General features: G+C 33.5%; 2 protein-coding genes and 1 non-coding gene across 3 annotated transcripts in view; all 3 read left to right on the forward strand.

The window, feature by feature from the left end:
- The first annotated feature begins 17,425 nt into the window (after positions 1 to 17,425).
- Positions 17,426 to 48,509, forward strand: LOC133184556 (very low-density lipoprotein receptor-like). Its single transcript, XM_061319644.1, has 8 exons — positions 17,426 to 17,509; positions 34,371 to 34,499; positions 46,157 to 46,276; positions 46,420 to 46,650; positions 46,742 to 46,987; positions 47,768 to 47,881; positions 47,983 to 48,120; positions 48,469 to 48,509. Exons 1-8 carry the CDS (start codon positions 17,443 to 17,445, stop codon positions 48,507 to 48,509), a joined length of 1,086 nt encoding a protein of 361 aa, XP_061175628.1. The 5' UTR covers positions 17,426 to 17,442.
- Trnav-gac (transfer RNA valine (anticodon GAC)) lies at positions 22,292 to 22,363 on the forward strand. The gene has a single exon. It is a non-coding gene; the product is annotated as a tRNA-Val (tRNA).
- A 1,291-nt stretch (positions 48,510 to 49,800) lies between the features above and the next one.
- The window catches only part of LOC133184557 (proprotein convertase subtilisin/kexin type 5-like), a 163,562-nt gene continuing 141,273 nt past the window's right edge, over positions 49,801 to 72,089 (forward strand). Inside the window, exons 1-4 of the mRNA XM_061319645.1 lie at positions 49,801 to 49,921; positions 50,533 to 50,688; positions 59,242 to 59,400; positions 62,705 to 62,863. Coding sequence (XP_061175629.1) covers positions 49,801 to 49,921; positions 50,533 to 50,688; positions 59,242 to 59,400; positions 62,705 to 62,863 — 595 coding nt within the window. The remainder of the gene's footprint in view (positions 49,922 to 50,532; positions 50,689 to 59,241; positions 59,401 to 62,704; positions 62,864 to 72,089) is intronic.

The raw sequence follows: 72,089 nt of genomic DNA on the forward strand, positions 1-72,089 counted from the left end.
TTCCAAGTTTAGAGTTGTTTAGAATAGTTAGATCGGATCTTTTTGTGATTAACACTCATGACTAATCCTACAATACATAATGCCAGCATCATAAATTTTGGTAATTGACATTTTGTTATTTCTTTTCAGTAGAGTATCCATGAAAATTTTTGTATGATTCTAAAGAAATAATTGTTTTCACAGTGATCAAACATTGGCTCTTATGTTAAGGTTTTCGTTCGATTTCTTTTATCGTTATTTTATTGCATTGATCTTATTTTGCAAGAGTTAAAATTCTGTAATGTACATTATCTGGGACTTGATGAATAAAAGAATGAGAAATCAAGTACTAGAAACAGAATAAATCACGTCTGATGTCGTTCTATAAAGAAACATTAGTCATAAAAACAGATGAAGCATCGAGGAAATGTAAATCTAAAATGCTTTTGGTATTCAATTTCATCTAAAAGAATTGATGCATTATCATCTACAATGATCTGAACGAAAATCAAAATGTAACTATAACACAGATATGGTTGTACATGCAAAAATATGGGGGCAATGAATCTTTGATTTTGTTCCCACCTCTTGGAATATCATATATTTCAAATGAATCTCAATTTATTGATGAATAACTCTTTAAAACAAAAAGCATTTTTTTTCAGAAATGTAGAATTTGACAAGAAATTGATTGTAAGTTCAAATTTTATCCTGCCCTGAACATCTTTGGGAAAATGAGTTCTTGGTATTCACGTGTCTGATGAGAGTGACAAACAACATTCATCTCGGTAACAATTATTCTAAGGTTTAAAAAAACCTTTGTGGTTTCTGTGAGGATGAAACCAATCAACTGAGACTGATAAGTTAACCACTGCGCCAAGTTATTGATATTGGCATTGTGACACTTGAATAAATGGACTTCAAATATTTCTAAGAAAGAATGTTTTGTTCTAAAAGAATGATGGTCTTTACTCCACGTTTTAAAAAGTCAATTCTGTTATCAATGTTTTGTTATTGTCCCCTCTTTGGCATTTGCATGCTATTTCATAGACATATGATTTCAATTCTTACGACATATATGGAATCAGGATAGGGCCATGTAGTTCAATATTGCATCATCTCACCTTCGTGGTTTGGGTCGATTGTGCAATGACGCGATAATGCGGAGCGATAGCGCGATGACGATGATGTGATGGAGCGACAATGCGGCGACGATGATGCAATGGCACGATGAAGCGATAGCTCGATGCAATGGTGCGATAGCAATGATACGAGGTGCTAAGACTATGCCGCGATGGTAAGATGACGAGAAGCAATGTTCACTATTGCTCCATCGTGCTATCGCACTATCGTCATCGCTTGTCGCGCCATCGCATCACCGTCATCGCACCGTCGCGTCATCGTCATCGTCCCATTGTTTCAGCTTCATCGCATTATCGCGCCATCGACCCTTTAGTCGAAGCTCGATGGTGCGATAGTGAACTATGGGGTCCTTTCCTGATTCCACAGATATATATAAAAAATGTTACGATTTAAGTTTAATTTTTCTCTTTTCTTACTTGTCAAATCATTGACATTTTCCCGGCTTATTAGCCTTGTTTTTGAAAACACGAGCGACTTCAGGGAATAGCTGCCATAGAGAAATTTTTGAAACATCATTTAGCTGAAGTGCATTCTATAAAGTTTTCTATTGATAAACATAATTAGTTTACATGTGAAAACTACTAGTATTATCTTCTCCATGAGAACAACACTTTGCAAATCAGAATACATATAATTTGAGGCCAAAACAACAAAAACAGCAACAACAAAAAAACCCAAACCAAAACAAATTAAAAAAGTGGCGCCTTGAAAGCAAACCAATGTTTCACTCATATATGGGAAATCAGCCCGCTTTCACTTAACGAATTAACCCTCCAAAAACATATATAGGTAATTTTCGGACAAAAACCAAACGTCTGCCCAGAATATACCTTTAGTTTAGTTTCCAAAAAGGACGTCATTTATAATGTTCTGAATGTAACAAATTTGTACAAAAATGCAATGTCTGTAAAATCGATCATTGTGATTGATGCACAAAGAGGTCTTCCTTGTTCTCTTTACAGAATCCAATCATTTCCCACTTTTCGAATGTCGAAGCGAGACCTACGAAACAAAAAAAACGAGATTTTACTAGAACCTTATACCAAAATCATGCAGGAGAGCGTCCAGAAGAGGGTAAAATTACTGCTAAAGTCCGACATCCACCAATACTGCTATATTTTACTCAATTCCGTCAGTAAAATTTATGTAGAGACCATATATAAAAGAATTTATTCGACTGATTATGCAGGCCTGCATTGTGTGTATTGTATCCCGTCTTTAGTGGTGGGCCGGTGGCCCCAGATGTGTTGCACAGTCCTTACCTTTGAGCACCAGATTTTACATGGACTTTGACTAATACCTGGATCCATTTGCACCTTGTTTGTTGATATTCTAATTCCTTTACACCTTTGCTGTTTGTTTTCTTCAGGGTGGGTGTTCCATTTTATCACACAACCTTGACAAGTTTGGCCTGGTTCTACACTGCATAATATGGGCATATGGAAATTAAGACCTTTAATGCTGCAACCCCCCCCCCCCCCCCCAAAAAAAATATAATAATAAGTAAAAGTAGATTTCCTTAAAATATCACATTGTGCATCTACCCGGTATATGATCAATAAAATTAGCGAGAAACAAGAAATCAATAAAAATTCTATGAATAACACTGGAAAGTATAGAATGCATAAAAATCTGTTTCTAATCAGTAAAAAATATGCCCCATAATTCTGTGCACCAGATTGACACTTGTTCTAATTTTCTTTTGAATGAATGTTATATAAGCAAGGCAATATTAAACACCTTAATGTAATAGCAAAAATAAAACATTATGTTCTTACTTCGTTGTTTTTATAACCTTATTTCTGAATATCAAGTATATTTTACTTTTTGGATATTGAGTGTTATGACTTGCCCCAGGGACCCCTCCGTATCTCTAATCTTACTAAGTTATTGGAATAGCATAAATAAGACTCAGAATGTATATCAGGGTCACTGTGACAAGTAAATTTTCCCACCTGATTTATATATACATTAGGCCTGGGAAAATGTTTTTGAAATGCCATTCAAGAAGTCGGAAGTTTTAACGATGTAAAAATATGGCCACTTCTGCACAATATCCGAAGATTTACACAACAAACTGCCGGATTGTAGGACTATAAACCATCCCCCGCAATGATTTAACACTTGGCATGTTTCGTGGTTTTCTTTTAAATTCTTTTAGTTCGCGTATCGCAGTCCTAGAGCACCAAAATCAGAATTATTTCCTCATTTTTTTCGTCGTATTTCTGACACACTGATTTTGATATCAAGTGAGGAACACATTGTTCTTTTATTTTTCAGTGATATCACTCTCCAACAACTTTGATAACTGGCATGTACACTCAAGCTTTTCAAATGTCCAAAGTCATTATTCATGTTGAAATATCAAGGATTATTTGGGGTGAGAGAATAAAGTAAAACCGAGACAAAGATGGCTGAGATACAGTGGAGTTTAGAGATAAAGCCATTTATCTGTTTATCTTATAGTATGAGTCGTATTATTTGATACCAGTGAGAATCGTACAATCCGAGTTGACGGAGATGGGGATTCCCCCACTATCAGCAAGGACATATGGTGTAGATATGTCATCTTGAGACATAAATTAAGTGCTCCAACACAGATGTTACGTAAATTATTTACTTTGTATCAATGTGCCAATTGTTTATAAGAAAATATAGGCTCTTTGTGCAAAATAATTTCAGTATTTGAATCATGCTTACATAATTCAATAGATGGATTGAGACATTTATTCATATACTCGATGGTAATTTTTGATCTACTTTGTCTTGTTCAATTTTTGGAACATTTAATAAAAATATCACAAAACACATACTCTCACACACTCTCACTATGAGGCGCCGTTTTGGTATTTATTGCCAAAAAGTGATATCACCTATTTGAATAGGTGATATCACCTATTCGAATAGGTGATATCACCGAATAAGTGATATCACCTATTCAAAAGGAATAAGTGATATCACCTATTCGAATAAGTGATATCACCTATTCGAATAAGTGATATCACATATTCGAATAAGTGATATCACCAATTCAAATCAAATAGGGGATATCACCTATTCAAATAAGTGATATCACTTATTCGAATAGGTGATATCACCTATTCGAATAGGTGATATCACCTATTCAGAAGCTGAATAGGTGATATCACTTATTCGAATAGGTGATATCACTAACTGAATAGGTGATATCACCTATTCGAATAGGTGATATCACTTTTTGGCAGTAAATACCAAAACGGCGCCTCATATCTCACACACCCTAGGCTTCACACACAAAGTGACACGAGAAAGAGAGAGAGACATAGAAAATATTAAATTCTAGAATATACATGTAGACCAAATAAATCGCCCAGTTTCAAGTTGCAATGTATCTACTTGCTCATGAAGCAATATCGACATGTCAGAAATTCAGGTATACATTGCAATCTGTACAAATATGATTCTAGTAATATGTCCTTGTTGAATTTCTAACAATTTTTAACAAATTGAGAAGCGGGGGTCGGAGTTGGCATTAGGGACTTGTGTCCCTCCACTTTCAACATCAGATTTTGTGCACTTTCTACTCCAACAACACCTCTTTTTCATTTCTAAATTATTCACCATTGTTCTATTAAATAACTGTGCAGGTTACGAAGATTGTTTGTATTTTCTTGCTCGGCATACAAGAGCTTAGTTAATAGTTTTAAATTTGACAGTATAGTTTTTCTCCTTCTAAAGGCGAGAGTGTACAGGTCTCTATAAAGATTAACTGTCTGGTAAACCTGGAGGATTATTTCGTTTAACGATCGAAATATTTCTCATTCTAATTTGTTTTTGTCTTTGATGGTTTATGTTAACTAAAATATGAACAGATGTAATTTGTCCTTCGTCTCTATCGTTGCGATCAATAAATTGGAGCTTCAGTATTCCCGCACGTATTCAATGATAGGGTACATTTTTCTTGTGGGAAAAAAATACGAATTTTGTAAACTCCTTGATCGAAATATATACAAGATTATTGGAATCTTATCACTTCGTAAAACCACTTTCATTCACATGAAGTCGAAGTGACACCACAGAAAGGAATCGGGGAGAAGCTGGGAGGTTTTGTTTGATTCCGTGGAGGGAGAGATCTCTATCTCTGGAACTGGGGTCACATCAAAGAGTTTTCCAAGTTTTGTTGTGAATAGTAAATAAACAACACCAATAATTGTCAATATGCATGTGTGCACTCTAAATATACATCTGGTCACTGTTGGTATACGAGGATTCAAGAATGCAGGAGATTCTATCAAAATTGGTCGATTTAAGTTTGGGATTAACATTACTAATTTTTAGGATAATCTCGATCAAGAAAGGGGGTTAATTTTTCTCATTTTAACTTCTAATAAAAAAAATATGTAATAGATTAAAAACAAACATGTCCTTTCTATTAAATACTGATTTCTAAAACAAAAGAAGAAAAACAGAGAGAAAAAATAGTACCACAAGAAATAAAGGCACCCGCTATTCGCATCAACTTCAGAAACCCCGTCGATTTCTTATTAACTAACTGTCTACATATGAATGACCATTAATGACTTCTGAACCCCTCGAAAACCATCCATCTGTCAACAGTTCCTTAAAGTCGCTCAATTCCCAAACGAATTCTCAGATCTGGGAACGGTTTACAAATGACAACCTAATCGCTTAGGGAACAGTTTCTTCAAAAACGATTTTCATGTCATCTTTTTCTTGAGAATTTGCAGCCAAGGTTGTCAATGTCATCAAAAACATGCGCCTGATGTTTACGTCTGTGTAAACTATTATATAAACCACATGTATACACAAACGCTCGGAGAAAATGCATAGAGACTGCAGAAATGATTTTAAATAGTTAGCATGCACTCTTGTTCGTATCTGGTGTTCCCAGGTAGAGTTTCTCTGACTAGGGAAAATGATACTTCATAATTTGAAAAGGAACAGAAACCTGCTTTATGTCAAAATACAATTCAGAAATGAATGTTTCATTCAATGTTTCAAACGAATATCATAAAGTAAAAGCATCTGCTTAAAAATACTTTTACTTTTTCCTCCAATAGACTTAATTACATATATATTTCCCTGAAAAGAATAAGAAATAAAGAAAACAGACAACACACTATAATCTCATATATTCGATTAACAATTATTTTTTTTGTTTAAAATATGAATCTTGAACTGGGGCAAAAAATTAACTATAATTTAAATATAGTTCTAGTCACAGGCCTCTAGAAGTTAAAATCCGACTGTGAACTTCTCAGAAAAGGTACCCACTTTCGCCAATGAAATACTAATAAATCAATTGATTTAAAATCATACTTTCTATTCATTTCTCCTCACATATAAACATACTACATTAGTACCAAAGCCCATTCCGAAATTCCTTATACTTCCAAAGAAATGCCATGGGATACAACGCTCACCTGAGAAACTGGCACTATTATTTTTCAGAATACAGTGTATTTTAAAAGATTTTCCCCTCATTTATGTCATATGAAAAACTTTGAGCCCATATTGTAGCCATATTGTAGACCCATCCTAGTATCATGTTGTAAATTTTGAATTTACTAGAGGGAGGTAAATGCAAAATTTACTTGTACCTCCCCCTCGTAAATTCAAAATTTACGACATGATACTAGCCCCAAGCTGTCATGAAAATAACCAACCCTGAATACAGAAGAAGAATTTTCTTCCTGTGTGGATGAGTTACGCAAAACTTAATTCTCAACTTTATCCCCTACCTACGACCTTGGCCCATAATTGAAAAAGAAATCTTTACAAAACTTGGGAACTTTTGCATATTAATTAATATGATTTAGTATGGCCATGATATATTACTTTAATTTTCTATTTACAACACTGATCCCCTATTGTGGCCCCATCTACCCCTGGGGGCTATTTTTTTGAAGAAAAAAAATGAATTTGCATTGCAGGAGGTTGCTTGCATATAAATAAAACTAATCATAGCCGCGCTGTTCTTTTGAAGATTTTTTTAAAAAAAAAAATTCCAAAAGTATCCGCATAAAAAATTTTGACCTCCCTATGTGGCCTCACACTATTATCATATTGTAATTTTTGAAATTACCGGGTGGTAGTAAATACAAAAATTACAATATGTTGTCATATTGTAATTTTTGCATTTACTACCACCTGGTAAATCCAAAAATTACAATATGACACTATATTCTCTGGAAGGCAGGGAAAGGCGGGGGGGGGGGGGGGGGCTATGATTTAAAAAATTTAGTTCACATAGGTTTCATCTTTTCTGCCCAAATGTTTATAGAGAAGAAGATTTTCAAAGATATTATATATACATTCACACGTAAGGCTAAGATCCGCTATTGTGGCCCCACCCTATCCCTGGGGCCTATGATTTGAACAATTTATAAAATTTATAATGTACATTATGTCTGGAAGCTATCATACAGGTTATATATTTTTTGGCTGAGTGGTTTTTCAGAAGACCTTTTAATGACCCCACCCTATTTTTACCTCTTCTTCTTTTTCCTTCTTTTGAAGTCATTTGAACAATACCCAGGGATATACCCTATGCTAAATTTGGTTGAAATTGGCCCAGTGGACATTGGTTCTAGAGAAGTTAAAATGTATAAAGTTTACTGACGGACGGCCAGACAGACATCCAGACAGAAAGCTAAACAGCTAGACAGACGCCGGACAATGAGTGATCAGAAGTTTACAGTTCAGCAACTGTCACTGATTACACTCTAGGCAAAGATGGATAACTCTTGATGAAGATTCTTATTCTGAGGGTGGCCTCTCCCAGACTCTCAGCCGCTCCTCCAGAAACCTGGCGACGGCTTGATATTTTTACCTCTGCCTGTATATAGACAATTTTAAAGCATTTTTTCTTTGTTTAATGTAAAGATGTTACAGTTCTGTCTTACTGCCTAATTTTCCTGTTCTCATACTGACGAATTTTGGAAAAGGAACTGTTCTAGTTTTTAATAATAATAATACAGTAATAATAAAAAAAAAAAAAAAAAACAAACAAACAGATGTAAGTTCTAGTATCATTCAGCTTTATTTCACAAAATTAACATGTGATATCATATGATAGATACATATAACTGGTAAAAAAAAAAAAAAAAAAAAAAAAAAAAAAAAAAAAAAAAACTTTCAATGACTCTAATTCTAAAGGTTAGGTCATAACCTAATCAAAACTTCTTACCGGCCTTTCTGTTTTTTCAATAGCTTCTGTCATATTCGTTAGAACCATACCAGATTTTACATTAGGTTTCTATTAGCCATACTCAAATATTACAAAACATTGAAAACATTGAAATCTTGAAAACATTGAACAAATATACTGAATCGTGAAAGGAAAAATTATACTTGTGTATGTAGAATAAACATTCCGTTTCTGATTTTTTTTATCCATGTTTCTTTGAAAAATTCTTTTATCGAAAAACATTAAAGATTTCGAATAAAATAGAGCGCATGCTCGCAGAGGAGCGTGGATGTTCCATTGGTATGATATAAGTTGGCTGCATCATAAAAAATGTCAGTTTCTGCAATATGATCTGCTTTTATCGATATTTTTATTACCATAAGAAGTTTTAATTTTTGATTCCAAGTATTTTTGCATTAATTCACACGAACAAATAATCGCATGTTACAACATAATTACACCATTACAATACGGTGCCAATTTTGTACTGGAAATTTCGAGTGACCGGAAGTGATTTAATACTTCTTGTCAAGATCATGATGATTTCGCATTAAAGATATCTGGATTTACAGGTGTCAAACAGTTATTTGTGGTCATGTGTGGAAAATGGCTGTTTCATTAATTTCATCAGTAATTCAATTAATACTAGTATTAGTTAATCATGTTAATAATATGAATAAATCATTTTGATAAAATGAAAATTCCATATGACTTGTTTTGAAATAGATTTTGGTTACCAAAACAAATTTAACTGTGAATGCTCGTAACATCGCAGAATGTACGACTACAATGGCACATTAAGTGTCCATTAGGCTGACGGGTTACAAAGTTTTGATTAGTATATTTTTTAAAACTGGTTAGTTCCTATGGAAGAAGAGGAATGCCACTTGACATAGTGTTATACAGTTGTATAATTCTTAGATAATGTTTTTATGGTTTATAATTAGTTTTGATAGGCATTAAGTTAGTAAAACAATCTACCTTCTTAGATAGAGTATATTCCTAGCTTTAGACAAAAGTTACATTGATAAGATCTGTGTATTGGTAATCCGGAGTCTTAGTAAGCAGGCTAAATGGGAAGATGGGACCTCCTGGTGAGCTAAGTCATTTGATTACAGCATCAGCATTTAAAACCGTTACAGAGACCATTAGACTTTGCAGTTCTTCTTGTAAGATCCCGAAGATGTCAGAGGCACAATTAAGAGCTGACCGTGAATTGGTATATTTTCATAATTGGTTAATTTGTTAATTTAAACTGGTGATTTTATGGTTAATAATTGGATTAGTTTCCTTGGTAAATTTGGGTGAAATCTGGATTATTTATGGTGTGCTTATAGAATTCTTGAAACTTAAACCTTTATTAAATAGGAATTAGCTAATTACTACTGGTGATGTTTTTACACCGAGTTACAGGTGTTTAAGACCTTTGGATTATAGAAAGCTGTTGGTGGCGTTGATTCATCATAGCTTAACAGCAGCAACAGTACTGGTGATCAGGAATTGTTGGTGGCGTCGATTCACCACAATTTATTCACCGGGGTTATTCATCCATAACTTCACCAGTAGTTTTCTTTAAATAATTAGGGCAACAAATAGTCTCATGGGTGTTTGAATTTATTGTTTTTATTTCATTGTTTGATCAACAATCCCACATTATTTTTTGTATTTTAATAAACTTCATAGTGTCTTAGTATTCTGGATTTATTTTCTTGTGAATTCTTCAACTAAGGAGGTTACGATACATATTACGCTATTGGCTCGTTAAATATCCGAACCCAAACTTTGTTGACGTTTCGAGCCGCGTCACAAATTGGTGGCAGCGGTGGGATTGTAATTCTCATTGTTAAATTTATCGGAATTCATTTTTGGAGATTATTTGTGTTGTGTTAAAAATGGATGAATCTTCTAAAGTTGTTACTTTCAAGAAACCATTGGAGATAGAGGATTTGCAAATCTCAATGGATCAAGAACAATTTGAGGAGACTATTTAAGATCAAGAAAACTGGGAAAATGAAATACCAGAGGAATTTAAGACACCCTCACCTAGTCAAAGCAATGTCAAAGCAAAAAAGAAAGAAAACTTTTCTGAAGAATTAAAGGAGAGTTTCTTTGTGTTTCAAGAGCAGATTTGTGATCAATAACAACAACAGAGAGAATTTTTCAAGAAAGAAATATTAATTTAGTTTGCATGAACAAGTGAATGTTGTGTATTCTAACATGAATTTGATGGAGAGTGGGATTCATGACCAGATTTGTGACCTAAATTCAGAGTTGAAAGAAATAAAAGAAAAACAAAAAGATACAAAAAACCTTGCTAGGGAAAATTTCTGTCAAACCACAGACTTCTTTAAAAGTGAACCTCAAGTGACCTCAACCCCAAACGTAGCTTCATCACACATACTACAAAAGCAATTTCAAGAAATGGGAAAATCGCCGTTAAGTTCCATAGCACAAGAAACGAGTCAAACTGAAAACGCAAGTAAAAGCAATTCATCCATGGAGACTTATGCTGGATCTCCAGAAGCTATGTGCGATGAAAAAGAAAATTATTGTGGATAGGTAGTACAGACAAGTCAAATACAGTAAAAATGAAACCACAACATTAAGATGGAAGTGATGATTGGGAAGAATATCTCACGCAGTTTGAAATTTTAGCAGAAATAAACAAGTGGAATGATGTGACAAAAGCATTATATTTAGCGGGAAGTTTGAAAGGAGCAGCTCGGACTATTCTGAATGAATTAAAAGCAACAGAGAGAAGAAAGTTTGATAGTTTGGTTACAGCATTGGAGAATCGCTTTGGATCAGTGAATCGTGCAGAAATGTACAGAGCAAAGCTACAATCAAAGATGAAATCTAGGGATGAATCAATTCCAGAACTTGGTCAAGCAATAAGAAAAATGACAAGACAGGCATATCCTAATGCAGATTCTGTTTTAAGGGATGTGTTGGCCTTGGACCACTTTATCGGTGCTTTACCTGACCCAGACATGAGATATCGAGTAAGAGAGTCAAGACCAAAGAACATAACTGATGCAAAAATTCTAGCTGTCCGCTTAGAAACACACAAGCTAGCTGACAAACAAAGACATCGTAGTTTTGTTAGAACTGTTGACAGTGATGAAAAATTCCATGCCCAGAACAGAAGACTGCCACCCCAGAAGTCAATGCCTCTGAGATCATCGGGATCAAACCATCAAAAATGGGCTGGAAAGTACAAAGAACAGAATCAGAGAACAAACAGAAGACTGGATGAAACGTTGAGTGATGATATGAAGAAATTAAGACAAGATCTTGCTAGCTTGACTTTGGAATTTCACAAAAGTAAAGTGTCGTCTGATTCAAGACAGAGTTCTCATGCTATGGACCAGAGAAATGATAGTGAACATAATTCGGGAAACGTGAGTTGGTCGAACTCCAGGGCTGGAGCTCGATCGAAAACAACAAGCCCAAAGCTTTAGAGATTGGATGTTCTGAAGATAGTGATGGATTATATGTGACTTCTAAGGTGCAAGATACAAAAGTTGATTTTTTGATAGATACAGGAGCCAATATTACAATCTTGAGTGAAGATTTAGAAATAGATTGAAACCAGAGCATATACCATGCATAACAGAAATTGATAAGTATTTTATGACAGCTATGGGAGAAGTGTCACCATTTCTTGGAAAAGCCAATGTGAATATTCAAATAGGAAAACAAAGATTTGAACATGAAATCTGGATAGCTAATATCAAGAATGAGGGAATTATGGGTACTGACTTCTTAGAGAAAAATAACTGTGACATTTTATTCGGTGAAAGAATCCTGAAAATTAATGGTGAGAAGGTGGAATGTTTTACAGTTAATCAAAGTGACAGTTTGCAGTGTTTCCGAATTAAAATCTCAGAGACCACAGAAATCCCTCCTTTAAGTGAAAGTGTTGTTCCAGGCCATTGTAACAGACAAGTGAAAATTAACACACCAGCTGTGTTAAGACCTACAGAAAATTTCAATGACAAATGTGACCTTATAATGGCTAAAGAATTGGTCAACCTGGAAAATGATGTGATACCTCTCCGTGTAATGAACATTACTGACAGACCACAAGTGTTATACAAAGATTCGTTAGTTTGTATTTGTGAACCAGTTAGTGAGATAATGGATTTTTCTCAGCAGGATTTGTCTAGTGTAATTGTAAATAATTTGCAAAAGAAGGAATTATCCATGACAGTGCCAGATCATCTCAAGCAAATGTTTGAAAATTCTTCAAAGAATTTAACTACTGTGGAAAAAGATGTTTTGAGAGAATTGTTGCTTGAATATGAGACAAGTTTTAGCAGAAATTCTCAAGATTTAGGACAAATCTCAATTGTTAAGCATAAAATCGATACTGGTGTTGCGCAACCCATCAAGCAAAGACCAAGGAGAGTTCCACTATCAAAGAGAGATGAAGTTTCTAAAGTTATTCAAGAAATGAAAGATCAAGGAATTATAGAACCATCCATTAGTCCTTGGGCTTCACCTATTGTTCTCGTGAAAAAGAAAATGGTGAAACAAGATTTTGTATAGATTACAGGAAACTAAATGATGTTACTGTAAAAGATTCACATCCATTACCAAGAACAGATGATTGTCTGGATGCTTTATCCGGATCAGTGTGGTTTTCTGCATTGGATTTAAAAAGTGGATACTGGCAGGTATCAGTTCAAGAGGAAGACAGATTAAAAACTGCATTTACAACTAGTGAAAATGGATTTTGGCAGTTTCGTACAATGCCATTTGGATTATGCAATGCCCCCGCTACATTTGAGAGATTAATGGAGCAATTTCTTAGTGGATTGAACAGAGAATTGTGTCTTGTGTATTTATATGACATCATTGTGACAGGGAAATCATTCACAGAACATATAAATAATTTACGAAAAGTTTTTGACAGGTTAAAAGGAGCTAATCTAAAGCTTAACCCAGAAAAGTTTCAACTTTTTTGTAAAGAAGTGAAATTCTTGGGACATGTTGTAAGTGAAAATGGAATTTCAACTGACACGGAAAAAGTTCAAGCTGTAAAAGAGTGGCCAACTCCAAAGACAGTTAAGGGAGTCCGAAGTTTCTTAGGATTGTGTTCCTATTATAGAAGATTTATCAAGAACTTTGCAGAAATTGCAAAACCATTACATCAGTTGACTGAGAAAGGAAAACAGTTTCTATGGACTGAGAAGTGTGAGGATGCATTTTCAACATTAAAAGAAAAATTAATTTCATCACCCATACTAGCATATCCTAAAGAAGAAGGAATGTTTATTTTAGACACAGATGCATGTGACACCGGAATAGGAGCTGTGATCTCCCAAGTTCAAGACGGGATGGAAAAAGTAATTGCTTATTATAGCAGAACTTTAAGTAAACCTGAACGGAGATACTGTGTGACCAGAAAAGAACTGTTAGCTGTTGTAGCTGCAATTCAACAATTTCATCATTATCTAATAGGCCGGTATTTTAAAGTCCGGATTGACCATGGCGCACTTCGGTGGCTTATGAATTTTAAGAATCCTGAAGGGCAAATGGCCCGATGGCTGGAAATTCTGGCAATGTATGACATGAAAATTGAATACAGACAAAGAAGAGTGCACAATAATGCGGATTCTTTAAGTAGAAGACCCTGTGCGAGTGAGTGTTCACATTGTGATAAAAAGGATCACAGATTTGATACTCATCGTGACGTACAAACTCAAACTGGAATGACTTATCCTGAGACTTTGACAGAGATCTGCAGCTCATTATCTTCGGAAATGATGGTTGGATAATGTAATAGAGTGTCCCAAACCACAGAGAGATTTCAAGGGAATGACTCAGATGGGAGCTCAGTGATTGGAAGTGAAGGTGAAAGTTGTCAAGATATAATGAAGAGTATTCAAGAAACTGGAGTAATCTCCCTTATGAATTTAAAGAAGCTTCAAGAAAATGATAAAGTCCTAGGCCAATTAATGTCTTGTGAAAAGCCAGAATGGAGAATTATTTCACCTGAAAGCAGGGAAGTTAAGTATTACTTAGCCAGATGGGATTCACTTCACCTTAGACAAGATATTTTATGTCAAAGGTGGGAATCTGATTCGGGACATCAGATTGTGTGGAAGCTGGCATTACCTAAAGAGCTAAGGTCATTTATTTTGAATGAATTGCACAGTTCACCATCTTCTGGACATTTAGGAGTAAATAAGACATTAGAACGGATTAAAGCTAGATTTTTCTGGTATGGGATGAGAAGAGATGTTGAACACCTGTGTAAAACATGTGATTTATGTGCATCAAGGAAAAGACCGAAACAACATTATAAAGGACCATTACAGAGATACACCGTTGGAATTCCTATGGAACGTGTTGCTCTGGATATAATGGGCCCTTTACCTTTGAGTGATAATGGAAACAGATATTTACTTGTTATGGAGGATTATTTTACAAAATGGACAGAAGCAGTTCCATTACCTGACCAGGAGGCTATAACAGTGGCAAACGCATTAATTGAAAATATGATTACAAAATCTGGAGTTCCAAGAGAATTACATTCAGATCAAGGAAGTAATTTTGAATCAAATATTTTTAAAGAGATGTGTAAACTTCTAGGAATTCAGAAGACTCGTACAAGCCCTTACAGACCACAATCAGATGGCAAGGTTGAAAGAGCTAATCAGACAATTGAAAATATGCTTTCAATGTTTGTAGAGCCACATCAAAAAGACTGGGACAAATATATATACCTTTTATCATGATGGCTTACAGATCATCAGTTCATGCATCGACAGGAGTTACACCGTGCTGTATGATGTTAGGAAGAGAAATTTTACTTCCAGTTGATCTTTATTTTGAAAGACTACCAGAAGAAAAGGAAAATGAATACAATTCTGAATATGCATATGAACTAGAGGAAAAGTTAGAGGAAATTCATGAATATGCACGGAAGAACTTACAGATTGCTGCTGGTAAAATGAAAGAAAATTATGATAAAAGGATGAATTTTAAGAAGTACGTAGAGGGAGATGCAGTGTGGTTGCATAATTTGGCAAGAAAGAAAGGAATATCACCAAAATTACAAAGACCTTGGCAAGGCCCATTTTTAGTGACACACCGTTTAAATGATGTTTTGTACAGAATTCAAGAGACTTCAAAGTCGAAGCCAAAAGTTGTTCATTCAAACAGACTCAAGCCATATGTTGGAGAAAATCAACCAAAGTTTCATGTAAAAGAAAAACAACCAGAAGAAATAAATTTTGAAATTACAGATGGTGTTATTTTGTTTGATAGAGAATGTGAAAATAGAGATATTGTGAATTTTCAAGAATGTGAAACTGAAACTTATGGGGGGTCTGAACATATAAATGAATTGCAGACAGATGAAAATTCAAACTCAGGTTTCAAGAATTCTGTAAATGACCATTTAAAAGAAACATCCATTAGCAGTAAAAGACAAAGAAAATTACCAAACAGATTTACGGATTATGAAATGATTTGAAGCAATTATGATAATTGTTTTATATATAACTATTTCTATTTTACAGGTCACCACATTCTTCTGCAAGATCTGTGATCTTCAGTCAGAGTCCAAGTATTCTGTTAATAGACATGTATTAGAACAGCACTCGGGATTTTCCTGGCAATACTGCAACTGCAAAAGAAAACTAAGAAAGAAGGGAGAAGAGCATTCACCATGTGGAAGGAATTTTAAGACAAAATGCTATGATCTGAAAACGAAAACAGAAGGAGACAAAGCAGAAGGTATGTACAAAGAGTACTGTTTGAAAAGATTGCCAAATGAAGTTCTACAAATTAAACTTCCACGACCAACTCCAAGTAACACTTTACAAAGAGAAAGAGAAACAAAAGAAAAGAGGAAGAGCGAAGACGAGGTACCTTTACAGTTATCATCTTCGGAGGAAGATTTCTTTGAAGAGGCCAAAAGACCTCGACATGAAGACCTACTTATTGATATGCAAACTCATATTATTTTGGATGTTTGGGGAAGTAGGTTCAAAGTGAGCAAATCAACCCTAAAGAAGACCAATAGCATTTTGTCAAACATAGAAAAGATTATACCGTTACCAGGTTAGATAGAGTATATTCCAAGCTTTAGACAAAAGTTACATTGATAAGATCTATGTATTGGTAAGCCGGAGTCTTAGTAAGCAGGCTAAATGGGAAGATGGGACCTCCTGGTGAGCTAAGTCATTTGATTACAGCATCAGCATTTAAAACCGTTACAGAGACCATTAGACTTTGCAGTTCTTCTTGTAAGATCCCGAAGATGTCAGAGGCACAATTAAGAGCTGACCGTGAATTGGTATATTTTCATAATTGGTTAATTTGTTAATTTAAACTGGTGATTTTATGGTTAATAATTGGATTAGTTTCCTTGGTAAATTTGGGTGAAATCTGGATTATTTATGGTGTGCTTATAGAATTCTTGAAACTTAAACCTTTATTAAATAGGAATTAGCTAATTACTACTGGTGATGTTTTTACACCGAGTTACAGGTGTTTAAGACCTTTGGATTATAGAAAGCTGTTGGTGGCGTTGATTCATCATAGCTTAACAGCAGCAACAGTACTGGTGATCAGGAATTGTTGGTGGCGTCGATTCACCACAATTTATTCACCGGGGTTATTCATCCATAACTTCACCAGTAGTTTTCTTTAAATAATTAGGGCAACAAATAGTCTCATGGGTGTTTGAATTTATTGTTTTTATTTCATTGTTTGATCAACAATCCCACATTATTTTTTGTATTTTAATAAACTTCATAGTGTCTTAGTATTCTGGATTTATTTTCTTGTGAATTCTTCAACTAAGGAGATTACGCTACATATTACGGTACTGGCTCGTTAAATATCCGAACCCAAACTTTGTTGACGTTTCGAGCCGCGTCACAATAGCTATTCTTAAAAAAACATAAGGATCGGTGTTACAAAGGATCGACCAATTTTGTGAAAATCTCCATTATAGTGGGATATAAGTGCCCATAACTGCAGTACTAACCCATGTGCATAAATACTTGTACTCACTTGATAAAGTTCTTCATTTTTCTGCACTGCTGTTTTTTCTTGTGTCACTAATCCTGTTAAAAAATTGTCATTCTGTCAAAACTTTTAGCCATTTTCCGATGATGAGGAATGTTTATATACACTTCATCTTATTATTCCTAACGACAATATGTCGAGAACACAGAGGTAAGAAATTTTACATTTATTACCAAATATATTGACGAGAGCAATATTTGGTTTGATGCGGCACGCATTCATTTAATTTCTGCTCATCGAGTCAATAATTTGAAGAGATCTTTAATTGAATTGTTGCACGCATCAAATGAATTGATATCTTTGATTATGAAAAATTAAAGGTATCTTTTGGCGATCCATCGACGGTAAATGCACATGCATTTACATGCACGTACGAATCAGGTACTAGTATTATCTCATTTCATTTGATGCAGATTTTGAGATGATGATAAATTGATCATTCAGTCTTGCACAAGAGGTATATTTTCGACAGGAATATGTGTCAATAAGGAAGTAAAAGAACAAGTCTCAATGAGGTTTATCTGTGGTCCCCGGTTACTCGTCAAATTTCGAACATTTATTAAAATTTTTAAAAATTAAATTTTATTATCAACTAATGTCTTTATTATTTGAATCATCATCTAAAAATGTCAAACAATAGATATAGATAGCATACGAAGCTGCGCGTTGAAGGTAGGGTCCTTTGATTTTCATGAATACTAGTATCAAAAGAAATCAGTGACAGGTACACACTTCAAAGCTTGCGTAAACACCGAGCACAGGTTTGTTCAGGGTCGAGTTTGAAATATAATGTGCATATTATATGTGTAAATGTTGAGTGGAAATATCTTTGTTGAACAACCCTGTGCTCTATGTTTTCTAATTAAAAGTATTATGATTTTGAATCTCTTCGCTAACTTCATTTACATGCGATTAATCTCTTTATGACCTGTTTAGAATAATAGCAAGCCATGTGGATTTGCATCGTTACGGGTAAATGCCCCCAGTAAACGTGCTAGTTCTCAGTTGAAACGTACTCAGTTTTAAATCGATCAGCATGGACTTGTTTGGTTCATCTTTATATAGCTTTTATTGCCAAAGTTTTGTAAGTAGAAAATTGTATTTGTAGTTGATGTGAATCTTGAACATATAATTCGTCTTTGAAAGAAAAATATCATACCAAGATCTTCTTTTTATAGTAACTAATCTAAATGTCTCCGCCCATTTCCATGTAATAGAGAAACCGTAGTCTGATTGGGGGGAAATGTTCCTGCATTTTTTAGTGCTATAGGTGTTAAAAATAGGCTTGTATTTTTTGATATGTTTAATTATTCATTATAAATGCACAATGTTTTAATTAGAAATACCTTGTTATACACAACGAAAACAATCAAAATACCGTATGCTAATATTTAATCGGCAAACCAAATGTGTAAAAAGGGACCACAGTACTATACTTAAAGTTACATAATGAGTCAAAATCATGTGTTTCTTTTAAGATAATTGTATCATAAAACAAAAGAGTTATGACTAAAGCGAAGTGTTGACATCTCAAGTGCATGTAAAGCAAGAAAAGAACTGCAAAATATAAGTGCCGGAAAAACAAAGGTTGTATCTACCGCTTTGTTGTTATCGTCAATGTCAACAATGTCAAGGTCGAGCGACTTTTATTTTTAGCGTGAAACTTGTAAACAACATTGAATTGGAGCAAATAGAAGTGAGAAATAAGTTCTGATCATCTTTATTGAAGATTGTATCAAAATCCTCGGTCATCCGATATTTATATCTATGGAATTGACACCATGGTAAATTCTTCAACTTTTCTGAGCATGCGTACAATAAAGAGGAAGAAAAGAAGCAATATTTTTGTGTTGGGGAAAACAAAAATTATTTTTTTTTAAATTTCATTTTTCTCCAAAAAAGTAGATTTTTTAGGTTCTGAAACCTGTAATTTTCTGAAACCTAATATCTTCAAGAATTGAATAAAATTTGCATGTGTCACCCAAAAATTCTACTTTTGTCAGTTTTCCCCTTTTTCCGTCACAGTGTCACCTTAAGTACGAGGGGTTATCAAAAAGTTCGTGGACTGACGCGATAAAATTAATAATATGTAGTCTTTGCTTACAAAATTTAAGCGGAACATAAAACAACAAAAGTTTAAGAAATGTTGAAAATTTTAGCTAGATACGTTGATAATTTGCCAAATTATTCTAAAATTAAAAAGACTTTATGTGACCACCCGGCGCTGTCGCCGTTTAGTGTCATGACGTCCGCTTAACGTCATTGTTTCTTAATGTCCGCTCTCTCTACCTCATGCAATTATCTTGATGAGATTACCTGGGGTTAAGTAAGGACTTAAACCCGTCTTATTTATATGAATTTACAATATCATGAGCAGCTGTTTTCAATACATATAATATTGTAAATGGATCTTTATATGGGGAAGATCCTCACCTGATTATGCCAGAATACTTAGCTTGTTGGAGTTCAATTTCTACCACACATGATCAACGTCACTTTTCGACGTGACTGACTTTTGACACACTGACTACAAATCGACACTAACTGTGCATATTTCATCTCTCTGAATCTTTTTGGGCATTAAAAATAAGTACTCTGGATGCATTTTATTTTTCTGTAGCAAGTTTAAACATTCCTTAGGTCAATACCAGTTTTTCCAGGAGCGAAACTCTATAGAGTGTTTGAAAAAGAAACCCCTCCCCCTTTTTGACGTTATTTTCAAGCCCATAATTGTTTGGACACTCCATATAAAATTTACGATAAAATTTCATAGAAATTACAGAATGGGGTAAAAATTGCAAATTTTACTGAACAAATGTGTCGTACCACATGCCTGAATTAACGAGATTTTTTGATGACAAATACTCATATCTAAAGAGTTTTTCTCAGTTACACTCAGGTAGAAAAAAACGTCATATTAGAGGTTGCGCCGCCTGGACATACCTTTGCTTACAAAAACACTAACAATTTATTAAAAAATAAAAATTATGATTTATGGTTTATTCTATAGATAGAAAAGATGATGCTAACTAAATGTGTAAAAATTCATTGATGTACCTAAAGCGGTTTTAATTTTATGACGCTAGTCCACGAACTTTTTGATAACCCCTCGTAGAATACTCCTTTGCCGTGATTTTTGTCAGTTGAACGAATTTACGAATTTAAAAAGAAACTTTAGAATAGTAAAATACTTTTAGGGGGTGCCTTTAAATTCGTCAGCAATACATTTACATCAATGAAATGATTACGGTACGATGTTTGACGCTTCCGTACATATGTGAAATATAGCGTACGATCAGTTTTGAGGTGCTGGCACGTAAAAGATCCCTCACTGCTCAATGACCCTGAGTGCCAAGTATAGGTCTAAATTTGCAGCCCTCCACCGGCAAGTGGTGACGACTACATACGAATGAAAATTCTCAAGATGGACATTATAACAACAAACAAACAAAAACAAAATCAGTTTTGTTCAAATCATGACCCATTAATAGGGTGGGGCCACAATGGGTGATCAAAGTTTTACGTAGGAACATACACAGAAAATCTTTAAAAATCTTCTCAATAACCAGATAGATGTAGCACCGGCGCACCCCCTCCCTCCCCCCCCCCCCCCCGCCAGGTTCGATTTTTTCTGCTTTGGTAAATTCTTTTTGCTTAACTTGTATATGGTTCATTTAAAAAAAAAGTCTACTTTTTTGTCTTTCGATCAGAAAATAGTAAAAATATTTATTAGAGGAAAATTGTTTTTCTACGGAAGGACCTATCAAAAAAATATATTTGAATTCGATAAAACGAATTGTCGAATTTGTTATAACGAATTTAATTCGTTATAACAATTTCTTTGAATTCGTTATAACGAATTCAATCTGTTATACGAATTCAAAAATTTGTTATAACGAATTAAATTTGTTATAACGAATTTTAAAACATGTTATAACGAATTTAATTCGTTTAAACAAATTCTAAATTTTGTGTTAACAAATTAAATTCGTTAAAACGTATTCGACAAATCGTTATATCGAATTCTATATATATAGAATATTTTTCTATAGGCCCCGTTTGTTGAATTTGATTAAACGAATTTAATTCGTTGTAACAAAATTTGTTATAACAAATTTTTAAATTCGTTATAATGAATACAATAAATTTGTTATAACAGATTAAATTCATTATAACAAATTCAACGAAAGTGTTATAACGAATTAAATTCGTTAAAACAAATTCGACAATTCCTTATATCGATTTCAAAAATATTTTTTGATAGGTCCTAAATGGGTTTCCGTATTTTTCCCGTCGGTTAATGTGAATGATTATACTGCTTACAAGTTATGTTTTGATCATCGCCAATGCGTTTTATTAAAATATTGTATTCTTTCTCATTAAAAAATTAACTGAAAAGTCATGTCACATTATCAGAAATTTTTTAACATGCTTATTTAAATGATGTAAAAAATATTATCCTGTGTAGATATGTACAAATTTTGCACATCATATTAATTGAATTCATTCACAGATTAATGTAATTTTGGTGTTTTACTTATGTTTCCCACTAAATACTAGTATTGTGCATTAAACATTCAGGAAGTGCCATACCCTACCAATTCATGTCATTCCTGTGTGGTAGTGTAAGATACACGGCATCCTACTAGCTTGGGATAGCGGGTTAACCCTTTAGCTCAATTGGTAGAGCACTGGACTGGCAAGCCAGACGCCCCGGGTTCAATCCCCAGCAGAGGCACATAAATGTCTCTGTTACATTTGGCGCCCACGTTGGGACCCGGGTATTCTCTGGTGGGTGAGAGTGATTGCCCCCAGAACTTCGCCCCACAGGCGTGGGCACTCCAGAAGAGATGAAGACATCTCATTCTCTGGAGGGGGACAATGTGGTAGCGTAAGATACACGGCATCCTACTAGCTTGAACTAGTGGGTTAACCCTTTAGCTCAATTGGTAGAGCACTGGACTGACAAGCCAGAGGCCCCGGGTTTAATCCCCGGCAGAGGCACATAAATGTCTCTGTTACACCTGTTACCAAAAAGAAAATGTTGAAATAAAAGGTATTTCCCTTTGATAGGAATTCTTCTCATAATCCTCAACATTTCATCATTTTCTGTTATCTCAAGTTAATGAGCGCCATGATATGAAAGAGAAAAAAGAAATGGCACAGAGGTCGATGATTTTGTTTCATTGGAAGTGTATAAAGAAAATATGTCCTATCTGTTACCTTAAAATAAGAAAGAACAGTCTTTTTTAATCTGCTTAAAACATTAGATGAACTAAGCTACAAAGAAATTATTTAAATATCTTGATGATGCAAAAAGAGTACATTATACTTAATAACGAGGGACTATCACTCCTGTTACCTTAAAATGGTCACAGTAAGGACAATTGGACTTCGTACCTTGAATTTAAACAATAAAAACAGTTTATTTTATCTTTCTAAGTAATATAAGTTTAGTCTAATATGTTAACAAATAATGTAAATCATATTGAAATGTGTTTGTGCCTCAAATAGTGCCATTACTACATAAACATGCACTTTGGTAACAGAGTGGACAAAAATTGTAACGGGGGGGGGGGGGGCAAATCATCTTTAAAAAGCTGGTATTTATGTATATAATTTGGCTTTTATCATTTTTTAACCTATAATTTAAAAAAAAAAATCATAGTTTTGTAACAACATGGAGTACCTTTAATGAAAAATAATAATGATCTGATATATATTTTGATAACACTTTACAATTAAATTTGGTAACATGATGGACATACATGTCTTTCATTGTCTAGAATTTACCAGATTTAGTAGTATCATGTTTTTGTTCAACATTTCTTTCTCTTTTCCTATATAACCAATAAAGTTAGAAAAAGTCTAACTTTTGCCTTATAATTCTAGATTTCATTGTCCATCCTGTTACATTGTTTTGTCCTTCCTGTTACCCTGAGTCCTTAGTTTCTTTGTTTAAATTGTCCAGCATCCTGGCAATTAATGATAAATTTTTAGTTTTTTAACAATATACTAAAGAAAATTTGAAGAAAATTTTGAAATAAAGAATTTTACAGCTCTTTTGATGAAAAAAACAAACCGGGAAGGACATTAAAGTTTGAATGACTAAGATAAAATGTCAATATTTTTTTTAAAGAAATATTTTCTTTTCTGCAACTCGATGGATTTTTGTAGTTTAATACTGTATTATTCAAATAAAGTTGAAAAAGTCATAGTTAAACCACTTTCATTTTTCAAAAATATGCCAGTCAAAAAAATGAACTTTTTTTGAAAATGACACATACTAGTATACTCTCGATTTAGTCCACAGGTAAAATTTCATGAATAATTTACTTAACATATACAGTAACACACCTTTACATACAAACGACTTTTTAAATCCCCCCCCCCCCTCCTCCCTCAGTCTGAAATTTCTGGATCCAGAGAACAGCAGTAGGCCCGTGATTAGTGATGTTTATATTGAAGCATTCTCAGGTAGCGCAGATTCAAGTATCTTCAAATCAAACCGGGCCTAGGGTTGGGCCACAATGGGCGATCAAAGTTTTACATGGGGATATATGGGAAATTTCTTTAAAGATTATCTTCTCAAAATCAGCAAAGCAATTATAGTCATATTTATATGGATGATTGTAGGTACACATTGTCGCCGGTGACAATATGAACAGGACGACAAAATGTACCGTCACGTAGAATAAGAGACACGTAAGCGTGATTCACACGTCAATATTACATTCACAAAACTATCCCCCCCCCCAAAAAAAAGACAAAAAAAGAAGAAATCTTTAAGCAACAATATCTGTGGGGCGACAATATGTACATTGAAGGTGAGGCACATAATATCGCCAGCATATGTACATGTGTAACTTTTAAGCCGGCGACAATACAAATATATACAATATGTCGATGACGACAATATGTACAAAACAACAATATGTCCCTTATTTGTTGTTTATGGCCATTGTAGTTTTTCCGCATGAAGTATAAGTCATACAGTATATTGCATGACATATTCGCATTAACAGAAAATGTTTTACCAAATTTAAATGTACACTTCTCTCCTGCAGTGAACATTTTGATTCATGTGCCAATAAAAACTTTTTTAATATTTCCATTTTATAAAGTTCTAGAAAATAATGAACAATTAAGGAGGGCCAAGGAAGATTACTTTGTGAAATTATTTAAACCTAAACTAAATGTAAATTGAACATTATAGCTTAACAGTAGCAGTCTATTTCATTTATATTAGGGATGTCAACGAGTACCCGGTTAACCGGGTACTCGATCGAACGTCCGAGTATCGAATACTAAAAATGGTACTCGGTTACTCGGATGTGTATTTTTTCTTAGTTCAAAGTACATATTTTTATCAAAAACTTATCAAAAAATAACTTAAATATGCATAAGGGTAATTAGCGTGTCGTCATCTACATGTACACATGTAAACACCCGTTATCGCCTATGGCTGTGTATATACAGTAATTAGGGTATCCAGTCAACTCGTACCCAAACCGAGTCGTACCCAAACCCAGAGTCAACTCGTACCCAAAACTCAAATGTCAAAAATTAAATCATAAAAAGAAACAATAAATTGTTTTCAAGGGTAAATATATAAGTTTGTATGATTCTTGTATTTTATTCTTTATGTGTATTGTTAATGACTATATAAATAGTTCTAATTTCTCTGATTTTGTCACACTATAAGATAACAAAAACATAAAAACAACAACACACAAAAAACAAATTGTGAAACGTAAATTTTACATTTCAAAAATCTTTTTTTCACGTAAGTAATAAACATTATGGATATAACCATAATAAACTTTACAAATTTTATGGCATCATATCGTATATCAGTATATAGTGTTGACTCTTTGGGTACGACTCGGTTTGGGTACCACTCTTTTTGGGTACGAGTTGACTGTAAATCGTAATTAGTGACCAATCACCTGGTACGCAGCTGTTCCCACCTATTGTGGTCACGGTCCTTAATTTTTTGATGGCTTCAATGATTGTTTTTCACTGAACATCGATCGTTTAATATGGTCTATTGTCTTCAAATCATTTTAAAATTATATTTAATATACGGCAGCGAAACTGGACATGCATAGAAATGCCTCTACCCACTTCAAAATAAGTAAAGATTCCCAAAAAAAGTTTAAAGTCATTTTCCATAGTAAGTTTAGTGTATACGGGGAAAACAACCAACATATGAAAAAATATTAGACAAGCGATCCAAACAATGTCCGTTTCTTCTCTTTCGCTAGTCTAATCATCACAAACCTGCGTAACAGATTGTCTTCCTTTTTGCGTTGATGAAATAGATCCTAAACAAGAACTGTAAACCATTTGTAATTTTTGATGTATTAATTGTCTTTTGTATTTATTTAGTACCAAAATCATTTCCGTTGGACTCCATGTTTAGATACATTCATAAAACGTGATAAACACAGGTTTGGGGTTTAACAAATTAACAATTAAAAATAAACAAACTTGTATTAATTTACATTTTTACCGAGTACCCGGGTACTCGATCGGAAAAATGTCATACTAGTCATATCATACTTTGAATAGAGGGGGCCCAGGGGGCGAAGCCCCCGGAAGCTCCTGGATTTTCGTGTATTTTAAGAGTAAAACCAGGCACAAAAATAGCGGTATTGGTTTGTTATATACCAAAGTATGGCATTATTGATATTAGTCATATCATACTTTGAAAATTTTAGGGGGGGGGGGCGTGCGCCCCCCACGCCCCCCTTAAATCCGCCAGTGATATATAGGGTCTAAACGTTGTGTTCGGGATTGTTAATTTTAAATTTTTTAGAGGGTTTATTTTTTATTATAATTTTACAAAACTTTGCCTGCTATTTTCCAAAGATGTACTAATTTAGGATTTGACTTGACAATGTACTCAAATTATTAAAGCCTGGCATTTTATGTTCAGTTTGATACATGCATACATATATTTTATGTAAATTATAGAATAACTTTTCTAGCTCCTTCACTACCCAGGTATAAAGGAGCTAGTGTATATTTAGAGACAAACACTTATGTGCGGGTATTACCGTCGTATGACAGCATCTAGTTTTCCTTTTGCCACATTTACTTATTTTCTATTCTCATACAAAGAGTCTTAGAATGGAAACATTTGGTCATTGTTTAAGGAAGAAAAACAAATAACCAAACATCTTCCACTGAAATTAATTTTTATTTTATAAATAAACATATGATTTCACAGGCGTATATAGTTGGTAAAAAGATTCAACTAAAGCCCTTTCAATTGTGTTGTTTTTTTTCATTGGTCCAAAACTGGCTACTTATCATAAAAGTAAGGAAATGCCACGTGACAAAACTATTTTGAGAAATATTAGTGTCTATTTTTAAGGACAAAAATACACAAAGTTGATATTTTTTATTCTCTGTATAAGACACTATCGTACACCATGACCTTCACCGGAAGTTGAAGACTTAAAATGTCGAGAAATAAATTTTGAGGAAAAAGGAAAAAAATGAGTTATTTACGATTAAGAGGCTCAACAAAGGACGTCTGGAATACTTTATTTGAAAAGAAAAAAAAGTCTTTAGTAGCGAACTATTTCACATTTAACACAGGCGCCTGAAGTGTGGATCGATAGCCCCCCCCCCCCTTTAATTAAAAAAAAATGTCTAAGAGCTTATTTCTTTTAAAAATATATTTCTTTTAAAAATATAAGATTTCCCCGTCAATCACATCCATCGTTCTATGCAATCAGTTGGTACTTTTTCTTACCTTTAAAACTGGCCTTGTACGGTATCATAAAAGTAAACAAGGTAAGAAACAAAATTTGTAAACAAACGGGGGGGGGGGTCCCTCCTTCGAGATATATTTCCAAGGTAACAAGCATTCTCAGAGTATTGCATTAGCAATACTAGTCCCCTACCGGCAATTGTAATCTGGTTCCATTAAGAATTGTAAATGCCATAATTCCGTCAAAAATCAATGAAGCGGGACGAAATGCAAACTTGATCTATAACTAATCGAGGTAAAGTCACATACCAAAAATCAGCTCAATATCTGAAAGCGTTTAGAAGAAAATTGCGGAAAACCTTTAAAAATTAAAAAGGCCGTAATTCCGTCAAAAATCAATGAAGCGAAACGAAATGCAAACTTGATCTGTAACTTGTCAAGATACACTCACATGCCAAAAATCAGCTCAATATCTGCAAGCGTTTAGGAAAAAAGTGCGGAAAACCAAGTGGGACAGACTGACAGACAGACAGAGGGACAGACGGACAGACAGACAGACGGGCGGACAGACTCAGAGGAAACCTATTGTCCCCTCCGGTTTCACCGGTAGGGGACTAATAACAGCATTACCTATCATAATTTTGAAAGCACTCTATCAGGGAGATGTTCTTCTTTTAGTCTCTTTAACCAATCTCAAAGATTTCAACTGTATCACTGTTAACCAATCAGATAAAGCAAAACAAATCTGCGAACTCCAAAATCTCCTTCAAAGCAGTCAATAGCTGCAGATCTGTAGCTCGCTGGTCTGAAAAAATTGGGATGGACGATCAGGGAGGTACATTGAAACCCACTAAAAAAGTGTGTATTTATTGCGCACTGTTTCTCGATTATTTCTCAGTATATTTTAGGAATGACTCTAATTCTTGGCCAAATTATTCTAGTATAACCTGGTTTGGGTCAGTTTAAGCTTTATAATCCGCGAAGCGGATTATAAAACAGCGTAAACTGACCCCAACCAGGTTATACTCGAATAATTTGGCCAAGAATTAGAATCATTCCTTATAATTTAATTTTAAAATCATAAAATAACTAAGGGTGTAAAATTTCGTTGCTTTTTATTAGTTCAAATTTGCCGCTTAATAATACAACCGTAGTAACGGAAGTGATGGGAAGCAAGGGGAGGTAAAAACTGATGCATAGGCCTAGCAGCCTTGTTGTTTGTTTACATGTGGTAATATCGAATTATTGTTTGAAGTTAAAGCTGCATTTATTAAATCTGGAATTTTCCATGAATTCCGAGGACTGGAAATGAGAGGATTGTATGGATACAGATGATTCAGCTGTATGTCGGGGGGGGGGGGTGTCCCCATACCAAACCAGGTTATACAGAAATAATTTGTGTTCCTTTTTGGATATTAACCAATCATAGGCTAGAATACAAACAAAATTAAATTATATAAAAATATTACTAACCGTGTGTTCCTAACATATTCCTTTACTACTTCCACAAGAAAACTGTATGTGCAAGTCATGTACGAAGCACGTTGGACCGAATTGTCTTGCCACCCAAGATAGCAGTATAAATAGGCGAACTTTTCGATGGTCTCAATTTCAGGCCCAGGAGGGCTATTTACAACGCCTTTGGGAAATGTTTCATTGTGGAAGTAGTGAAAAAAATATGTTATGAACATACGGTTTGTAGTATTTTTGAGACGGCAGCTTAAATATACGGAGAAAAAAAAATCGAGAAACAGCGCATTTTTTTGTGCGCAATAAATATACACTTTTTTTCATTGGGTGGCAATGTACCTCCCTGGTCGTCCATCCCAATTATTTTCAGACCAGTGAGCTAAGGAGAAAATTTTATGTATCCGATTAATAAATCGTCCGATTACGGCATGTGCAGATCTATAAGGGGGGGGGGGGGGTTAGGGTTGTTCAAAATATATATACTGAAGCAATAAAAAATGAACTTGGGCCCAAGAAAACGTGGACCCCAACGCCATCACTTATAATAGGTATTATTCATGTTCTGGAAATGGATTTTACGGGGATTAAAAAAAAATATTTTTGCTTGCCAACAAACTTTCCGGGTTTTATAAGTTTTTGAAAGGAGTTTAGGGATTGTTTTTTTATTTTATTTTGCTTGTCAAGAAATTTCTGGTTGGAATTTTTTTGAATGGGGCGCCCCCCCCCCCCCCCCCTTGGAAAAATTCTTGGATTCACGACTGTACGGCATATAAAACACTAATGATGAGGTTTAGGTTAAAGAGATTAGTAGAAGAACATTTCCTTGACAGAGTGCTTGCAAAATTATGATAGGTAACACTGTTAATACAATAATACCTTGGAAAAATGTCTCGAAGCAGGGAACCCCCGTTTGTTTACTTTTGATTCTTACCTTGTGTATTTTTATTAAACCGTACAAGGCCATTCTCTAAATGAAAGATTAAGTACAATCTGCTTGCATAGAACGACATATGGATGTGATTGACGGGGGAATTTTATATATTGGGGAAATTATAAGCTCTTTAGATTTTTTTAGATTAAAGTGGGGGGGGGGGGGTGATCGATCCACACTTTAGGCGCCTTTGATATTTAAGCATAGATTAGCTTAAAAAAAAGTTTGAAATTGGAGTCCAAACGTACAAATTTTCTTCCCATGCCTCCATCGGAGCAAGAAGTTTAAAATTTGTTATGAAATTATATTTTCATATTAATCGCTACCGTCATTTTCGTAGTCGGGCATTCTTCTTACTATGCAATCGAAGCTGTGGAAGAAGAACTTCATGAAACATTCTTTGCCGTACTCTCTCTCTCTCTCTCTCTCTCTCTCTCTCTCTATTGTATCTTATTAAAAAATGTCTCTATTAGATACTGACAAGCGGGTCAATATACTCGAAGCGCTCCATTCCTTAAAAGCATTTGACTTCTCTCCCTTCGGGGCCTCGGCTCCATTACTTTTGAGGAACAGAACGCTACTCGTACATTAACCCTTTTAAGTGTTTATAATTGTACTAACCATATCTATTCATTTATCAACATCATTCTAGATGCTGGTTTTTCATGTGTCAGTTTTCCTTTTAATGTAATCGTCAAATGTTAAACAGTTTTCTAAATTTTGAAATATCACATCTTTTCATGATGAGGAATGTTTCAATACAATTATTTTTAATAATCAATACGGCAAAATGTCCGTTTCTTGGAGGTAAGAAACTTTACATCCAATATAATTGAACAAGTAAAGATTCTTCATTCACAAAGCTCAGTGCAAATATATATATATATATATATATATATATATATATATATATATATATATATATATATATATATATATATATATATATATATATATATATATATATATATATATATAATCTAACACCTTTGTAATCGGTTATACTGTGAATTCCGACCTTTATTTTAATTTCCATTTTACTATTTTTCCATGTTCATCAGACACCCTGTCTATTCCAACACAAAAAATTTGTCTCCTAGTGCATGTCGGATTTATTTAGACAGGTTTCCCTGTGTATATATGTATATTACACTACATCGGTGTGTAGATATTGTTGATGAGTATTTTATAATTACTGCCGTTTTATTGTTTATTTTGATAATTGGTGATGAATATTGTTGGAAATGCTGTTGATGCTGATGTTATTTTACTCCATATACACATGTATGTGCAAACCTTTTTGTAACAGGTTTTAAAGGTTCATTTGGCAAGGCAAAAAAAAAAAAAAAATCATGAACAAATAATTTAATATTAAATCATAGGTTAAACATTTTCTTATATTTAGTGTGGCCATGGTATTGCTTACTGGCTTCTGACCAATTAAAACTGCATAGATGTCTTTTATGTTGAAAAGTTAAGAAAAATAAAGATCATATTTTTCTCCAGTTCACCAGTCTCTTGATTTTACGATGCATTGAGTTCACCAGTATCTTGATTATAGCAAAAGAAATATTCCTTCAGTTTTTTAAGTGCCTGTTTTTCAGATGCTAAGTCGAATTCCTTGATTCTAAGGCATTTAGTAACACTTGGTCTTCCGGTCCACGGACTTTCAGTCAAGTTAGTGCTCTACGTACCAGGAATACGCATGTTGTGCATCTTTGCATCTGCAATTCTCTTTCAACTTCGAGAATTTCCCACTGGCGCGCTTAGGCATTTTCAGGAAGCTTTAGGAAAAGCTTTTAGTTTTTGGAATAATGCTGAAATACTCATGAGAAACAAAAACAAACTCTTGTAAACCCAAATTATAGCTTAAGCTTTCGATATATATATATATAGAGAGAGAGGGGGGGGGGGGTGTTAAATGTGCAATTTTATCGGCGGACGTCAGTCCGAAAACGGGATGAAAATCACTGAACCGTAAAATTACCGACTACGCAGAGTTGAAGATGTCCTTACTATATACCCTTGTATCTGGTTTTCTATAAAACTAGGATCTTGCGTTTGTTTTGCGTGTCAGTATATATAGACTTAAGCATCAAGGTAGGCAAAATCGTAGTAAAAGTGACCAATGTAAAATGAGCTGTTCTAGAGATGCCACTGCGGACATCTGAGGTTGCAAATGATGATTCCTGAATGAAAACTCTCTGTAAATTAGAAAAACATATGGTGAATTCTTGCGTTGATTTATGCTGTTCGTTGTCAGTACAAAAAAAAATTCTTTTTCCGGTGTGAAACAGCAAAAGAGATATAATTCATAAATATAACGTACATATATACGTGTGAGTACGACAGTATGAGGGGTCTATTATCTGATGATTATACATTGTACATTTATTCAGGGGTGAATTAAAAAAATGACCACCAAACTGAAATTTTTTGGAAAAATTCAACTACTTCTAACATATTTTTCACTTATATCATCATATTGCACATGCATTCTAGTTTAAAATCCTGAAGTGGACATAGAATAGACAATTGGATTAAAAAGTTTCAGAATTTTTATTAGTAAAATTTCTTTTGAAAAAAGAAAATATCATTACACCTTAAAAGACTTTCTAAAATACATAATCACAAGAAATTAGAGTTTTTCATGCTTCAAAATGGTAAAAGGGGTATAAATGATTAAATCTAGACCTTGATTGAGTATCTTCTCTTGTATGTGTGACAAAAAATTGGCTTTTTGATTGTTATTTTACATTATTTTTTCAAGTCCGGTTTGAAAAGTTTTAATATGAAAAAAATATGAAGCAATAAAATTCCCCAAATTTCACTTTTTTGTCCGTTCAAGCTAATTCTTTAAATCTAAGCCAAAAAAGAATTTTTATATACGAGTTCTCTTACAAAAAATACTAGATTTTGAAGTGACCCTATGTTAAATTATTGTGTTGCACTCCTGACATCTGATATGTATTTTATTTAACATTGTTTTAAAAATTGTAACACACAATAACCTATTCTTACTTTGTAAATTAATTTGTCGTTTTGATATTTTTCATCGTTTTCATACTGACAATTTTCATATATTGAAGACCTTGAGACATGATTATTTGCAAAGTGTAATATATATAAATTGTATATAAAACTATATGTGAAATGATGAAAAATAATCCCTGAATTGACTAGAAAATTTCTGTAGTTTGTTGGTAGACATAGTGTTTTGAACATCAAATACATGTAGTATCAAACATTTTTTTAACTCATTTTTTAGTAAAGATAGTTGAAAAGCATTGGTAATTATAAAGCAGTTTTGTTGTACTCCTGACTGCAGTAAAATTTAAAATTTAAACCAAAGAAAACAAAAATTCATAAAGTGTTGGCAACATCAAGTGGTAATGAAACTGTGCAATGTTTATAGTCCAATACTTCATAATTAAAACAGATGAAAGTATTTAAAATTCACATTTTATCTGGAATTATTCCCTATTTATGCCCCCCAAAAAAACTAGTTTAAATGTATATTTAGAAGATAAAATATATTTTATAGCATATTTTCCTTTAGAGGACAAACACGGTAACCCACCAGAAAAATTCTACTCATCATTTTTTCTTTATTTTTATTTTTATTGGATGATTTATAATTCTAACATATTTGTTGCACTCCTGACCAAAAGCATTGGGACCTTTAAAGTAGAAATGTGAAGTGAAAATTACATAAGAACTTGTTTTGTTGTTTCAGTGAAGTTGAGGAGGAATTACAGTGTACTTGAATTTTATGACAATTTTTTAGTGTTTTTTTTTTTAACATTCATTAAAAAAATCACAAAAAAGATAAAAACACATCTGAATTGATAAAATTGAAAAGGAAGGATTTTGATAATAAAACTGTCAATAATTTAGTATTAAATTATACAAAAAGATCATTATTAATTAATGAATACGTCTAAACATGAATAGAAGTGTTTTCATCACACAACTTGAATCTTTAAAAAAAATGTGTTGCACTCCTGACCATAGAAATATATGTAGATCTGAAGCACAGATAGATCCTGTAAATGATAAATCTATTTGGTAAAAATGTTCTTTGTGTCTTTCTTTTCCCAAAAAAAAAAATTCAGAAAATCATATAATGATAATAGTTTTTTCATGCTTGAGAGCAAAACATCAAATGTTGCACTCCTGACATTATTGGGTATGCACATATACTTGACTCTAATTAATGCTGCTTGTGATTTATATAACATTTTTAAGTTTTGAAATGTATATCAGTTATTGATTTACACTTCAAAAGTTTCTTTTTTTTTGTCTTAATTTTCTTTCAGAATTTTACAATTGATGTTTTTTTCGCAACACTACATTTTTTCTGTTGCACTCCTGACCTGGTATAACATTTTTTTAAACACCAGCCATGACCACAACTTGATTAAACAAAAGTTACTACAGCGCACATTTAAAACTCAATACTTTGAATGTTATCAGGAAAACTTTTATTTTCAACAGAAAGCATTATTATTTATTTCACAGATCTCCAAAAAATATTGAAATTTCAAAATGTCACAAAAAGGTGTTGCACTCTTGACAATTTTAGCATCATTTTTGGGCATAACTTTTTTGTTAATTGAGATATCAACGATATATTTGGCAGGCATTTAGACACTATCAAAGACATATGCTGAGACATAGAAATCTATTTCATTGCCTGATTTTTATTGTGGGTTGATAAATATGCGTTTGGTCATTTTTTTTTAATTCACCCTCAGGGTATTTATATTCCCCTTCTTTCTGCACGACTCACACTTCGGGTTGCTTTAATTGAAATGGATATTACGTGTACAAATAGCGTAAACAAAGTTTTGTCTGAGTTTTAGAGGATATTTTATCTTTCACAGCCGACACTGAACCACTTTGTGAAGATCACCATTTCAAATGTCTGAGACGATGTATCCCGGAAAGCTGGAAATGTGATGGTGACTATGATTGTATCAATGAAGATGACAAATCAGACGAAGAAAATTGTCGTGAGTATACTGGTTATGGAAGATTATTAATCTGTAAACTCCCTTGCTCATCCATTCATCGGATGATGACGGCAAAGTGAATTTTTTTGAAAAAAAAAATCAACTTACCATAACATATTATCAATTCATACTGTTTATACATTCTACTTAAAGTATCAGTATTTTTATAAACAGAACTTCATTTGAAAAAAGAAAATATTACTACATCCTAAGAGACTTTTTAAAATATATAATTAAAGGAAATTATATATTTTTTTATCCTTCAGACTTGTGTCAGGGATATAAATGATTAGATATAAACCTTGATTGAGTTTCTTCTCTTGTATATGTGAAAAAAGGACTTTTATGCCCCCGTATCGAAGATTCGGGGGTATATAGTTTTTGCCCTGTCTGTCTGCAAAACATTGCTCATAACTTTTGATTGGTTGGAACTATGGCTTTAATATTTCACATGTGTATTCCTTGTGACATGACCTTTCTTTGGGTACCACCACTTTTGACCTTGACCTTGGAGTTTGACCCAGTTTTACAAAATTTTCCAAACTTTAACATTGGTCATAAATTTTGAACGGTTGGTGCTAGGGCTTTCATACATCACATGTGTAATTCTTGTGACAAGACCTTCCTTTGGATACCAACAAATTTGACCCTTTGACCTTGATTTAGGAGATTGACCTACTTTTGAAAAACTTTAACCTTGGCCTTAATTTTTGAATGGTTGGTGCTAGGGCTTTCTTACTTCACTTAGTAATCCTTGTGACAAGACCTTACTTTGGATACCAACAAATATGACCCTTTGACCTTGGAGTTTGACCTACTTTTGAAAAACTTTAATCTTGGCCATGTCTTTTAAATGGTTGGTGCTAGGGCTTTCATATTTCACATATGTATTTCTTGTGAGAAGACCTCTCCTTGGGCACCATTAATATTTTACTATTTGACCTTGATGTTTGACTAACTTTTGAAAAACTTTAACCTTTTCCATATCTTTTCAATGGTTGCTGCTAGGGCTTTCAAATTTCACTGGAATATTCCTAGGGACAAGACCTTACTTTGGATACCAACATACTTAATTTGCATTTGAGAAAGTCTAATCTTCCTCTACATAAGTTGTCATACGGGGGTATCAGTGTTTCACAAACACATCTTGTTGATTGTTATTTTACATTAATTGTCTCAATTCTGGTTTGAACAATTTTAATATGAAAGGCACATGACACTATAAATTCCCCCAAAATTACCTTTTTTGTCCATGTAGTCAATTTTTCAAATCTAAGCCAAAAATAGAATTTTGATATATAAGTTGTCTTACAAAAATACTAGATACTGAAGTGATCCTATTTTACCTTGTCTCGTTGCACTCCTGACATCTCATATGTTTCTCATTAATCATTGTTTTAAAAATTATATACGCAATTACTTATTCAAAGTTTGTAGAGCAGTTGTCGTTTTGATTTTTTTTTAAATCATCTACATCTTCAATATATGAGTATTTGCTTATATAATATATATTTGAAAATAGATGTATATGTTTAGTGATAAAAGCTATTATGTGAATTAACTGTTAAATGTCCAAAAATGACTGTAATTTGTTATAGACATAATGATTTCAATAACAAATAGTAACAAACATTTTTTGCAATTTATTTTTAAGCTAAGAGAGATTAAGTTCATTGATAATTATAAAACAGTATTGTATCGCACGCACTCCTGACTGTAGTAATATTTAAAATTAAAACCATAGAACAAAAAATCAAAAAGTTTTGTCATCAAATTGCAACGAAATTGTACAATATATGTAGTCCCAATACTTCAGAGTTAAAATGCATAAAATTGTTTAAATTTGACTTTATATCTTAAATTATTCCCTATTAATGTCACAAAACTAGCTAAAAATATATTTATTTATAAGACAAAAGTATATTTCATAGGAAATTTCACTTCATTTGATAAACACTGTAAGCAATTGATGTCAACCAAAAATATTGTACTCATCATTTTTTTCCCCATATATTTATTCGTATTTTATCATCCATAATTCTAACATTTTTGTTGCACTCCTGACCAAGAGCACGCGGGCCTTCAAAGTAGAATTGTGAAGCATAAAATACTGTTTTTTCCAGTGAAGTTGTGGTGGAATTGTTTGATTTTTTTCTAACAATTTTTCATTGTTTTTCTTTTTTAATTTCATAAAAAAATTAAAAGAAAAAAAATAAAAAAACACATCTGGATTGATAAAATTGAAAAAGAGGCAAATTTCAATAATAAAACGGTCAATAATTTAAAGCTATTCTTCAAATAGGTCGTTATTGATCAAAGAATACTTATTAGTATAAATAGAAGTTATTTCATCGTTGAACTTGGATCTTTATTTAAAAAAAAGTGCTGCACTTCTGGCCGTAAAAATATGGATCTGAATCACAGACAGATCCTGTAATCAATAGATTTAGTAAAATGCTATTTGTGTCTCTATTTTCCAAAAAAGAAAGCAAAGAATCATACACTGATTAAAGATTTTCCATGCTGAGGAGCAAAACATCAAATATTGCATTCCTGATGTAAATGGTATATGCACAGATACTTGACTCTCATTTATGCTGTTTGTGATTCAAACAACATTTTTATTTTTTAAATGGTATTTCAGTTACTGTTTTACACTTTGAAAATTCTTTTTTGGTTTGATTATGATACAGATTTTTAAAATCAATGTTTTTGACAACATTAGTTTTTTTCTTTTGCACTCCTGACATGATCTAACATTTTTTTCAACAGCAGCCATGACCATAACTTGATCACACAGTTACTACATTCTAAATCTAAATTTATTCACATAGCCTGCATTTTTAGTAGAGGTTGATTAATATGTGTCCTATCATTTAAAAAAAAAAATCTTTTAGTCATTCAGACCAGTATGATTCGTTCTGTATTATACTGTTAGTAAGAGTCACTTTTTGGTACCTCGAAAATCCTCGTAGACAAAGTTTTTAGTTTAAGAAGGTCATCGGAGCACTTTTTTGGTTCGTTTATGTTTCCCATTTGCTGCAATTTCAAAATGCTGTAAAATTGTTAATTATCTTAAGCCAAAGGATTTCCAGTTAAACAAGCAACATAATAATCTGTTATTTAACTTTTTAGATTAAAATTGAAATTTTAAGTGTTGGATCAGAAATTACTTTGAATTATATGAAAGTATTCAAAATCTATTTTTAGACTATTGATAAAATTATAGAGTTGTCTTTCTTTACTATTTGGTATTTCTTTAAAAAATACATGTATTGAAATGGTGAGAATTCATCATAAGCTGTCATGTAATGTACAAAACAAACTTTGCTTTGCTAGGAAATATATAACCATTGAAATCGCATATGATTTATTTTTTGACAAGCATGATTGTTAGTGCGTTCGAACATAGGGGGCGCTGCAACCAATGCATGATCACAATGCCCAAAGTTATTTCCCTTTGCGTGGTCAATCTGGGGTAAATCGGCGTACCTACTGTTTTCCCTCTATAACATCACGAACTTGGCATACAAATTAAATATGTATATATACTAGTATGTTGATTATGTTTTTCTGTGTTGCACCAACTATGGCAATACAGGAACTGTTCAAAGTTGTCTGGAAGCGTTTGAAGGTGAAAAATATTTACAGGTAAGTTACAACGGATATAGAGAGAAAAATAACCGTTACGCCGACAAAGAGTGATACCTCTTATGAATGTGAAAGTCGTCTATATGATTTCTGGTTGGCACAAAGACAACAGTGCATAGTAACAAATATATATATTCTAGGTAAAAAGACGAACTTGATTACCTTAATTGCTGTCAGAGGTTTCTGCATGGTATTATCCTAGACTTCCACTTAAGTTCTTCAACTTTCTTCGTTAACATCCAAAACTTCTAATCGAAGAGTCGTAGAAACATGAAAGCATGGATGTGAAGGAACTTTGATCATGGAAGTAAATCAGAGATCTTGCAGAAACTTTCTGCAACATTTGATTGTCATTGTTCCGGGTACATCTAGAAATTATGACCTTTAACGTCAAGAACAACAACTTCGGTAACCGTTAAATTTCTGAACATGATTTTTTTTTTTGATAAACAGATTAAGGAAAATAAACCTTTTTCAGGGAATTTCTTCAGATGTTATTTGTGACATTTATTTCCTTTAATTTTGCTGTCATGCATTCTTCTTTTTTGCATGTGAAATTTATTTGAATTTTATTTAGAACTAAATAATCTTGAAAAATAAATTTCGATTCAAGTCCAAAAAATATTTCTGAATCTAAAGAATCCATAGTTTGCAAGTCCTTTTAAGACATCGAAAATACCGTCTACCCTACATATTACACTTTACCCTGAGTAGAGGGTAAATATGGCCTCTATACACCCTTCCTATATGCATTTAAAGGCAAATAAATATCTTTCCAGACCCTCTCCATTCCATCTGTGCCCTAAAATCAACCTTTTCACCCCGTATACATCCCCAAAATCTTTTAAGAAAAATCCTCTATTTTTAAAAATGGCACTAAGGGGTAAAATTAGTAACTGATATATGGGTAAAATTAATATATTTTGAAACACTTTTGCTTTCTGACATCGAATCAGGGGTCTAAAAGTAAATTAGAAATCGTAGTTTCAAACATTTAAATTCTTTTTTTTTTTTTTTTACTTTATTCGTTTATTTCCTATTAAATATTTTATTTTAAATGCATTATTATTATTGATTACATAGGATATTCAAATACACCCCCCCTCCCACCAATATCCCCGGAAAAAAATTGAAAGGCCTCTAATTGTTCCCTGAAGAATGAAGTTCATAGTTTAATTTTTAATCTTAAAAACTTTAGGATCCTTTCCTCAAAGTTTCTGACATTGATTGCCTTGCATTACTCTTCTTTGATTGACTTCAATCCATATCTACCCTGGAGAAAATCCACGGAATTTCTTACCATGATATGGAGTCAAAATTATGAATTTTTCAGCGTTAGTTCCACTAGATCTCAGTATAAAATGTTTCAAGCCGCAGATAATAACTGGCTGTTTAAGTATGTTTAATATAATTTCATCCTCGAAACCTTATATAAGCGCTTGATTATTTTATGATTTGGGGGGGGGGGGTTAGGAAAAAAAAGGAAAGAATTGTTTTGGTTGCAAATAAGATCATATCTGAGCTTCAAATTTGCTGTTAGTGAATGAATAACATAGAAATCTAATAAAAATGTCAAGACGTCATTTTAGTTTTTTAATAAACAAATATTTATGGATATGAAACACATAATTTGTTGATAGTTTATGAATATTCAAGAAACTTTTACATATAGGAAAAGGAAAATCAGGCAATCATATTTTATAGAGAAATTTAAATGAAATTTGGTAATTTAAGAAAAAATGCTAATTTTCAAATTTGTACGAAATCTTCCTTAATAAGTTCAATTAATTTGTAAACATATTATGGGCAAGCAATCTAGTATTTTTGTGAAATTGTTAAATATTTCCATTTAATATAATTCCAGTCGGAATCAGTTTAATTTAGATCGGGACAGGCAAAATTTTTAAATGATAATTTTTTTTCTTCAATTCACAATTTTGTTTCTATTTCTTTTTTTGAAATCTACTAAATCTCTATTTCATGCACAAGTATCAGATGCATCTTGTGTAAAAAAAAAAAAAATCTCAGATTGGCAAGCATGTGCTCTATTTTACCTGAAGTGAAAGGTATCTCAAATTTTATAAAATCCCATCAGAATGGAGGGATTTTATCACCCTTTTGTGTACGATTCGAAGCAAAATTAATACTGGTTTTAAAACAAGCATCGTGTAAAGTTCCTAATTGCAAATAATCACAATTTCAACTGTGTATTGATTTTTAGATCAAAAAAGGGGCCATATTTGGCATTTACAATACCTTGTCTTTTTCCATTTTCTATGAAAAAATGAATAAATAGAATTAAGAGCTTATAATAATTGGTCTTTCAATGATGAAATCATATTTCAGAGACACTTTAAACTTCCAGTAAATAAAAGTTTGATGTGGCATACATGAACATCCTTTATCCCATACATGAATTACATGTAGTTATTAAATAAATAATTACAATGTACAGCATTCCTACATAACCAATACATACCTAATTTTCCTTTTAATGGCGAACTCTTTAAATACAAATTAGGTAGGAAGTGACCAATGTAAAATGAGCTGTTCGAGAGATTCCACTGCGGACATCTGAGGTTGCAAATGATTATTCCTGAATGAAAACTCTGTAAATTACAAAAACATATGGTGAATTCTTGCGTTGATTTATGCTGTTCGTTGTCGGTACAAAAATTTCTTTTTTCCGGTGTGAAACAGCAAAAGCGATATAATTTATAAATATAACGTACATATATACTGCGAGTAAAAACAGTATTAGGAGTCTATCACAGGACGAAAGACCATCTTTAAGCAATCGCTTAATGGTGGCTTAATGGTAGCTTAATGGTGGCTTATAGCAGTTAATTCCTTTAAGCCACCATTAAGCTGCAGCTTCTAGGTGCTTAATGTCCAAACTTCATTAAGCTACCATTAAGCCACCTTTAAGCTGCAGCTTAATGGTGGCTTAATGTCCAAACTTAATTAAACCACCTTAACGCATCCAGTATCAAGTCTTTAAACTAACTTGTTAAGTTTGAAGTTGTTTCAATATCATTTACGCAAATACTTATTCAATTCGCATTTTTTCTCGCTATTTCTAACATTTTTGCCAATGCGTATAAACTCGGGAACTGAGAACAGCTTAACCAAATGCCTTAAAATTTTCGCTACCTAAAATCAGTTTGTTTGAATAATTGTTTTAAAATTATTTTTATCCATAAAAATATAATATAATATAATATAATATAATATAATATAATATAATATAATATAATATAATATAATATAATATAATATATATATATATATATATATATATATATATATATATATATATATATATATATATATATATATATATATATATATTAAAAATCACATACATGTATTTTTCATTCATGTTTGGAGAGCCACATTCCGCTGCCGAATTCATAGGAAATGTTGTAATTAGAGTCATTTTGAATTTCTTCTGGAATATCTCTAAGTCTCTTACATGAAGAGTTATCTTTGTCCGCCATATTAGATTTCTCAAGACCGTCGATATCAAGCTGCTATATAAGCCTCGGCTTGGTACAGAGTTCAATGTATTTTGCCTCACGGACTTCACATGAAAGGATTTCTCCTTCATTGTCATTGTGTTTTACATGGTTGCAACAAACATGACTTCTGTTTGCTTCTGCCAAAAAAGTGACCAAATATTTTCAATATCAATAGCACAGGTCAATGTGAAAATGTGAAATAAACAAAAATGCACGTTCATTGAAATAAAACGTAATAAAAAGGACAATGTAAGACACACATGTACTACTCGCAACAGTGACAAGGTAAAAGCAATCAGGTGTAACGAATGCGAATGGTTAGTATACCCCAGTGCAGATATAAGATATGGGAAATTTTATATGGCGTATGCCTATTTACGAGTTGTCTTCAGCTTTAAGGAGATAAGTTGAATTTACTTTTCTTTTCTGGCAAACGTCGAAAAATTCTTTGTCAGGCGTCTTCATACTTAATCCCTGACTCACCCTTGCATACGATTTGTTCAACAAATTGAGTTCATATTATCTTTTACTTAGAGTCAGACTATACGTTCCTTAAAAATATGTAATTTTCCCCCAAGATTTTGTCATTGAAGTTTTGTTACTTTTAAATTTACTTACCTTGGTCATTTGCAAAATTATTTTGTTAAAAAACATTCTGATTGTACACACAAGTACTCTGAAGTTGATATTAAAAAGATACTTGAGTTTCTGATTGACAATATCTATGAAAAAATGAATAAATAAATATCTATGAAAAAAAATATAAATAGAAATATCTATGAAAAAAATAATAAAATCTCAGATTGGCAAGCTTGTGCTTTATTTTACCAGAAGTGAAAGGTATCTCAAATTTTATAAAATCCCATCAGAATGGAGGAATTTTGTCACCCTATTGTGTACGATTCGAAGCAAAATTAATACTGGTTTTAAAACAAGCATCGTGTAAAGTTCCTAATTGCAAATAATCACAATTTCAACTGTGTATTGATTTTTAGATCAAAAATGGAGCCATATTTGGCATTTACCATACCTTGTCTTTTTCCATTTTCTATGAAAAAATGAATAAATAGAATTAAGAGCTTATAATAATTGGTCTTTCAATGATGAAATCATATTTCAGAGACACTTTAAACATCCAGTAAATAAAAGTTTGATGTGGTATACATGAACATCCTTCATCCAATACATGTAGTTATTAAATAAATTCCATTTATATATGCAGGTTTGTGTACATTGATAACCTGTCCCACTTTCATGCTGGTATGGATACTTTTTGCGCCTCTATCGTATAAACGTCGAAAAATTCTTTGTCAGGCGTCTTCATACTTAATCCCTGACTCACCCTTGCATACGATTTGTTCAACAAATTGAGTTCATATTATCTTTTACTTAGAGTCAGACTATAAGTTCCTTAAAAATATATAATTTTCCCCCAAGATTTTGTCATTGAAGTTTTGCTACTTTTAAATTTACTTACCTTGGTCATTTGCAAAATTATTTTGTTAAAAAACATTCTGATTGCACACACAAGTACTATGAAGTTGATATTAAAAAGATGCTTGAGTTTCTGATTGACAATATCTATGTGGTTTTTGGAGACCAGGTCTTCCAAAAAATCTATTGGAATTTCCATGGGTACCAATTGCCCCCCGTTAATAGCAGACCTATTTTTGTATTCATATGAAGCAGAATTTGTTCAAAATCTTATACGTGAAAAGAATAAAACACTTGCTGTGGCTTTCAACTCGAATTTAGATGTATCGACGACGTATTGTCAATTAACAATGGTTATTTCCATTCTTATGTCGATATGATATATCCCGGTGAGCTTGAAATAAAAGATACCACAGAGTCTGACACATCTGTTTCATATTTGGGTATTTTACTAGAAAAAGACATTAATGGTAATCTAACAACTAACCTTTATGATAAACGTGATGACTTTAACTTTTCAATCGTCAACTTCCCTTACTTATGCAGCAAAATACCTTCATGAGCAATCTCGTTTAAAGTCGTCATTTCATAAGTTCTATGGTCGATTCAATGACCTTGTCAGCAAATACAATTTTTCAGTAAGTCAAATGCTGACTGACGTTTTTCATACTAATTGTTAGGCCATTGTTTACACACTGAATTGTCGACGGACTTTTCCGTTATTTCCCGATCATGACAAAGAACACACGGCGAGTGTGACCGGTCGGCAGGGGATTCTCACTCCTCCATGGCACCTGATCCCACCTCTGATGTTTTGGAGGTCCGTGTTTGCTATGCTCCAAAATTTGTATCGTTTAATGGACTTTTGAGCTTGAATACTGTTCGTTATCTCCATATATTTCATGATTTTGTCATTTAAGTTTTGCTAATTTAAGATGTTTACTAGCAAATATTTTAGGTACCTTTACCAGGCATTTGTGCAAGATACCAGAGGATAGTGTTTTCTATATAATCCTACTAATTGGAAATAGCATGAATTGCCAATATCGCGCTTTTCGGTACCATTTTGATCTTTTTGAAGACAATTATAAACAGTTTAGAAATAACAAGGTATTGGTAATTTTGAATATTTTTCATATGTTATGAAGAGATACCAAACATATATTTGTGGAACGTATCGTCTGACCTTAAATTTAAGTTACTCACGGTCCTTATTGTCCAATTTTACGCACCTTTTTTTTCAAAAAGATAGATGATGAGCTAGAGACTGCAAGTTAAAAGTCTATTTTTGAATGGATGATCTAGTTTAGACTATGATAGGTTCATTAATTGTAACAATCTCTCGCTCTGGGATTCTTTTTCAGGGACTAAAGTTAGATTCATTTATTTTTTTCTGAAATTTTGGATAACAAAACCTTCTTGACGATTTATCATCTATTTGGAAATCTACTTGCTCCAAATTTTATATGAAGAAAGCAAATTAAAATCCAAGACGATAATTGATTTCTATTGTTACCACCATCTGCGATCTTTAAGGAGACACTCAATTCAAAACGTCATTATGTTTTTTGACCAGCTTTTTATGTCAACGCAGGTTCCAATTGTCCAATGACCGATGTGTTATATCTGCCTTTCAAGTTGTGTCTAGATTTCAGAGGTAGGATCAGGTGCCAAGTAGGAGTAATAATCCCCTATTGACCGGTTACACCGGAAGTGAGTCCTCTTTTCTGATCAGGTAATAATAGTATCTGCATTCAAAAGTGCTGTATAAACAGTGGCCTGACAATTGGTATGAAACAGTCAAATCAGTCAAATACGACCCAATGAAAGATTGTATTTGCAAATAAGAACATTATTTAACTCCACAGTAGAATTTGCAAAATGCTGACTATAAACGAGATTGTTAAAAGCCCCGTAGCATCAATTTTATTTCACTTGCTTGCATTGATACAATATTGATCGTACTTGGATCATTCCCTTGCGTACCGAATCAGTTGTGAGACGAACACCATATGCAGTAGTTTTTATGACATAACTGCATAAAAAGTTGGAAAGGCTGAAGTCATCATATTTGTCATAAAGTTTAGTTGCAAGGTAGCCATGATCGTCTATAGTCAGAAAACACCCGGTTAAGAAGCATTTGTTGCACTCTGTGGTGCCTTTTATTTTGAGTTTACTGTGATGTATCAAATTGACGTATGAATGAAAATAACTATTGTAAAATGATAAAACGTCATCAGCATATCTAAAAGATTTAAAGGCCAAGGCAAGAGTTTTCTTTTCATGAAGAAGTATTTGAATGAATTATTGTTTATAACAAAATAAAAAAAAACCAAGTAGGCTAGATTGGAGCCCATCGAAATTCCAACAGAGTGATAGAAGACACGATATCAAAAAGACTACACATGTTTAATACCTATTGTTAGACCATATTTTAAATACTGATTTTAACTATGGATTACTCCGTTTATCTGATCAATAGAAAGGACTCACGACCCGTGTGTCCGGTCGACAGGGGAACCTTACTCCTAGACACCTGATCCCATCTCTTGTGTTTCAAGGGGTCAGTATATTTTGCGCTGTTCAAAATTTGAATTGTTTAAGGATTTTATTAGATAGATCATTGTTTACTGTCTTCACCTATTTCATAGTCAATGAGGAACTCCATCATCTTTTTAAATCAGATTCAGAGTAGTTGTGTGTAGAATCAGAAGGATTTTTAACAAAGTAACTTTGTAAATGACCAATCCCAGGACATGACATTTTCTGAGTTCCTTATTTATCATAAAAATAGTTGTTTATGATGTTAAAAATCTGGTCTTTAATTTTTTCATGATGAATGATTTTTTAAAAGTATAGAAATTAATATTGATTTTGGGGCAATTTTCTTACGAGTTTAAATAAAATTATATGCTAGTGAGGAGGACAATAAAACAGGAATATTCAATGTGCAACAAATTCTGTAATATTATGTATTATAAGTTTGTATTTATAACCAATCTATATTTGGTTATTCTGTATATTTACTAAGTCTATAAAATTGCAATGTAGCTTCCAAGACATGTCCAGAAGGTGAATTTACATGTGGATCTGGTCAATGTGTGCCAATGAGGTGGACTTGTGACAATGAAACAGATTGTATGGATGGATCTGATGAAACTGACATTTGCAGTAAGTTAATATCTCATAATATTTTCTTTTTTTTTAAATAAATTAAGATTTTAATTATATTAATGAAGATGCTTTGAGTCCATAGTTTTGTCATTGAAAGATTAAAAGATGATTCATGTTAAAAAAATCATGTTTATTTGCAGGAAATAAAACATGTCATGAAGACAAGTTTAGGTGTGGAAATGGAGAGTGTATCCCAGCTAGATGGCGTTGTGATGGTTCTCCAGACTGTTTTAATGGTGAGGATGAGACTTGTGATTCCCCTACCTGTTTTAGCGATGAATTCAGATGTGACAACTCTAAGTGTGTAAGAAACAAATGGAAGTGTGATGGAGATGATGACTGCGGTGACAACAGCGATGAAAAACTATGTTGTATGTATTTTTGGTCAAATATTGTAAAAATTGTAGAATATGCATAAATTGATATAAGTAAATGATTTATTTTTTTCCTTTCTTGTGATAGCTGCTGTTAATTGCACTGATGACGAGTTCCAGTGTTCAGACAAGCTGTGTATTGACAAGCTGTGGCAGTGTGATGGCGAACTTGATTGTAATGACCAAAGCGATGAAACAAATTGTTCAACCAAAAATGTATCTATTTGTTCAGAGATCACAGAATGGGAGTGCAACTCTGGTAAACAGTGCATTCACAAATCGTGGAAATGTGACGGGGACGAGGACTGTTTGGATGGATCAGATGAATTGCAATGTTAGTTTGATTCTTGAGATTACTGTATTTAAAGACCACCACTTGGTGCATTCATTGCGTATTAAAAGTCACAAACGTAAAAGGTGCACCACATGCATGTCCCCTTTTTATGAAAACAGATTACATGCTATTTAGTTACTATATATATAATAATTGTTGTAGTACATTTATTTTTGTTCTGAGATAGTACTTCACAGTTGATCTGCTGTTTATAATGTACCCTAAATATTCATATATATTACTACGTATTTAATGGATTTTGTTATATTTACTTTAATAACTTGATAATTAGTGCACCTGCTGTAAGCAATAATCTTCTTTTACTTGTTCCTACCGGAAATGCCCCGTGTCTAATCTTTAATTGTTTAATATTGGAAATGACAAAAAATTGTTTTGCCAAAAATATGAATTACCATATTCAGAAAATTTATTTAACAATTTTTTAAAGAGCAATAGAGTTTGGAAGTTCATTAACAAAGAAATTTTAAAAGGTAAAAATAAAAAAGGCAACAAGAACAAAATACATACAGTCTGCACCTTTGTATAAATAGTTTGCAACCATCACCAGTTGAGTCCATTTTTTTTTATTTATGATATGTAAATATCTGCAACACTTTCAACATTTTTAATCGTCTCTATAATGCCATCGCAAACGATAAAATCCGAACTTGAATCTTTAAGTCATATGTATTTTGAAAGATGATATTTAATAACATTAACGATAAGGAAAAGATTAGACAGAAATGAAAACTTTAATAATTCATTTCTCTTTTTTTAAAGGCACAGCCACATGCAGACCAGATCAATTTAAATGCGACAATAACTGCATCTATCACAGTCTCAAGTGTGACGGCTATGTGGATTGTGTGGATGGATCTGATGAAGCTGGTTGTCGTAAGTTTCATATCTTATATTTAGTTAAAGTATCCCAAATACAGAAACAATTTTCTCTCTTCTCCTTTCATTATAAGAACAAACAGACTTTTATTTTTCAGCTCCACCAGTAAGTCACTGTCCAGCTAAGAGATTTGACTGCTACAAAAATGGGTCCTTGTGTATTGAGGCCAGCAAACTCTGTGACAACAGAGATGATTGTGAAAACTTTGCTGACGAAGACAACACACTTTGTGAAAGTGAGTTTTTATCATCTTTTACTATAATTTATCATTTAGTTCACTTCTGTCTCCAAATATCCAGGAAGCCAGTGAGGCCTACCTTCTTGTACTCTTTGAGGATACCAGCTTGTGTGCTATCCACGCTAAGAGAGTAATCATCAAACCAAAGGACACAAAGGACACATCTGTTAAAACTCCCATTTAGTGTTGGTGAAGAATTCATTATGTACATACATTATCACCTTCATAAATGTAGAACTGCAATATCTTATTCCATCATTATTTATGTACATGTATGTTTTACACTGCTTATTACATGTTTATACTGTATTTATCTAACCCCAATTTAATGTGGGTTTTTTGAAGCTAATTCAAGTACTTCAGCAAGAGAAAAGTTTGGTAGGTGAAATTTCAGAAAATCGAACTAAAACACAAAATCTCCATGGTCATCCTTTGGTGCTTTACTTCTGACTTGTTGTCTTGTAAATTTTCCTATTTGTTTCCTCTTGTGATTAATTGTGAAAGCTAGTAAAAATTAGGCTGATGTTGGTTCAATACCTGGATTCAAATAAAATGTCAGATTTATTGGTATTTTTCTTAGATTTATTTTTCAGGAAGCCAATATAGAAAAAAAAAACATAAGACTTTTAAATTTCTGCCATTTTGCTCTAGCTTTAATAATTCAATGTAAATTAAAAATACAGTCATAATATACTTTGTATAATGAAACTTTTTTCAAATTGGACGTTTCTTTCAATATCATTAACGGTTTTGAAGGAATTATGCATCGTTCTAGTACATTGACAGATTTTGACACTGGCAAGAATTATTTATATCTGTAAAGATGTATGTATAAAAATGAGTGTAAACGTATTCTTATACATACATCTTTACAGATATAAATAAGTACCAAGCTACCTTATTTGTTTTAGTATTCTCAGATTGTAAACGAACATAAAATGCATAAATAGAGGACAGGGAGGGAATTCTTACAATTTATTATTGCTTAAAGGTTTATAAGCCATGGAAAACTTTTGCTTGGTGGGCGTTTTCTTTTACAGTGGGCCGAATGATGAATGAAACATCCGTACACGTTAAGGAAAGAAATTGAAAATTAGTTGACTGTAATATTAAACCAATTCACTTATAGTCATTGACCAATTTAACACTTGACAAATGGACATTGTATTCGTATATTTCAAAAAATAGTAGATATATAAACCTAATATTTATGTGTATGAGCAACAGTTTAACAAGTTAATGAAAATTTATGCACTGACCAGTTCCTATTTACAGCACAGAAAACAACTTCAAGTCCTTTACCTACTCCTCAATCTAAGACAGGCTTCCCCATGAATACAAACAGAAGTTTTCACGGTGAAATTTGTTCTAGAGAGGACTTATATATACAACTGAGCAGAATTATAGATCAATATAATTATTTGAATACTGAACAGTAATCACCCCATTTTGTGGTTTGTTTCTTTTGTTGTGCTTTTTAACAGTTTCTACTTTCTTCTATTCTGCGTATATGATCACGTCCTGATATAGTTTCTGCAAAATTTATATTTTATAGTATATAGAGCTGTATACACAAAGCTTCAAAATAAATTATTATTCAAGCTGCATAATCAGATATTTATATTGACTGTTATGTAATTAGAAGAAACACCTGATTGAAGAAATAGAAGTATAAACATGAATTCTTTGATTTCAGAAGGTACATCTACAACTACAATTCCAACTACTGTGTATGTACCAACTACGGTCACAGACAAACATAAAGTTACAACATCGAAACCTGTAGTAACATCCAAAGGTTGGGGTTACTTTCCTATCAACTCTGAAACTCTATATTGCATTGGAATCCCAAAGAAAACAAACCTTAACAAGATAATAAACATTTATGCATGGTTCATTTCTAATTCAAAGCACAAAAAACAACTTCAAACCAATTACCAACTCCTCCATCTAATTTTCAAGAGGGATAAATTAATAGCGCTTTATATCCAGTCACATCAACACAAAAAACTAGAATGTTTCAAGGAACGCATATGTTGCTTGCTTTGTAACTTCATTATATATGAATTGAAACTCGGTTTGGTACTTGGAATACATTACGATGACTGTTGCTCTGTTGATATATGTATTTAATTACTGCTAATTGTTGCAAATTTTAATCTGATAATTTTTTCCAAAGTGAGAAATTTACTTCAAATTAACATTTAATATGAAGCAAAATCGTCAGTCCCTGGCACTTTGTTATAGGTGTTTTACTGTACTTATGAGGAGAGAATGTTGTTTAAGCAGATACCTTGAAAATACCTTTAGTACACATTATCTGTACATGTACATTGACAAAAGTCTAGTCTATATCAGTTTTTATTTTTTTCTGCTTTACAAACAAACTGTATAATTTATTTCTTTCAGCTGAGTGCCCTGTTGGACAGTTTCTGAATGGTTCAATATGTTCCCTCTGCCAGAAACACTTTTACCAAGACATGGCTGGGCAGCATTACTGCTTGCCCTGTCCTCTAGGCAAAAAGACAAGTGGAGTAGGATCCAGCAGCTCCTCACAGTGTTTTGGTTGGTATCTGTTTTATTTTAAAACATGCTTTTACACTGCATTCTTGTGATTGACATTTAGTTTGAGGAAAACATGGTATGTGTAATATGTGATAAGTATGGGACAAACCTTGCATGTTTTTACGATATACAGGGTTTGACATTAACTTTATGAGTACTAGACCAGTCGGGCTACTTCCCATAATTTTTACTAGCCCTGACCATAAAATCACTAGCCCTGACCAAAGTTGAAAAATTTCTTTTTATAACTTGCTATTATAATGAAAAAAGTTTCGAAACCATACTACAGTGTATCTCTCGCACGTTTTCAGGTATACATTTTGACAGACTTTTCCATAGGTAGCAGCCCATTGAGCCCATGGGTAGCAGCCCAATGAGTAAACATACGAATATTATAAGCTTTAAAGAACATTAATTCAAGGAACTTAAATAAAATTATTACTGAAAATATGTATACATGTAAATAAATTAAAAACTTTATTATTCAATACTTATCATACCAAATGATACAGAACGAAGCCAGTTTCAATCGTGACTTGTCTATCAGCCGGGCTAAAAATAGCGATTGATTCATGCAGGTAAGTTTTTTTCAGAGCAATAGATGTGTTTGCAATCGGAAAATTAAGAAAATTTCTTTAAAACGTTTTTAGAGCATTTATTTGAAAAACTGAAATGAGGGTTAACATTTATTTCATCCACACGACCAGTCGGTCTAGTTCATGAAGATTTCACACGACCGGACCACACATTTACTAGAATAGGTAGGTCGGACGTGCCTTAGTGTCAAACCCTGATATAAGAGGTATTTTCTGTGATTTGACCCTTTAAGGAAAGCAAATGAATTTCTCCATTTTGAAGGTCACATGAATCACTTAAATGACCTAATGCTATCTGTTTTCATGTGTTATTATTTTTTAAGCATATTCAGCTTGTTCTCTGGAACTGCATCATCTCAAGCCACGGTCCGGAGTCTGCATATACAGCTATCTCCTACCAGTGGCTGCTTGATCACAAAAAGTGTCATAATCTTGAATATTTACGCCTCTGTGTTGTGCCATCATTTTCAGCCAATGACAGTATTTGTTTCCATCGCGATTGAAATCAACAACTGACATCAACAGTATACAAGAAATGTTTCATATATTGCAATTGGGTATTGAAAGGTGGTGTCAAAGTTCATTATCTGACTAGGCTTTACTCGCATTGGTCAATATTTTAATGAGCTGCGAAATATTCTCTTCTCATTCATTCAACCACAGCCAGAATGGGAGAGGATCGTACATTTTGGCTGTGGTTTGTGACAATGCTGGAACTGCTGAATCAAAATCAACTAATTTTGGCGTATATCTATGGGTGAATGGGAATAAAAATTGTGAATTTCATGGTCCTTCTCCACCCCCACCCCCAGGCCTTTGGGGTGGGGCTAAAACCAACAAAATTTTTGTAATTTTTAAAAATCTTCAAAATTGTGACATTCATAGCCCTTGGGTCAGAGAATCTAAACCAAGTGCAGGGTTATGATGAGTGATGGTGCATCTTCAAATTCGTGAAAATTGTAGTCATGGTCAGGGGTTCTGGTGTAAGAACAGGACTATTTTGATCATATAGTGAAAATGCATAAATTCTTTGCAAATCCCTACTGCTTCTAGGTATTAAGCTAACAAACTAAGTGCAAAGTTTAGAAGAGCAAAGGTCTCTCTTCCAATTGGATTTCATGGTCCCTGAATCGGTGGTTCTGGTGTGAGATTGGGACTCTATTGTTATATAGTGCAAATGCATTATATCTAGGGATGGCAACGAATATTCGAACATTCGAATATTCATTCGATGAGTTGATATTCGAATATGAATTTAAGATTCGAATATTCGGTGTTTTTCAGATTTCATAAAAAGAAGTACTGTGATTAATAAATTTTGATTAGAACAGTGCTGGAATTATCCCTGTTTAATTTACTAACGATCAATTTCGATCGCCTGATTCCATTCACTACTATCTTATCTTATAGATTTACTAAATTACATGTACTATTTTGTTTTGAGTAAGGTGTTAAAGAATTGTACAAAAATGCTTTATTTATAATACAAAACGTACTTTCATAGTTTTTATTAGTTAGATACAATCGGATCTAGAATCGAGGACAAAAATTAAATCTAAGAATGTCTAAAAGGCGTAATGAGTATACTTATCAAAATAAAATTAATTGATCATTGAATAAATGTCCAATAGAATTAATCTGTAATTAATATTGTAAAAGGTTAATTTAAGAATAAATGTGTAAATTGCTTGATTTTCTCTGGTTGTACAGAATCCTGAATTTTATATTCATTATCGTGAAATTAGTTAATTACCTAGGAAAATTGTCTATGAAAAAATTTGTTTACATTGTATCAAAGATTATAATCATATCTCTTATTAGGCAGATAATTGTAATTTTTTACACATACTGAAATCTGAACAGTATACCGTTACGACTATCTTGCATTTTGTAAGACGACTGGTTCCTCAGTTGGAGCTACTATAAATACAAATTTCATTTGTTAAAATTATACTTTTCTACCTTTAAATCAATTATTTATTTCAAACATTGACAAATATCAAATAGAATTTCTTATTGTACACCTGAATGTCTTCATACAATTTTACTTCCAAAAAGTATACCTACGCTAAACCTTTCATGAGAGTAGGATGACGCATATTTAAAATAAAACAGATTTATTTATTTTATCGAATATTCGAATATATTCAAATACTTTCATTGAATATACGAATATGAATTATTGACAAAATTGACATCCCTAATTATATCTTTAAACATCTCTGCTCCTGAGTATTAAGCAAACAATCTATGTGCATGGTGCTGAGCAAGGCTGTCTCTTCCAAAATTGCGAAATTTGTGTCCCCAGGGTTAGGGGTTTATGTGTATGACAGGGCTTTGTTGAATATATGGTGAATATGCATTATTTCTTCGTTGAATATATTGTGAAAATGCATTATTTCTATGAGAGTTTTCTCTGCTCCTGGGTATTTCTCAGATGATCTAAATGCATATTAGTTATGATGAGCAAGGATGCTTAAGGGTGGGCTGTGTTGAATGTATTATAGTGAAAATGTATTATTGCTTTGAAAATCTTCTGCTCTCAGACTGCTCCTGTGCTTGTAGGAGGTAAACGGAGTTCAAAGATGTAATTAGCAAGGGTATTTTTACCAGATTTGTGAAATTCTAGACCATTTGATGTGTTCTGGTGCAGGGCAGGGCTGTATTTATGTTCTACTGAGAGAAGTTATTCATCTTTGCTATTCACCAGTAAAAATTGATCACTATAAATAATGTAATTGAAAGGTGAATTGAATAAAGAGATTTATACAAGAATTTTCTATAATATCTTTATGCTTTAAATCCTCTTCAAAGACCAAGAGAGGTCAATGAGAGAGAGAATGAGATGGTATACCAAAAAAGAACAAGCACAAATTAGTTAACATGGTGATAGTGACAAATGGGGGCATGTACACACAAGTAAGTAGATCTCTGTAAAATTTGTTACCGGGTACTAAACTAATTATTTTGATGATACCTGATTATCCTATTTCTCTTGCTTTAGGGCAACATAGCTTAAGGTATCAGTTTATTTTGTTTATTTTATACTTGTATGGATCCTTTACAGTGTTGTATTATACTAAGGTGACTGTTAAGGCCCTTGGACATCTTGTTTCTGAGTATAGTCTTTTGCTGTAGTTTTAATACGACTATTTTCATTTAGAATCTGTATATGCCCCCTCCCCCCCCCCCCCCCATTTTTGTTACTGTAAAGTCAAATATTGGCAAATTCCAATATTTGAAGGAAAAATGTATCAAAAGGTTAGAGATACATGTAGGTCAAAGGCTCAAAGAGCTAATGTTATGGCCATCTGTGGGTTGTGCATAAACTTTTTTCGAAAATGGGCCATATCTCGAGAACCCCTTAGTCATTTTTTTTTCAAATTTGTCCCAGAGTATCCTTGGCCCAACTGCTTTCATTTATACTAAAACTAGGGATGTGTCCCTTAAACAAGGGGAAATAATTAGGGAAATAAAAACAAAAGTAGTGGTTGCTAAAAAATCTTCTCAAGAACCACTGGGCAGATTATCACTAAACTTATATACAAGGATGAGGATATGTTGTAGATTAAAATTTGCTCGGGGAATCACCCTGGGGCAAAGGGCGTGGTCTCAAGGTCACTTCAAAGTTGAATAAAATTTCTGTTTTGTTTAATCTTTGATATATTGCCCACTATAAGGCCTAGGATCATCAAATCTTGTCAGCTGATGCATCTTCAGACCTCATATCATGTTGACTCAAAAGTAGGTCACTGTGACTTACTTTTGAATTTTGCAGGTATTTATTTTCATTCTAATTTTGATGCATAACTTGGATACTTTGAAGCCTATTATCATAAAAACTTGTCAGTTTATGCATCATGGGAAATTGAGGTGTGTCAACCCAATAGTAGGTCACCTTGACTTACTTTCTGAATTTTATGACTTATCATTTTCTAAACATTGAAGGCCACTATTTCAGATACTAAGAGGTTTAGAATCATCAAACCTTGTAAGTTGATGCATCTAGGGGCCTTAAAACAGATTTATTAAAAAGTAGGTAACAGTGACCTATTTTTGGAATTTTACAGGTATTCATTCTCAAATTGTTATATGGGCATATTTTGGACACTTTGAAGTATAGGATCATCAAACTTAGTCAGTTGATGCATCTTAAGTCCTTGGAGTGTGTCAACCAAAAGTAGGTCACCTTGACCTACTTTTGCAATTTCATGGCTTAATTTAAATATTTCATATACTAATTGGCTTAGAATCATCAAACTTTGTCAGTTGATGCATCTTGAGTCCTCAGAGTGTATCTACCAAAATGTAGGTTACAGTGACCTACTTTTGCAATTTCATTGCTTAATTTAAATATTTCGAATACTAATTGGCTTGGAATTATCAAACTTTGTCGGTTGATGCATCTTGAGTCCTTGGAGTGTGTCAACCAAGAAGTAGGTCACCCTGACCTACTTTCTAAATTTCATGGCTATTTTAGTTACTAATTGGCTTAGAATCATCAAACTTTGTCAGTTGATGCATCTTGAGTCTTCGGAGTGTATTAATTAAGAAAGAGGTCACTGTGACCTACTTTTGCATTTTCATATTTCTGACAGTAATCGGCTAAGAATCATCAAACTCTGTCAGTTGATGCATTTTGGTTCTCAAAGTGGGTCAACCAAAAAGTAGGTCACTATGACCTTTTTTTTTTTTAGAATTTGATGGCTTTTTCAGATACTAATTGGCTTAGAATCATCAAACTTTGTCAGTTGATGCATCTTGAATCTTTGGGGTGCATCAACCAAAATGTTGGTCAGTATGACTTACTTTTGCAATTGCATGGCTTAATTTGAATATTTCAGGTACTAATTGTAATGATCAAACTTTGTCAGTTGATGCATCTTGGGTACCCAGAGTGTGTCAACCAAGAAGTAGGTCATTGTAACCTACTTCAGGACTTTAATAGCTTTTTAGCTCACCTGAGCCAAAGGCTCAAGTGAGCTTTTCTGATCAAAATTTGTCCGTTGTCTGTCGTCGTTGTCGTCGTTGTTGTTGTAAACTTTTCACATTTTCATCTTCTTCTCAAGAACCAGTGGGCCAATTTCAACCAAACTTGCTACAAAGAATCCTTGGGTTAATGGAATTCAAGTTTGTTCAAATGAAGGGTCATGCCTTCTTTCAAGGGGAGATAATTAAGAATTAGTGAAAAAATAAATGCATCATTTAAAAATCTTCTTCTCAAGAACCATAGGGCCATCAAAGATGAAACTCATGTGGAAAATCTTCAGGTAGTGTAGATTCAAATTTCTTAAAATCATGACCCCCTGGGGTAGGGCGGGGACACAATGGAGGATCAAAGTTTTACATAGAAATATATAAGAAAAATCTTTAAAAATCTCCTTCTCAAGAACAGCAAAGTAATGATGAGTCATATTTATATGGAAGCATCCTCAGGTAGTGTAGATTCAAATTTGTTCAAACCATGACCCCCGGGGGTAGGGCGTGGCCACAATGGAGGATCAAAGTTTTACATAGAAATATATAGGAAAAATCTTTAAAAATCTTCTTCTCAGGAACAACAAAGTCATGATGAGTCATATTTATATGGAAGCATCCTTAGGTAGTGTAGATTCAAGTTTGTTCAAATCATGACCCCCGGGGGTAGGGCGGGGCCACAATGGAGGATCAAAGTTTTACATAGAAATGTATAGGAAAAATCTTTAAAAATCTTCTTCTCAAGAACAGCAAAGCCAAGGTGAGTCATATTTATATGGAAGCATCTTCAGGTAGTTTAGATTCTATTTTGTTCAAACCATGACCCCTAGGGGTAGGGCGGGGCCACAATGGAGGATCAAAGTTTTACATAGAAATATATAGGAAAAATCTTTAAAAATCTTCTTCTCAGGAACAGCAAAGCCACGATGAGTCATATTTATATGGAAGCATCTTCAGGTAGTGTAGATTCTATTTTGTTCAAATCATGACCCCCGGGGGTAGGGCGTGGTCACAATGGAGGATCAAAGTTTTACATAGAAATATATAGGAAAAATCTTTAAAAATCTTCTTCTCAAGCACAGCAAAGCCATGATGAGTCATATTTATATGAAAGCATCCTCAGGTAGTGTAGATTCAGATTTGTTCAAACCATGACCCCCGGGGGTAGGGCGGGGCCACAATGGAGAATCAAAGTTTTACATAGAAATATATAGGAAAAATCTTCTTCTCAGGAACAGCAAAGCCCAGATTGTTCATATTTATATGGAAGCATCCTCTGGTAGGGTAGATTCAAATTTATTCAGATCATGACCCCCGGGGGTAGGATGGGGCCACAATGGAGGATCAAAGTTTTACATGGAAATGTATAGGAAAAATTTTAAAAATCTTCTTCTCAGGAACAGCAAAGCCCTGATTGATCATATTTATGTGGAAGCCTCCTCAGGTAATGTAGATTCTATTTTGTTCAAATCATGACCCCCGTGGGTAGGATGGGGCCACAATGGAGGATCAAAGTCTTAAATAGAAATATATAGGAAAATATCTTCTTCTGAAGAACTGCAAACCATGATTAGTCATTTTGATATGGAAGCATCCTCAGGTAGTGTAGATAAAATTTTGTTCAAATGATGACCCCCAGGGGTTGGGTGGGGCCCATTGGGGGGTCGAAAGTTTTACATAAGAACATATAGAAAAAATATTTCTTCTCAAGAACAGGAAAGCTATGTTTAGTCATATTGATGTGGAAGCATCCTCAGGTAGTGTAGATTCAAGTTCAAATGATGACCCCTGGAATAGGGAGGAACCACAATGGGGGATCAAATTTTTACAAAGGAATATATGGGAAATTTTTTAAAAAATCTTCTCAAGTACAACAAAGCCATTTGTTATATTGACATGGAAGCATCATCAGGTAGTTTAAAATTCAAGCCCCCCCCCCCCCCCCCGGGTAATCTTTTCAGTACTGAACTGATTTGTGCTTTTGCCTAGCCAATGTGCTCAGGTGAGGGATGTGGCCCATGGGCCTCTTGTTCAGTTACTAATTGGCTTAGAATCATCAAACTATTTCAGTTGATGCATCTTGAGTCCTCAAAGTGTGTCAACCAAAAAGTAGGTCACTATGACCTACTTGTGTAATTCATGGCTTTTTCAGTCACTAATTGGCTTAGAATCATCAAACTGTCAGTTGATGCATTTTTGGTCCTCAAAGTATGTCAACCAAAAATAGGTAACCATGACCTACTTTTGCAAATTGATATATACTTTAATAACAATATAGCATTTTTGAGTTTATTCAATTTATTTTTCCTAAATAATTTTACCTAGGATTATCAAATGTTTCGGTTACTAATTGGCTGAGAATCATCAAACTTTGTCAGTTGATGCATCTTGAGTCTTCGGAGTGTATCAACCAAAAAGTAGGTCACTGTGACCTACTTTTTCAATTTCACGGCTTAATTTAAATAGTTCAGGTACTAATTAGCTTGGAAATATCAAACTTTGTCAGTTGATGCATTTTGGGTCCTCAAAGTGGGTCAACCAAAAGGTAGGTCACCGTGACCTACTTGAGGAATTTGTTGACTATTTCTGATACTTATTGGCTTAGAATCATCAAACTTTGTCAGTTGATGCATCTTGAATCCTCAGAGTGTATCACCCAAAAAGTAGGGCACTGTGACCTACTTTTGCAACTTCATGGCTAAATTTAAATATTTCAGATACTAATTGGCTTGGAATTATCAAACTTTGTCAATTGTTGCCATGCTGACCTACTTTTGGAATTTCAAGGCTTTATCCTTATATATAGATTATGAAGAGGCTTAAAACAGAAAAACAGATGAGATTATAGGTTGTACAATTTTCAGAAGAGCAATTCTATGCCCTTAGGCGTCTTGTTTTTTTTTTCAGTTTGCCCTCCACTTGTTAATTGTGGCTGAAGCCTGAAGAAATAAATGTATGTAATATATTTGGGTCATTTCAGATGATTGTAGAGAGGGAACAGAACTTAAACCAGATGGGGAATGTGTGGAATGCCCTCATGGGTACTACCGCAGTTTTTCAGAGGATGTCTGCACCCCTTGTGCACCTGGAATGACGACTGCTGGGAATGACACTACAGGTGCCTCTGGATGTGAGATAAGTATGTCAAACATGCAGATTAGAAGATCAAACAGTAGATCAGAAATGTATTAGTATTACTAAAGAGAAAATAATGAAATTGTATTTTCTGTCACTTGATTGGCATAAGGCTACAGCCCATAGAGAAAATAATGGAGTTCATTGTAGCTATATATTTTTAGCATTGAAGTTGTTTAAATCAGAAACATATAAAAGCAGTGAATGATACAAATAAGTTTTTGTTGACCTTTTAGTCCAGTCTGCCCCTTGATTTATTGACATTTGAGCCAGCTTTTAAGATAGCCACAGTCGCCCGCGTGGCCCAGTGGTTAGAGCCTCTGCTCTAGAGTCGCAAAGTAAGGAGTTAATCCTTACGTCGCGGGTTCAAATCCCACTGTGGGACGTGGAGACCGGTCCTTCGTATGAGACTGTATAAACCGAGGTCCTGTGTCGCAGTAGGTGCTGGCACGAAAAAGATCCCTCACTGCTCAATGGTCGTAAGTTCCGGGTATAGGAAAAAATTTGCAGCTCTCCACCGGCAAGTGGTGGCATCTTCATATGAGTGAAAAATTCTCGAGAGGGACGTTAAACAACATACAAACAAAAAGATAGCCTCAAAGAAATTTTGGCTGAAATATATTTAGATATTTAATTAATAGAAATTAGTTGATTGCATGCCTCCTTGTGATAAAATATGGGTAATTATATATGGTTTGATATTTACTAAGGAAATGTTTCTGAATGTTATATTAATTGTTTTCAATATTAGAAATCTGTTAAAATGGAACATTCCGTAATTCTTCAAATGTCTGCGTTCCTTGCCCTGTTGGAGAATATCAGCCAATGGATCTTCAGGAGAAATGTATGAAATGTCCAGTTAACCATACAACAAAATCAGATGGAACAAGTTACAAATCTGATTGTATATGTAAGTGAACCACTTTTGACAAGAATATCTTTTAAAAATGCAATGTTTTGAACACAGAATAGAGAAAATTTTTAACTTTATAAGCAGGTGTATTTTATGAATATCATTATTGGAGGAAGAAGCATTTTAATTTAAGGTGTTGGAATCCAAATGGTCTTTATTGTGTTTATATGTACTAGTATTATACTTGGAATATAATGAGTTTCTAGTGCCTTGGCACATCTTAAGTGTTAAGAATGCTTTGTAGAAGTATCAGTCATATATGCAATTTGGTATAATTTGGTCTGAATGTCTACCAAGGGTTAAGTTGTGTCAACCTTGTGTCAATAATTTAATTTTAAATGCTACAAGAATTATATTTCTTTTAGTTTATTGTCCTGCGGGATATGAAGTCTTGGATGAAGCAAATGAAACCTGTCAACCATGTCCACGAGGCCAATATAAAAACAACACAGATGTGTTCAGTATGTGTTCTGTTTGTCCCTCTGGATTTACAACAAAGGGAATGAAAACTGTAAACATTGATGAATGTTCTATTAGTGAGTATATTTAATTGCCATTTTTATAAATCATTCACACTTTAATTTTAAATCTGCAGATTTACGTATGCTAAGTAGATTTATATTGTACAGTAAGAAAATGAGTTTTTAGATCTCTTCCCCATGAAAGCAATGACGAAAGAGTCAGAACATTAGAAATAATGCAATAAAAAAATCATATTCTTTACTAGGAATTAATCAGTGTGCATAATTATAATGAGTATTCTAACCCCACACCAACCTCCCAACCTTCATATATGCAAACTACATTCAAGGGTACAAAATCAAGTTTCAAGGGTAAGGATACCTTATCCTTACTTGATTTAATATAAGAAATTGTTAATGTATATACATGTACTTCATTGTGTTTTAGGAGAACAATTCATAATTTTTCCCTTGAACTAAGCATGTGTACTAGGTAGATGTAAGGCATAGTATTTCATGAATTTTAAACTATTAAGTAGAAATCTTTCTATATGATATATATTCATATGTTCTGTGTTACTTAAAATACATTTATTATACCCCCGCTCCAAAGGAGAGGGGGGTATACTATGTTACCCTAGTGTGTCTGCCCATTACAAATTTTGGTCACACTTTTCTCAGCAATTACTCATCCCAGATGCATTTTTGTGCAAATCGGATGTTGAGTTCCTGTTTATCCGTGTGTCATATTCCATATCATACATAAATTTTGGTCACAGTTTTCTCAGCAATTACTCATTGCAGATGCTTGAAAGTTTAGCACACTCTTTGATTAGGCATACAATCTGGTGGTATTCATTTTTGTCGAATCTGATGTTGACTTCCTGCTTGTTTATCCATGCATCAGTCTGTACCAACATAACAAATATTGGTCACGGTTTTCTCAGCAATTACTCATTGCAGATGCTTGAAAATTTAGCACACTCTTTGTTTAGGCATGCCATATGGTGGGATTCATTTTTGTACAAATCAATGTCAATTTCCTATTTATGCATGCATCTATCTGTACAATACATTACAAATTTTGGTTGCTGTTACCTCAGCAATTATTCATTACAGATGCTTGAAAGTTTAGCACACTCTTTTATTAGGCATGCCATATGGTGGGAGTCATTTTTGTACGAACTGTTTATCCGTGTGTCCGTCCGTACCATATATAACATTTTTTGTTGCAGTTTTTCTCAGCAACTACTTAAAGCAAGTGCTGGAAAGTTTAGCACACTCTTTGTTTAGGCATGTCATATGGTGGGATTCATTTTTGTGCAAATCCGATGTCAACTTGTTTATCAATCCCTTTGTCTTTCCACAAATGAATTTGTATATTCACATCAGAGCGAGGGTATTATTATTGAGCATTGGCTCATAGACTTCTTGTTTCTATTACATGTACATTTATAAGAGCTGAGTGCAAGTGAAATCATTCTCCTTGTGTGTACATGGAGTACCTCCTTTTGCCACATTCCAAGAATTATCTTTCTTGGATTCTCAATTTATAAAAATGGGATCTTGATCATATAAAAAAAATTATTGAGCTTAATTATAAGAAATTTATACTGATACACACAATACATTTTAAGAATACACATTTCATCTTCTTCAAAACTAAAATGTTAATATGATTTTCCTCATTTGATGACAAGTATGTATTTAATAGGAAATTGCTTTTTTACCTAAATTGATCATTTCTTTAATGATTAGTTATTACTCTTGATGCCTCTTTATTTATTTTTTCCCCATCATTCTGTGCAAATAATCTTGTAAATGCATTCAAGACTACATTTTTAATACAACAGTACTTAAGAGGTTACATTTAGTTAATACACAGATGTCCATAAAATAAATTGATAATTATACTGTATTGTTTTGAATAACAGAAATCTGTTACAATGGAACATTCCGTAATTCTTCAAATGTCTGCGTTCCTTGCCCTGTTGGAGAATATCAGCCAATGAATCTTCAGGAGAAATGTATGAAATGTCCCATAAACTGTACAACAGAATCAGATGGAAAAAATAACAAAACTGATTGTATATGTAAGTAAAAAACTTATTAGTTATCATTTTAATTACTGTTACTAATTTTATAGAGTTTTTAGAAAGTTGTGTGATATTATTAAGATTAAAATGTCTACCACATTCTTGACTTTTAAGCTCACCTCAACGAAGTTGGGGAGCTTATGTAATACCCTCAGCATCGGCATCCTAGGTTAAAGTTTTTGGAGCAGATTTCTTCATAGAGTACTTCTATGCCTAATTTTAATCAGAGATGCATGGAAGATGCTTCATGTTTCATAGTTAGAAAAATCTAACTGTGTCTCGGGACAGGCCCTCACCACAGTTAGAATGCCTCCCATATACCCGTAATGTAGCAGAAAATTGCAGAATCACTCCGAAACGATTTTGGAGAAAATTAATGAAGTTGCATTAAAAATAACAGTCAAATTAATTATAACAAACCTTTTTGAGACTGTAAATACCTTTCATCTGAAAATTTAATCCATATAATGGAAGAATTCAACACTTTTTCACCAAAGGGTTTTACTTGTTTCAAATTTACACACCATTTTGACATTCAGAACTCTCGGGATTTTTCATAATCAATGCACTGAGAGTTATCTCCCGTATTTTCTTTGCTACAGAGACAATACACAGAACGCATTCCATCGTTAAACCAGGTCCGTAGGACATTTATCATTTTAACGATAGAACATTCTATCTATATGCTTCATTGTACCAGTCAAGGTTTTTCAAAAGCTGCAATTTCAGTTAAAGAATGACCAAGTTAATGTTTTTGGAGCGTGTTAAAGTTTTTGGAGCAGACCTCTTTTCCAAGTAACTACAGTGTTTAAGCCCTATGTTGACCAAATTTGCATGGATGATACATCTAAGGATGCACCCTACCAGGCTTGCTTCAGATGCTGTATCTGACCTCCATTTTATGGATGATTGACCAGGGTAAAGTTTTTGGAGCAGATCTCATTTCCAAGTAAGTATAAGCCCTATATTGACCAAACTTGCATGGATGATACATCTAGGGATGCACATTACTAGTTTTGCTTCAGATGCTGGATTTGACCTACATTTTATGGATGAGTAAACAGATTAAAGTTTATGGAGCAGATCTCATTTCCAAGTAACTATAAGGCCTATTGGAATCAAAATGGCATGGGTGATGCAAAAAGGGATGCACACTACCAGAGTTGCTTCAGATGCTGGATATGACCTACATTCTACAGATGAGTGACCAGATTAAAGTTTTGGGAGCAGGTCTCATTTCCAAATAACTGTAAGCCCTATGTTGACCAGTCTTGCATGGATGATACATCTAAGGATGCACACTTCCAGGCTTGCTTTGGATGCTGAATTTACCTACATTTTTCAGATAAGTGACCATGTTAAAGCTTTTAGAGCAGTTTAAAGTGACTATAAGTCCTCTGATAACCAACATTACACTGAAGATACATTTATTAACGCACACTACCAGGGTTGCTTTGGATGCAGGATTTGACCTACATTTTCCAGATGAGTAACAGGTTAAAGTTTTGCAAGCAGGTCTGTGACCAAGAAATTATATGGCCTATCTGAATCAAAATTCCATGGGTGATACAAAAAGGGATGCACACTACCAGAGTTGCTTCAGATGCTGGATATACCTACATTCTACAGATGAGAGAGCAGGTTTGGAGTAGGTCCATTACCAAGAAACTTTAAGGCCTATCTGAACCAAACTTGCATGGATGGTGCATCAAGGGATGACACTCTTAAACTTACTTCAGATGCTGTATTTGATTTAATTTTCTGAATGAATGACTAGTTTAAGTTTTTAGATAAGTCAATTCCTAAGTAACTGCAAGCCCTATCAGACCCAAATTGCATAAATGTTGCATCTAGGGATGCACACTACTAGATTATTAGTTTGGTGTGGACTTTGGCTTGCTTAAAGACAGCATTCATTGAGGTGAGCTCTGTAATCTCTGATTACTTACGTTTTATTTTAGATTTATATTATGCATTAATTTACAGCAAATTTTAAGCTTTACAGTGGCATCATAAACATTTTTTCATTTTCTCTGTAAGAATACAAAACAAATAAATCATGTAATTAGGAGCTTATATTGGTCTTCTAATGATGAAATCATATTTCAAAAAAGATACATGGACTTTAAAAAAAAAAATGAATGGCATTCTTCTTAAATTTACTACTGACATGAGTCAGGGTTGACTCTTTGACACTGGGATAAGTAAATACCTATAAACTTTAAGGACCTATTAGTTGTTTAATTTTTATCATGTAAAATGACATGTAGGTAAATCAGGATTACCCTCCTCTTTATGTCTTTGTAATCGAAGATTCAGAGCATATAGTTTTTGGTCTGTCTGTATGTCTGTTAATCTGTTTGTCTGCAAAAACTTTTAACCTTGCCCTTATTAGGGCCCCGCAAGGATTTGCGGGTGCCCTATAGTAATCACTCTGTCTGTCTGTCCGTCTGTCATTCTTCCGTCCACAAATTTTCTGTTTTTTTCTAATAACTTTTTTTGTAGTTGACCAATTAAGTTCCAGTTTGGTATGTTGGTTACAGAGGCAGTGAGACATATTTTGATGCTAACTTTGGATCTCTATGTCATCCAGTTTGGAGCTGGGGTAGTGGGGTAGATTCCTTAACTTTACATTAGAATGAATGCCAGGGCAAAGAGAGATAACTGCTGAGAATGTTCCTATTGTAAACTATGAAAGCTGCAACTAGTCCCATGGGATTAATTAACTTTCCTCTTGAAGAAAATCCAAAGCATTTTCTGTTTCTGTCAAATTGAGATTAATTAATACCTCTGTCTGCAAATGAACTTTGTTTTGAAGTTAAGGTCAATTCTGAATGATGTTTACATTCGCTGAAATGTGGATTTAAATAAAGTCCATACTTTATTTTGATAAAATACACAATTAGTTATGATTTTATTGAACTCTAAAAACAATATATGTTTTTTTTAATTTTTTTTGTTTTTATTTATTTATTTATTTTATTTATTTATTCATATTTTTTTTGCTGCTGTATGTATATTCAAGAAAACTATTAATTTTAACAGGTAGTCCGATAATAAACTCATTCTATCATTACTGAAAAAGTTCTTATTGTAAACTTGAAAGAAAAGGATGAGAGAGCAGTACAATTAATCCCCTGGGATTAATTATCTTGTCTGGGGCAGAAATTTTTCCAGGCTTATCTTTATTTGTCACTTTAAGATAAATTAACCTTTGTCTGCAACTGATGTTTGTTTTGACGTTAAGGTCAAGCCTGGATGATTTTGCATTCACTGAAGGCTGGCATTTTATGTACATGCTTTTTTCTTGTTTAAATATACATTTAATTGAGTTATTATAGATATGATGTTTTTTACTGCCTTAAGTAAATACAGGGATACTCTTTACAGGTTGTTGGATATTTAGGAATTATCTTGAAATTTTATAAATACAGTTGTTATTGCATATTCTTCTTCATATATTTTTAAATTTTTGTAATTAATTAAAATTCTCATTCTGTAAGCTGCACCCTTATATTTCTACCCCTCGGCGGGGCCCTTGCTGACTGATCAGTTTTCTAGTTTTTTGAATGGTCCATGCTGCTAGGAGTTTCATATTTCACAGGTGTGTTTCTTGTGACAAGACTTTTCTTTGGGTACCTGCTTATTTGACCTTGACCTTGGAGTTTGACCGACTTTTTCAAAATTTTACCAAACTTTAACTTTGGTCATAACTTTTAAATAGTTTGTGCTAGGTCTTTTGATTTTACATGTATATTCCATGTGACCAGATCTTTGTTTGGGTACCATATTTTCCTGAATGGTTGGTGTTAGGGTTTTTATATTTCATGTTACTTTGTGTATTCCTTGGGACAAGACATTTTGGGTACCAACTTTTAAAAATTCATGACGTTAATGTAATTTGAGAAGTTCAAGGTCACTGATAGATAAAGTACAAATTCTGTGCTGGTTCTGTAACTTCCTAATGAAGAAAGAGTGGAAGTTCTTACCTCATACAAATATTGCTTAGGATATGAAGGTGTGTCCTGACCTTGACCCAGGGTCATTTGATTAAGGTATTAGGGGTGTAATGGTCATGACCTTGAATATGACTAAATTCAGTTTAGTTATAATGGACAACACTTCAGGCAATATTTCCCAAAGTTTCAAGCAATTCTGTCCAAACATAATTTTTCTATACTTATTTTCATGTCTGTACCCTCTAACCACTGGTGCACCTTTAATGGATAAAAGGTAAGATGTAATTTTTATTTCTACTCTAGTTAGTCGCAAACAGTTGAATGTTTCATGTATTCAGCTGCAACACTAAGCAGTACAGATTGCATATGTATATTCTTTTTAGTTCAAATTCATCAAGTATGATATATGAATACTTGTCTACTTTGAATGACAATTTTGGCGATTTTTTTCATAAAACCGTTTGTGATATTCTGTCAAAGAAAAATTTGGTAGGAAAGATCAATAAAAGAACAATATAAATTTTGTGTAAGGTGTGTTTGTGATAATATAACAACAAAAATTTTTTATTTCATCCACAATATTTATCTATATTCTGTATCATAGCGATGTACCCCTAAAAATTTAAGCCATCATTTTTTGTAAATGTCATGGGGTATGTGATAATTAATGAAATAATGAGCATATATAAACAACAGGTTATTGTCATATTGAATACACTTCACTTTAGTCAGATTCATTTGTTCAGAAGATTGACCTCGTCACAGTGACCTTGACCCAGACAAAGATTTGCAAAATGACCTACATTTTTGCAGCTTCCATGTGCATGAAGTTCTTTACAGATCGAAACATTACTATACAATGTAGACTAAAATATATACTGACAGAAACACTAATCAAAAGGTTAAAAAAAACTGAATTGTTCCCCACATGTATATAAGAAAAATATCAATAAAAAAATACCCCCCCCCCCCCCGTTCTAAACAGTAAACATGTAAAAATAAATAAATAAATTAATGTAAATAAAATAACAAAAATCACCCTAACCCAACCCAGAATAAATCATTTATTCCCATATCTTATATTAATTTTCTTTCTTTGAAGTTGTAAACATATTTACATTCTATTTTTTACTGATATAATTTGAACATCTCAGATATTTTACGTATGGACATTGAACGTCACTTATAAATTGCAGATTCTACAATGCACGCAATGCTACCTATTACGTACATTTTTTCCCCTCAAACGGTTTGCTGATAATGAGAGAATCACAAGAAATCGCGATGCGAATGTAAAGTTTTGAAGAAAGGTATACTGGTATACTTCCTTCGTTCTTCGAAAATGGTGCTATTTTTAGAAGTTGGAAAAACCCATGAAGTGTGTATTTGAAGGTATCATCTTTTTGACTGCATATTTTGTCTAACAAAATATATTAACGTGTTTTCTTCGTAATATCATATTTATTCTCTCCTCCGCTAAGTTATATTCCTTTTCTTTGGTGTAAGTTTTATGTTAGCGTCCTAGGCCGTCTTAATTGACGACACGCCATTTTGTTTACGAAGTACAGTGTTCCGAAAACTGCCGATGTCAGACACCTCGGTAAATGCCGTCATTTTTACTGGAAATGGTGTATTACACCTCTAATACCTTAAGTTCAAGTTACCTTTAGAAAAATGATTAATTCCTTGTCCCTACCATATTTTAAAATGGAGAACATTAAAAGCTTATACTTGTCACAAAAATTGCTCATGGCCTTAGGGTCTGCCTATGGCAGAAAAGGTTTATTATTCATGTCTCCGGTCCATAACTTGAATAATTGGAAGCTGATGTTTGACACAAATATTGCTTATGACTCATGAACTTGACAAAAGGTCATTTTGGCAAGTCAAGGTCAGTGTCCAAGTCAACAATCTGTTGGAATACCCATGGACACTTATTGCGCTTCTTTATAAGCAGACCTTTTTTAGCTCATCTGAGCCGAAGGCTCAAGTGAGCTTTTCTGATCACATTTTGTTCGGTGTCCGTCTGTCTGTAAACTTTCCACATTTTCAACTTCTTCTCAGGAACTACTGGGCCAATTTCAACCAAACTTGCCACAAAGTATCCTTGGGTGAAGAGGATTTAGGGTTTTTTTTTTTCAAATAAAGGGCCAAGCTTTCTTCCAAGGGGAGATCATTACAAATTAGTGAAAAATTAATGGTATATTTTAAAAATCTTCTTCTCAAGAACCACTAGGCCCAGGAAGATGAAACTGATCAGGAAGCATCCTAAGATTAGTATAGATTCAAGATTGTTGAAATCATGACCCACAGAGGTAGGCACGCAGGGTGGGGCCACAATATAAGATAAAACTTATAGAAAAAAAAATCTTTAAAAATCTTCTTAAGCCATGATTAGTTAAAGAAAAATGGAAGCAACCTCAGTTAGTTTAGATACACATTTGTTCAAAATGTTCATCCCCCCCCCCACTTTATGGGTAGTTTGGGACCACTTATAAATTTTAATAAACTTTTCAATACTGAACTCCTACCTGAAGTGCTCAGGTATGAAGCAAAATTTATTTTAAAAAACTTATACATGAGAAAAAAAAGAAAAACCTCAATATTCAGATAACAACGACGTTTTATGAATTAACATTAGTTACTTCCATTCATATGTCGACTTGATATAACCCAGTGATCTAGAAATAAAAGACACCACAGAGTCTGCCACATCATTTCATGTTTGAATGTTTTCCTGACTATAGATGATAAGAGCCAGCTAACAACTACTAGAGAACTGTATGACAAAGATATGACTTTGGATTTTCCTTAGTCAACTTTCTTTATTTATGTAGTAATATTCCACTATCACCTACATATGATGTTCATGTCTCACAACTTATTATATACTCAAGAGAGGATGAACATTTTTTAAACCAAAGCATGCTACTGACAAATAAGTTCATGTTACAGGAAATTTAAAAATCTCATTTGAAATGAGCATTTTGAAAATTCTGTGGTCCTTATAATGATCTTGTTCGCAAATATAACCTATCACTGGGTCTTATTTTGACTGACATATTTCATGCTAATTGTTAGGCCCTTTAAAATACTAAATTTGACTATGAACTACAGTAGTATAAGGGGTCTGGATGGCCGGGTCAACTGAGTGCACTTTTGTCCCCCCCAGATCCTGGATGGCCGGGTCAACTGAGTGCACTTTTGTCCCCCCCCCCAGATCCTGGATGGCCGGGTCAACTGAGTGCACTTTTTTTTGGTCCCCTGGCCTGTTCAATCTAGTATACACCTTGGAAAAACCCAAGTAAAAAAAAAGGGGAGTCTACGTTTGATCTACGTTTTGTGCTGAGTCAGGTATAGGCAATACACAATCTTGGCATCGATTCAAGTATACCATTGTGACGTCATGTGTGTCATTCACACAGAGCTCTATTTTCTGAAAACGGAAAAAACAATAACACAGTCAAAGGTGTGTAAGATGATTTATTCAAAGTAAAAAATGTACATATTTACTTTTTCTTCTGGAGTTTCAGGGTCTTCTCCGTCTGGGTAGTAGGAAGTTTCCTCTTGTTGTTAATCTGCTTTTGATCCTGACTAGTCTCTATTTTCTTTTCTAGATTTCCAATCTCATTCATTATCACTCCTCTAAACACACGAATCTCAGTAATCATGTCTTGTTTAAACTCACAAATAGTCTGTTGAAGTATCTCCATTACATTGGTCATTTGATCTAAGATATCACATATCAAACTTCTTTCATTTCCTTCAATACTATCCTGTGTCTCTGGTAAGGTTGCAGGTAAATTCATGGACTTTTCCTCTGCCATATTTTTTTTTACGTCTGTCTAGTACCAAATGCCCACTAAGACTGATCCTAAAATTTCCAGCTCTGCTTTATATACCCTTTTGTACGTACTGTGTACGTCTCAATACTTAGTCTTGGATCAGCCAGCTACCTATGCATTGTGACGTCATACACTGTATAAATACAGCTTTTCTCCGACTTTCAGCTCATTTTGTTGTCAGATCTATCAAGATGAATTTTGATAGTGCCTTGAAACAATTGTTACATGCACAACAACTTATGAGATGGAAAAAACGGGAGAAAGAATTAGAAAGAATTATTTCTCGACAGAGAACCAGAGAATTAGTTCTCAGGAAAAAAAATGCGAGATTAATGGAAAGATTAAAGAGAGCCAAAGCCAACCGAGCTCAACACTTACAAGTTTTAAGGAATCTACCTGAAGAAGAAGAACCATCCCCATCACCACCTCATTCACCACCACCACCACCGAAACCAAAAACCATTTCCCAGTATTACCAACTGAGACTCAATAAAGCTAAGCATTCCAGAAAATTTAAAGCTAAAGAAGATGTCTACAGTGTGAATTTTAAAGAATTTCCAGAGGAGGAAAACAGAGGCTTTGTTCGGCGATTATTTAGAGACATGCTACAGAATGTCAAATATCAAATGCAGTGTAACCCTAACGATTATGTACGCCTGAATATTCACCACCCTTCTCTGGATTCCGACATTTGGTACGAGTTTACGCAATGTAAACATTTAAACGAGGACCTCATTTTAGACAAAATAGAAGCCGTGCAACAATCTAAGAAAGATTTTAAACTGGGAGACGGGTCTATGGAATTCGACATGTTTCATGTCAAATATCCAGAAGGCAGTGGTGGACAGAATACTAAACACCTGATGGTCAACAAGGAGAGTTTTAAAAAGAATAAACGATGCATCGTTCAGATCGACAATCCTTGGGATAAATTTTGTTTAGCTCGAGCCATTGTACTCACCCGGTTACACAGTGAAAAACCGGAAAATCCAGAGAGTTTAGTTGAATGGGAAAAATTATGGAAACGCATGAGGTTAGGAGATGTAAGAGCTAATGACCAGAAAAACGAAGCTATAGCTCTCATGGAACAAGCCGGCTGTGATATTCATCAGCCTTGTGGACCCGAAGAATGGGGGAAATTACAACAGGTGTTAGCCCCTCGCTATCGACTGAAAATATTTCAGTTCAAGTCCACCTCCTCTAAACTCAGATTAGAGCCCCTGTACAAAGGCTGCGGAGATGGAACTTGTTTAAACATTCTGTTAAACGATCATCATTGCGATGCTATTTTGTCTATGCCAGCTGTGACGGGCAACCCATATTACTGTGATCATTGCGATGTGGGGTACAGGAACATTACAGGCCATCGTACCAAGTGTCCTTACCGCTGTTCATTTTGTTTAACGGACACGCCCTGCC

The sequence above is a fragment of the Saccostrea echinata genome, unplaced genomic scaffold (assembly GCF_033153115.1).
Source record: "Saccostrea echinata isolate AGI-Se365-2 ecotype Australia unplaced genomic scaffold, CSIRO_AGI_Sech_v1 ptg000010l, whole genome shotgun sequence".
Taxonomy (NCBI): domain Eukaryota; kingdom Metazoa; phylum Mollusca; class Bivalvia; order Ostreida; family Ostreidae; genus Saccostrea; species Saccostrea echinata.

Coding starts and splice junctions, on each gene's coding strand:
- LOC133184556 (XM_061319644.1), top strand. CDS start 17,443: ATGATGAGGAATGTTTATATACACTTCATCTTATTATTCCTAACGACA. Junction 34,500..46,156: donor ATCAGACGAAGAAAATTGTC/GTGAGTATACTG, acceptor ATTGCAATGTAG/CTTCCAAGACATGTCCAGAA. Junction 47,882..47,982: donor ATCTGATGAAGCTGGTTGTC/GTAAGTTTCATA, acceptor TTTATTTTTCAG/CTCCACCAGTAAGTCACTGT.